Source organism: Nelumbo lutea, chromosome 4, assembly GCF_056320005.1.
Source record: "Nelumbo lutea isolate HS-2025 chromosome 4, American lotus-T2T, whole genome shotgun sequence".
NCBI lineage: Eukaryota > Viridiplantae > Streptophyta > Magnoliopsida > Proteales > Nelumbonaceae > Nelumbo > Nelumbo lutea.
The window spans coordinates 53,479,452-53,551,540 of record NC_142687.1 but is presented as its reverse complement, the minus strand read 5'-3'; the positions used below and the strand labels follow the sequence as shown (position 1 = coordinate 53,551,540).

The 72,089-nt window shown below is 40.6% G+C and overlaps 3 protein-coding genes across 4 annotated transcripts; 2 read left to right on the top strand and 1 right to left on the bottom strand.

The window, feature by feature from the left end:
- Positions 1-6,318: 6,318 nt before the first annotated feature.
- Positions 6,319-7,210, bottom strand: LOC148860652 (nicotinamidase 2-like). Its single transcript, XM_088982452.1, has one exon. The coding sequence runs from the start codon at positions 7,155-7,157 to the stop codon at positions 6,564-6,566; it is 594 nt and encodes a 197-aa protein (XP_088838578.1). The 5' UTR covers positions 7,158-7,210; the 3' UTR covers positions 6,319-6,563.
- A 235-nt stretch (positions 7,211-7,445) lies between these two features.
- YLS8 (mRNA splicing factor, thioredoxin-like U5 snRNP) lies at positions 7,446-12,482 on the top strand. The gene is made up of 2 exons (XM_088982454.1): positions 7,446-7,715; positions 11,997-12,482. The coding sequence occupies exons 1-2, from the start codon at positions 7,596-7,598 to the stop codon at positions 12,303-12,305; spliced, it is 429 nt and encodes a 142-aa protein (XP_088838580.1). The 5' UTR covers positions 7,446-7,595; the 3' UTR covers positions 12,306-12,482.
- Positions 12,483-39,306: 26,824 nt separating this feature from the next.
- On the top strand, positions 39,307-69,946 carry LOC148860650 (Pentatricopeptide repeat (PPR) superfamily protein). 2 transcript variants are annotated; one of them, XM_088982350.1, is made up of 5 exons: positions 39,344-42,614; positions 42,785-42,861; positions 60,380-60,569; positions 69,154-69,369; positions 69,474-69,946. In XM_088982350.1, the coding sequence occupies exon 1, from the start codon at positions 39,541-39,543 to the stop codon at positions 42,406-42,408; it is 2,868 nt and encodes a 955-aa protein (XP_088838476.1). In that variant the 5' UTR covers positions 39,344-39,540; the 3' UTR covers positions 42,409-42,614; positions 42,785-42,861; positions 60,380-60,569; positions 69,154-69,369; positions 69,474-69,946. The 2 variants fall into 2 exon arrangements, with proteins under 2 accessions (XP_088838475.1, XP_088838476.1); XM_088982349.1 differs by lacking the exon at positions 60,380-60,569 and having other exon boundaries at positions 39,307-42,614.
- Positions 69,947-72,089: the final 2,143 nt, after the last annotated feature.

Sequence of the window (72,089 nt, the reverse complement as noted above, 5' to 3'; positions counted from 1 at the left end):
CAACAATTTATCCTTTTTTAAAGTTAACAAGAACACAAAATTATTCTTCCATCCAAGTGGTGGTGGGTAACCCAATTCAACCATCCTGATTAATTGGGTGAATCCATGATATCATAATTAATAATAAAATATTTAAAATGATAACAAACTCACAAAATAAAAGAATTTAGAAAAATGGATCATTTCTCTAATATTTTATATAAATCATTTTAAAGAAAAATAAGTGTCATAAACAAGAATTGTTTTTGTTAACAATGGAAATGAAATATAAATTTAAAATCAACCAGAAACGAAATTGATTTTTTATTTGGTCCGGGTCAACAGTTCAACTTTTAGGTCAAATGTGTCAATATTTGATATCATAATTAAATAATAAAAATTTAAAAATTAAATTTTGTAAAAAAACATTTGGGTACATCTCTAATATTGTATATTCATCTTATAAAATAAAATTAAGTGCCATAAATAAGTATCATTTTTATACACATGAAAATATAAAAAATATAAATTGAATTTAGTCCCTTTTCAATTGTGAGGGAAAAACATGTAATTTGAACTATTATTTTTCACCTCATTCAAATCCCTCTCATTGTCATATATTTAAGGTGCTAACGGCCATATGGTGGAATGGAATGTTGATTACCATAAGAGAGGCTATAAAGAAATAAAAAGCTCATGACAAAAAGCTCCCAAACCCTAATGTTAATAGGATAATAAATTATGAATTAGTTAATAGTAATAATGATAATAATAATAATAATAATAATAATAATAATAATAATAATAATAATAATAATAATAATAATAATAATAATAATAATAATAATAATAATAATAATAATATATTAATTATAAAATAATAAGTTTTTAATAATTAATAATTAAAAACAAGGACATTAATTATTAAATATAATAATAATAATAAATATTAGTAGAAAATTTTAAAACAATCATACTATAATAAAATATTAATAAATTAATAAGAAAATAAGAATAAAATATAATAATACAATAAACTATTAATAAAATAAAATAGTAAAAATGTTATTAAATTCATAATAATATTATGATATTTAAAAAAATATTCATAAATTAATAATAAATACTAATAAAATAATAAAAACAAAGTAATAATGAAAAGCTAAAATATTATTTATTAAATAATAAGAATAATTAGGTACTAATAAAAATATATATAATATAAAAAGATTAATGATAAAATACTAACATTTTAGTTATTCAATAATAATAAATTAATTCTAATAAAATAATAATTATATATTTTTAAAATATTAATAAAGTAATAAGAAAATAATAAATAGATTAATAAAATTACTTTTGGTCTTGTTTGTGAACCAAACAGGCCCTAAATCTCTCTTTTTTTTTTGCATTAAACAAAAAAAAATTGTCCTTCGATCTAGGTGGTAGGTAATCAATTTAATCATCTAGGTGAAATGGGTCAAGCCATTATGTCATAATTAAATAATAAAATCTATAAAAAGACAAAAACACAAAATATACAAGAAAAATACATATTTATAAAAACATTTGGTACATTTTTAATATTAAATTATTTTATAAATATAATATTACCATCTTTGGGACATAATATTTGAATATATATCAGTATCTTCATCATCTAAAATTTCCACGTGCAAATATACTAGTCCAATAAAAAATGTTAATCTTACTTTGAGAAATATCTCTTAATACAACAATACTGTATAAGAAGGCCATAGGACATTAAACACCCCAAATTCTTTTGTGATGCCTTTTTCATTTTCATGGCATTTCTACCAACTTATCCATTCAATTAGATTGATTATTGAAAAAAAAACCACAAAACCCTGTCATTATTTTATATTCATGGTGTCGTGATCATAGCAACCACTTGACTTTTGTGTATATCTTTACAAGGATCTAAACTCATCATCAATTTTCCCGAACCCTTGTGGCTCTAGAGGCCCAGAGGCAATGCTTCAAACATAAACCCTATTGACTTTTTTCCCATTCTTAAAGTTCTGACTTCTGAACGGTTATTTGGCTTTCATTTATTAAATATTGAATCGATTATGGTGTTGGGTCTTGATAAGGGATGATTTGACTTGACCTAGTAAATAGCGGACACGTGGACGTGACCTGATGACTAGATGCGTGACTCAGCATCTTCGTCCACCTTGGCAAGTCGGGCCACCTCGGCTAGGACCAAAGCTCGGGCAACTCAGGACGACCAAACCTACCGAGGTAAAACATAGTAGATTTCTAGAAGCCTGCCAGTTGTCTCCAAGCCCTTCGGGATCACGCTCCATGATCATAGGCCTTATCCTTATCTTGCCTGGAACAAACGGACATGATAAGCTTTATTTGATGGCACGATGTCCATCTCCTGATGCGGAATGGACTCTTAACCACACGGGTCGAGATCTCGGAGGTGTTCCATGAGACCTACGTCAGGTCAATTATATAGGTTCCTAACCCCATAGCATAAGGTACACGCGATTTATTGCTTCTAGCTCTCACTCTCAAGTTTTGAGCTCGTCCACAAATCAGCTACTAACTTAAGCATCAGAGCGACCATGCCGGATTATCCACCCTGGTTTCTCTGTGCTTTCTTTTCTTGTAGGCTTATTTGCCAGTCAAGCAACTGATGTCCAATCTATCATCCAGCTAGGAGCTCCAGATTGTGCACCATCAGGTCTCACCATAACAAATTACATGGTGATAATGAGATCTGATCCAAAGATTTCCTCTTCACATAAAATTTAAAAACACGTAGGAGTAAAATAATATGTCTATATCCCTTCATACTGCTTTCCCTGCAATTTTCTCTTCCGGGTTTACATCCACAACATGCTCATAATTTGAGTAAGTGCAGCAAACTTATGTTGTTTTTGACAGAGTGGAAGATTTCCTAACCCATTAGCTGTATAAGTTCCTATTATATAAAATTTGAACTCCTGGCAATTAGTAGGTTTTATCTCCTCTTGAAGATTGTTTCTTTTCGGCATCAATTTGTGATTTGGGCCCTGAATCAACATTTACAGCCAATACAAACATGAAGGTTGTACTTTTCTGAGGCTTATATATCATGAGTTGATAAATCCATTCCCGAGTTTTTTTCTTTGCTGTATCATTCATTTGGCCATGTCCCACCTATGCAGAACACTAGTGCACCTTTGCAGTCAAAGTACAAAGCATGCCTACGATAATTCATTAATATTGCTTTTTTTTTCTTTTTCTTTATTGGTAATGTTAAAATCACAATGAGCATTGACGTTAATTAGTGGATTTTACTAGCTAGTGACTTCAGGCTAGTGGATTTCTAAAATGGAGCATTGTAGCAAAAAAATGATTAATTTTCTCAGTGAAAAAACCATGTATGAGAATAAATATTATGTAGAAAATTTCGTCCATTAAAAGCATCTTTTCTCTTGCAAGATCTGGTCAATTCTAACAAACACAACTCTTGAAGAGTGAATATATCAAAGTCCTAAATCCTCCACTACTAAATAAAACACCTTATGATGTTCACAGTAGAAATAAAACAAAACGAAACAAGAACAAATTTCATAGTTCTTTCTACTTCATAACTGATGCAGCATTTACAAATTTCACACAGATTTACATCACATCCTACACATGCCACTAAATCAAATTAAAACTAAAATACCTAACTGCATAACGATTAGTTAAAAGGAATTCTAGAATATCCAAATTAAGATGTGGTCTGAAACCTGTTTTGGATGTAGAATTCTAGCAAATACCTAATGGACACCACTGAACGTCAATTACTAGAATCCACACCGCTGAGCGTCGTGTTGTTGGCTTGTGTTGTTCAGTGGAGAGTTGAGACAAATCCAAATTGATCAAAGACAATGAGAGAGAGAGTACCTAACACCAGCATTGTTGTTAGGTGAGATATAGGTGAGAGCTCGAATGTGAGAGCGAGCAAGTATGAGAGAAATAGGGTGGGAAGAGAGTGAGAAGAGGGAAGAGGAGGGAAACAACCTAATTCCTACTTTGCTTTTAGCGGCAGTACGACTGCCACTAAAGTATTATTTTTGGCGCCAATTGCCATTTAGTCCCCTTTCAATTTTCCTATGTAGTCTTATATAATACTATATCAACCAAAGGGATATAAGAGAAAACTTTCTATTCTAGATTTGAAATGAGTAACCTTATACTAAAAAATATTTATCGAGCAATGAAATTGAGGGGTCAAAGAAGATTTTGGGCTTTTTTTTTATCAGCAAATAAGACTTTTATTATGATCAGAAATATATTGAATTACAAGAGTTTGGTTTCAGCACTACAATGACCCAAGCTACAAACACATACTAACAGTTACAGTTCTGCCCAGAACAAGGTAGATCTATTTGCCCCCTGTTTTGCTAGGGTATCCACCAAACCATTTGCAGTCCTTTTTATCCAACCAAATTGAGAGTTGAACCTCCTTGCAAGTATGTCAATTTCCCTATAGATAAATTTGAACTTTCAAGGTGCTGATGTGATTTGTTTATTTCAAGAAATGACCAATAGTGAGTCACCTTCAATTTCTAAATATGTTGCTCCAATCTGCTCAGCAAGCTTTAATCATTGTGAGAGAGCTAGAGATTCCATCTGAATTGAATCACCAATACCTATTGGCCCTGAAAAAAGTGCCACAACTTCTCATTGATGATTTCTAAGCACACCCCCTATACCGACCTTTCCCGAGTTGCCAAAAGAACTTCCATCAAAGTTTAGTTTTAGTTTATTTAGTGCAAGTGGCTTCCACTCCACTCTCACATTTGTTTGTACCATTTCAATCTAGTTCCTTAGAATGTCATTCATGGAGAAGTTTTTGAATAGTGCATGATCATCATCCAATGTGCAATTTTGATTTTTATGGTTTCAATGATTTCCTCATTTGATTTGCTTTTTTCAAAGAAAATTCTTTGGTTTCTTTCCTCCCATATAGTCCATACTATACCAATTCTTGCTGCCTTCAATAAACACTTACCTCTTTTCATCTATTGCCTCAATAAAGAGAGTTGAATAGACTTACTACATCATCCTGTGGGAGAATCCATCTACATCGAAAGAGAGAACAAACAATTCCCCAAATAGAAGAAACAAAAGAGCAAGATAAGAGTAAATGGGATAAGGTTTTATCACAAACCTTACAAAAGACACACACATGAGGAGAAAAGCATTTGTTTGGCCTTATTTTCTATAGCACATCATAGATGTTTACCTTCCCTAGGAATACTTCACAACAGAAGGCTTATACTTTAGGAGGGATCAATTTGCACCAGATTTATCTCATCAGAAAGTTCACCCCCAAAAATTCAGAATGAGTGAGTAGATTGAAAAAAGAGGCACAAGAGAATAAGCCATTAGGGGTTAGGGACCAGATTCTACTATCAATTGTATTTTGGTCTAAGTGGACCATCTCTAAGGTTGAGATCAAGAGCAATAAGGAAGCACATTCATATTACCTCAGATCCTTCTGAAGGCAATGTCCTAAGAGAGACCCAAATCTGAAAGCACGCCAACCTTAGCAACAAGTTTGTTTTGAAGGTTTGACAAAGAGTAGAGGTCAAGAAATTTAATACTAAAGGGGCAAACCCCCTACCCACAAGTCTTCCCATAATAACACTTCATTACTACACCCAACATTAAAACATATAAAGTGAAGAAAGGTTGGTAGTACCTCAAAAATTGCCTTTTAGGGAGAGTTTGGAGCTGTATTGGAAGCTAGTTTTGCATCCCATCCATTTTCTGCTTCACCATGAATGCTTTTAATGTCAATGTACCATAACCTATCTTCTTTACAAGGGAATCTCCATAGCCATTTCTCTAAAAGGACTGTATTTTTATTTAAGATATTCCCTATACCTAATGATCCCTCTTTTTATCACTGGATTCCCACAAAAATCCCTCATTATCATTTTCAACTTCCTGGTCATTTTCATCGGAATCCTAAAGGTGAGGAGAAAATAAGTGGACAGATTTGTTAGGGTGGATTTTATCAAGGTTATTCCTCCCCGAAGGAAACAAAACATCTCTTCCATATTGCCAACTTCTTAATGAATCGCTTTAAACCTGGTTCCAAAAAGCTTTCAGGTTCGGATTTTCCCCCAAGAGCATAGTTACTTATTGTAAAGGCCAACTTTTTACTTCACAGCCTAGTAAATCTACCATTGGCCAGATTTTTGGGTAGAGCAAATACAGACTTCTTATACTGTCCTTACCAAATGAAATGCAGATTTCTAGATATACTGTGGTGCATCATTTGTAGGTGACATACCTTTTCTACCAACGAAGATGGTCCAATTTTACTCAAACCTTAAAAAAAAAAAAAAAATCTTACTCAAATCAAACCTAACAAGCTACAGGCTAGTGCAGTTTTCCTGTTGTCAAAAAGCAATAAAAAATGACATCCAATCCACAAACCACAATTACCCTGAGATTAACATAGACATCGATCTTTCGATCTCTTGGGAAAGAAACACATTTACAGACCCAAATGAAGATTTGGAGGGAGTGATGGAGAGAATGAGAGATTTCAGATCATATCGCTAGTTTACTTTTTGAACGGAAAAACCATCCTTCAGTCTCTTGCAATCAACCAAATAAGCAAACCCATAAGCCATATTCTTCAAAGTCGCTTCATGCAGCTCTCTCGTCGAAGTGGCTGTCGCGTCTGATGAGAAGAAAACCCTAAACCCTCTTACAAACGCCTCTCTCGCTGTCGTCTCACAACACAAATTCGTCATAACCCCTGTGATTATGACCTCCTTAATCCCCCTATCCACCAAATACTCCTCTAATCCCGTCCCTCGAAACGCACTGTAAGTGTTCTTCTCCACCACCTTGTCGCCGCCTTTCCGTCCCAACTCCGGCATCAGCTCCGCCTCCATCGTCCCGTCAATGATCAGGTCGTTGTTCCACCACTCCCCCAGCATGCCGTAGTCTGACGGTGACTTGTGGCAGTGGCGGGTGAAGATTACTGGAACCGAAACACTTCGACAGAGACCGATAGTCGTGTTGATGGCGGGAAAAATCGGCTTCCCCATCGATGAGAAGTAGTTCTGCATGTCGATTACCAAGAGAACGGCGGTTTTCGGATCTGGGTTTCTCTTCCTCGTCTCGAATTTCTTGTAATCCCCCATTTTCCGAGACAAACACAGTTCATACAGCAACGAGCTCTCTTGCTCGGCTTTCTTTTTCTACCTTCTAATTTTCTTCCGACTTCTATACGAGTGGGAAAAACTGAAATTACATATGTAGCCTTGTATTTGTGACAAATTATCGAAACTTGTCTATAAGAAGATGGAACCATTAGATTGGAATCATAATAAATCATCCGTAGAATGTCAAAATGTTCTAGAACAGGGTAGAGGGCTCTGTGATTCTCTTCCATCCAATTAAACTGAAAAGTGAGAGCGAGCAGACCAGTTGGAGCAATTTGGGGAATCTTTTTCTTTCTCTCATTCTTGAGTTCCTGGTTTTCTGTTTCAGTCATTTCTCAAGACATTTGTGGGTTCTGTTTCTTGAAGTGTTAGGGTTTAGAATTCGAAAAAGAAAGAGGGAAAGAGGTAGCGGAAAGAATGTCTTACCTTCTTCCTCACTTGCACTCCGGCTGGGCCGTTGATCAGGCTATCCTTGCTGAGGAAGAAAGGCTCGTCGTCATCCGATTCGGCCATGACTGGGACGAAACCTGCATGCAGGTACTCATTTATATCTATCTGCTGATCTCTTATTATTGCTTCCTTCGTTTTATTTTTTCTTGAATTTGTCTTTCGTAGTTGTGTAGGTTCTATTCGAATTCATCATGGATCATGGAATTTGTTGTAGCAAGATGCTAGCTGGCTCTAATAGAAATCTGTTTGGGAGAACTAATACCTTGAAGGCTTGGAATTCTGTTCTTTCTATGCCCCTCTTAATTCAATTAGGGTTTTGTTATTCCTTAGGGCATTTCTTGATTGGGCAGCTAATCAGAGCCGGAAGATGTGTGGGTCTCTCTTGTTACATTGGTAGTAGTAGCTTTCTTCCATTTTTCTCTTCGATTTCTATCTTGAAGCAAATAATGTTTAAATTGCTGGGGCAGCCAACGAATTAAAACCACTTTATTGTTTTTTTATCATTTTGGCAATAACCTGCCTATTTGTGGTTACTTCCTAACGTATCGTAGTTCGATTAAGAATGTTGTTCTACTGGTGTGCCTGAGGAAACTTAGGCAATGTTTGTTGTGCTTTCTACTCATGCTTTTGGGAGTATGGTTCAATTATATATATATATATATATATATGAGAGTCGTCAAGGTTTCCTTTCTTTCTCTGATCTAGAACCCATTTTCAGATGTTAGTCTTCAGAAAAACTGAAAAAGGTAAGCTTTGTCGCAAGGAAAAAGCACTTACGGCTCAAATCAAGTATTTCCTGAGTTTATAAGGCGCATGTATGTGAGCCTAATTGGATTCTATAGGTCAGACCGTCAGAAAGCACTCTTGAAACTAATATTAAACTGAATTGAATAATGACAACTAAAAATAGGAAACAAAAAAGAGACAAAAAAAAGGAAAGAACTCATAGTTCAGGTTGCCTATTTAAGTTATATTTTCCTAGGTCCTTGACACCTTGTACATGTTCCAGGGTACAATATATGCAATCAGGCAAAATTAGTCTTGAAAAAAATCATGTTGGAGCATATGGAATCTCTATGGGGTTGTGCCGTTGTGAGATGTCACAACCTTGTCCTTATCTTTTACCCCCTATTCTGCAGAGGTATTTCTGCTTGAATAGTAGAAATTTTGGAGGGACAGAAAATAATAAGGGTCCATTTGGTTTACAGTCAGAATTGGAATAGCCTATTCCCATAGTCTGTTTGTTTCAGACAGCAATGGGAATGGGAATTGGGAATTTGGAATCAGCAGGAATGAGATTTAATTCTCAAGGGAGGGGCAGGGAATGGCCATTCCAGCAGGAACCGGAATGGGATTCCGATTCTGCCCAACCAAACAGCTGGAATCAGAATGGGCTATTCAGATTCCGATTCTGGACCCCTATCTCCAGTCATGGTGCTGCTATTTAATGGAGGAGTGATAAGACATGCAGCATAGACATCACCTGAAAAAGGGAAAAATTTGAGTTTTGATGGGAGTTCACTTGTGAACCCAGGGCAGGTGGGATTGGAAGGAGATTTTAGAGACTATAATGGAAATATCCTGTTAAGCTACACAGACAAAGCAGAGTTCTATTTATTACTCCTTAGGAGTGGAACTATTATCTCTTTAAAATGGATTGAGACTAACATCAGAACATGAGTAGGAGGCCTAATTGTGGATGGTGATTGCCTGGTGGTAACAAGTTGGTTTCAATCAAAGGCTTGAAGGCCCATGGAATGATGGAATCTTTGACATCAAATAAGAGAAGTTACGAAATTGGCAACCAATCTGAATTGCTTGTTCAGATCTATAATACCAAGGGAAGCCAACAGTGTGGTCGACAGCTGACTGCCTTACTAGAATGGGGTAAACAGGTGGGAATTGAAATGGGGCATTCTAGGTCCAGGGGCAGCATTTTTTATTGGGGCCAGTTGTCACTGTGTTGAGCTTGAATGTCCATCTCTTCTGTATGGAGTGTTGGCCATTATGTACCTCTGTTTCTGATATTTAACTATTAAAAAAGAACAGAACGAGGATCAACCGACAACAAGCACCCCATCCTACTCAAAAACAATAACTATACCTCAGCTTACAACAATAATAAAGAGCCAAACCCCCAATAACCCACCAGGCGCTAGGATGGTGCAAAATCTTATATTTTCTTCACTGCGACACTCCTGCCTCCTTTCTTTTTGCAGCATCCACCCTAGCGGCCTAGCCAACACCCTAGTGGTAGTGTTTACTGTTTAATGAATTAGTTATTTACAGCAGGGTATTAGCACTTGCCATGTTGTAAATTATGGTTTTCATGTTGCTAATAAAAAAATGTATTATAGAAAAAAAAGGGTATTAGCACTTGCCCTTTCTTAGGCTAGTAGGCCACCTATCCAACTATTCTTTTTTATCACAACGTACCCTAGAACACCTTTGTCTATTTACCCTCTGCATTGTCATGGTGTGAACTATACTATTAATCGATCTGTGGCCTATATTGGACAACTTTTGATACCTGTTTGATCTCTCTCATGATATTTTTATACTGTCAGCACATAGTGTATTCACTTGTCATCCAGCCCATAGGTTAACTTGGAGTTTGCTTTCACCAATAAATTCAAACAGAGTGCCCTTTCCATTTTAAGGCCCTGAAGTTGGCCAGAAATTGTACCTGTTCTTATTGAGGTTCCAACTCCAAGTGGTCTCAAAAAGGCTGCAAGAAAGTTTCCATTTCCATCTCTCAACCAACAAAATTTTGCTTAAACTGATAGGTCATTGATACTCCAATAACCAAGATATATTAACTATTCTTATTAAGGTAGAAGAGAAAGTCAAAAATGAGTTCATTTGGAAGCTATTTGATCGAAGGGAGATATGGGATCCATGAGTTCCTATGTTACATGATGGAATCCCAAAAAGGAAAAAAAATAGTGTACAAGTAAACCAAGAATAAAAGTCAATGAGTTGAAGGAAGATAGAATGTGGGATGCAGAACAAATTGAAAGGTGGTTTGAAGGGGGAGAAAAGGAGGCAATTTCGAATGCTTTGCCAAGTCCCAAGTAGATTGGGGGGGGGGGGGGCAAGTGCTATGAAGGTGAAGTCAGCATATGAGAAACTAATAAATAGATCCAATATAAATGCAGGTGGCAACCTATGGAAGGAGACTTGGAAGCTGAAGATAAGCATGAGAATGCAACTTTTTATGTGGAAGATATGTATGGGAGGCTTGCCAACAAAGGCAGAATTGTGGAAAGAAAGGTGAGAAATGAGAAAGAACATGAATTGTGCAGTGGGGTCATTTGTTAATAACAATGATGCAGCAGCTGGTTATGTCATTTTCTTTCTGTATAATATCATTTTTTTTTTGGGAAAAAAATACTACACATACTGAATGGTGGGCTATTCTCCAAGCATTAAGGCGAGCTCTTCATATTGGAAGCAGGGAACTTAAGAGTTTATATGGATGCTCAAAATGGCAATGGAGCGGGGACCATATTCCCATCCCCGACCCCAATCCCCGCTAGGGATAAAAATGACCCTCCATCTCTAATCCATAATGGAGATAGGTTCCCCAGAATTTTTAAATTGAAAATACTTTTGGAAGATATTTACTTAAAATAAGGGAATTTTTTTAAATTTAAAAAATGCTTTAAATATATTTTGATATAAATAATGTTTATATATGTACTTACTTAATATATAATCAGGGTTGGGGCGGGGCGGAGAATTCACTCCCCATCCTTGTCCCCGTCACCAATCGGGTATCACTATCAATACCTGCACTGTTCCTGCCAAGACAATCTCCATCCCCGACCCCATTGGGTCAGGGAAGCCGGGTACCTGAAGGTGATGGGGAAAATTGCCGTCCCTAGTTCAACATATTGTAAATAGTTTCTTATAAAAAAAATATATTGCAAATAGCTTAACAAATATAAATAGTCGGTTAAACTGGGATGAACATGGTCTGTCTGATGAAGTCAAATATCTCAAGCAGTCTTTTGCTCTTTGTAAAGTAATATATATGTGAATATATTGCAGAGTTAAGAATCAAGTAGCTCTTGGAATGGCTAATAGAGCTAGAACAGGAAAGGGAGATATGGAATTCAGAGCTGAACCTCCAGATTGGATGAGAATTCTTTTTGCAATCCAGGAGATACAATTTAACTTGGATATATATGAATGAATTTTCTTTGCTTCTTTGTGGTATGCAAAAAAAAAAAGAAAAAGTCCTAGTGCAGACAGATTAAAAGATTTTCAAGCATTAATATTCCCGTGTTAGCTTTAAAATTATGCTGTCATTGGCTAACGCATTTTTTTTGTTGACCAATTTTCAACTTGACTGTGAGATTGCAGATGGATGAAGTGTTGGCTTCAGTTGCTGAGACGATAAAGAATTTTGCTGTGATCTACCTAGTAGACATCACAGAGGTTCCTGACTTTAACACCATGTATGAGCTGTATGATCCCTCAACAGTCATGTTTTTCTTCCGCAACAAGCACATCATGATTGATCTGGGCACGGGAAACAACAACAAAATCAACTGGGCTCTCAAGGACAAGCAGGAGTTCATCGACATTGTGGAGACCGTCTATCGTGGTGCCAGGAAGGGTCGGGGTCTGGTAATTGCTCCGAAAGACTATTCTACCAAGTATCGCTACTAGGTTCTGTATGCCTACACTGCTCCGTTTGTGCTTATCTTAATTGGAATTTTATCCTTTTAGTCCGGCACTGGATATAATTTATGCTCCCAACTTTGTTTTACTTGTGGTGTGGATGAACCGGGGATCTGTAATTGTTTTTATAATGGCCGTCTATTGAAACATTCATATTATGCCAAAGTAAGCTATTGTGTTGTGCTCGATCCTAATACTTATTTTTTTCCTGCTCTGTTGGTTTTGGAAAATTTCCTTGATGCCTGGTAATTGGTATGATCATAAGGTTGAATACCGAAATAGTTGGAATCTATTACAAGTACAAACAGGATTCTTTGGACAATGGGCTATGAAATCCAACCATAAGCATTCTAGAAATGTTCCGTACTATTCCAGATTGGGTTTTGTTAGTCTAGGACGTTTTTACACATCTGTAGTCGGTAGTAGGTGGGGTGGGGGAATCAAGAAAAGTTCTTTTCTTTACAAGTTATAAATATGGCTTACAAGTTAAAGTTTAGAAACACGAGTCATTCTAACAAATTGCAATACCACGAGTTTTCTCTTAAAATTTCCATGCAACCATGAATTGGAATGGATTTTAATGGCTTCTGGACTTTTTTTTATTAGGAAGATGATGATGATGATTTTAGTAAATAATATATTTTTAAATATTTTTATAATTTTTTTTTTGTATTTCTGTCTATAAATATTATTATTTTTATTTTATATTATATACAGTATTAGAAAATTTCCCAAATACTTTTTACAAATTTGTTGTGTTTTTTTTTCATCTTTTTCTAAATTTTATTATTTAATAAAAAAGTTAAATTTAACTCATCACAAATCAAGAAAACAACTATATTTTTGGATTGGTTTTAAATTTGTTTTTTATTTCTATCATCAATTAAGACAATTATTCTTTATCACACTTATTTTCTTTAATATGATTAATTAATATAGTGTTGAATGAAATGATGAGATTAATACCCTAAATATAAGACTTAATGAGGGAGAATTTAATGAGGAAAAATGTAATAGTTCAAATTACATTTTTGTGAGTGAGGGATCAAATTAACAAATAAGAGTATTTTTGTCAAGAATAGGATTCAATGAATGTTAATGTGAATTAATACCTTAAATATAAGATTTAATGAGGGATTTGAATGTGGAAAAAAATGTTTGTTCAAGTTACATTTTTCACCTTACAATTACAACGGAATCAAATTCAAATATTAGGACATTTTAATTAAACAAAAGTTCTATGCTATCATCCACACATTTAATAGTAGCATATATTAAAATATCTCTTTTTCAAATTGGTCCATTTTTACTAAGATGGCAAATTTCTAATTTGAATACTAATCATTTCATTCTATTGGCTCTCTTTAGGTTCCATGTTGAAAGCATTAACTCTCATTCTCTATTAAATCTCATGTTTAAAGTATCTCTATTGCTCAACATTGAATTCCACTAGTTAAATTCATGAACCAAAATTTAAAACATATTTTATAAAACTAACCTGAAAATGGAATTGTTTTTTTTAGGTGGTGGGTTAACAGTCCAACGTTTTGGGTCAAACAAGTGAATTAGCAATGACATTATTAAATACTAAAATTTTAAAATAGATAAAAAACATAAAAAGAGAAAATTTATAAAAAATTTTGGACACGTCTATAATATTATATATTTATCGTATTAAGCAAAAATAAGTATAATTAATAAGAAATATTTTTACTAATGATTAAAATGGAATACAAAATTTAAAATTGATTTGGATCCACCCATGATGTTATAGCTAGTTAATAATTTTTTTAGAAATAGAAAACATACAAAGAATTATTAAAATACAAAAATAGAAAAGCTTAGAAATATTTCCAATATTATATATTTATTATATTTAAACAAAAATGATTGTAAATAATAAGATATGTGGATTAATGATAGAAATGGAATACAAAATTCAAATTGAGGCAAAAGCAATATTGTTTTTGAATCCATGTGGTAGTTCAACCATCTAAGTCAAAGGGGTTACTCTATGATGTTATAATTAAATGACAAAAAAAAAAAGATAGAAATACAGTAGTAAAAAAGAAATTTTGTAGAAAAATATAGCCACATTGCTAAAGAAATTTTGTAACTAGTGGCCCGACTATGCGGTCAGGTGGTCCAATGGTTTTTTGAAGGCAAGCAACTAAGGGTAAGTGGACCCAAAATCTTGGTCTAGTGATAGGTCAACCAATTTGAATAATTGATTTGACTATGGGATAAAAAACATTGAAAAAAATGAATGTTCTAAAGATTGTTTGGAATCATAGTTCTTACTTGGTCGGATATTTCAAATTGTGATGGCCTAAATTAAATAATCAAATAAAAATATTGAAAATATCATAAAATTTGTAGAAAACTAACATATCTTTAATATTATATATTAGTTATATTAAACAAAATGCTATTGATGATGGAAATAGCTAAAATGCAAAAAAAGAAAAAAAAAGAAAACTAATGTTTTATGCATAACCCATTGACTCTTTTTTGGTAAACTTGCAATTCATTGAAACAGCCATGCAAGAAGCAAAAACCAAAAACAATGAACATCAACACTAATAAAGGACAACACAAAGAACTAAAAGATATAGAAAGAAGAAAAAGAAACAGAAGAAAAACTACATCTAAGAGGGGTAGAAGCCCAATCATCCACCAGAATTTCAGAGAACCACAAAGAGAAACAAACATCTATTCCCAAAGACAAACTGAGGCCACGCCTAGCCAATTGTGAGCAGCAGCATTTGCCTCACAAGGAGTCCAAGAGAAGAGAGTAGATCTACTGTTGCAAAGAGATTTAATATCTTTTAACAAAAACAAAATATCTTGATGATAAATATCCAAAGAAGAGTTTAAGCAGATCACTAGATGAAGATTATCCATCTCAACCAAAACATGCACTGGGTCCTTAGAAAACACCATTTTTAAAGCTTCAATGAGAGCTGCTGCTTCAGCCATTATAGGTGAGGTCGCAAAAGTAAGGCCACAACTTGGTAAGTTGTCATTCCTGTCACGCGCCAAAAAATAAAAAGTAGCTTTATTTGGTACAACAAAACCACCATCTACATTGATCTTTAACACCTCCAAGTCAACCAAAAAGAGGAGAAGCTGGTGAATAATCAACCTTGGAAGAGTTGGACGATTTCTGAAGCGAGTCCAGAGATATCTCTACTGTCAACCTGTTAAAAGCATCAATAAGAAGAGTGGGATTAGAATCAATATCCTCAAAACAAAAAGAGTTTTTATCCTTCCATATCATCCAAAGCAAGTTAGCTATTTTATAAGCTAAAGTGGAATCACAATAGCCATTAATACAAGTGGAACTGAAAAATTAACTGCCAAAGGAAGAGTTGTAGGTCTCCCAAGGTGGGTTGGCGTTGAGTAAATGGGGTTTGGGGGTTTTTGTCATTTGATTTTTCTTTTCTTTTCTTTTTTTTTTTTTGTTGAATGGATGAGATTCCCATTCCCGAGGAGAGAGGCCAAAATGATCATTCCCTTAAATGAGGGAATGGGAATCAGAATGCCATTTTGCCAAGAATGGGAATCTGAATCCCATTTTGCCCAACCCAACAGCTAGAATTAGAATAGGCCATTTCGATTCCAATTCTAGACCCCTATTTCCATGAACCAAGCAGACCCTTAGGGTCTGCATGGATATGCTAATGAAGTTCAAATAAATCCCCCCAAAAAATTTATTTTAATGACATTAAATCGAAAACATATGTGTGTGTGTGGTGTGTAAACAAAAGAAATATATATTTTTGATTATTTATGTGAAGCACGAACTATTAGGAATAGGATACACTGGGAAAAAGGAAAGTGTTAAAGAAGTATGAAGATGCATGTACCTTAATTCTTAGGGAACCATTACTTTTTTATTAATATTTATAAATATAAAATTTAATTATTATTTATTTTTATTTTTAATGGATAAGTACTATTAAAAGATAAATGTTTAAATGATAAAATTGAAAATATATGCAATTATTACAATTAAGACTATATTTAGTTTCATGCGCGTTTATTGAAAAAAAAATGTCACCACATCAGCACCACATACGCATTGGTGTATGCATGAAACCATTATTTGGTTTCAATGTTTATCAAATATAGGGATGCTTACAAGTTGGGTAGATTCGGTTTTACATGCTTTTGTCAACTGAATTGACCATTTCGAGTTAACTTATAAGCCAACAGGAATCGATCGAAGTTAATAAAAACCAAGTAAAATTTAAATATGCTTAAGGTTGGTTTAATCGGTTTGAAATCGAACCGTCATTCTTGTCTTTTTAAACCCAAGTTAAAAGGTTTTTTCAATTTTTGCATATAGCAATTGTTTGACTTTGTCAGGTTTTTTTACTTGTATACCGTCAATCCTCACTCTTGTAACTTCACTTATTTTATTAAGAATATAAATAAATGACTTTATTAAGAATACAAATGAATGGCAGGTTGATGTAAGCTTTTGTCATCTTTTTATTTTTTTAATGTTTCTCCATAATTTACTTTTTTATGGGAGATGTGAAATGCAAGGAGAAGAAAGCAGGTTAACAATTACCATAAGTATATATGCATAATTATATATGACAGTTGGGTCGGTTTGGTTTTTATCGGTTTATACACTATCAAATTGAAACCGACCTGACCTCTCGGGTTTTCATGAAGAGGCATCCAAGTGAGGAACTAGAAAAATAGGTAGTAAATGGCTTCTAAGTTTTAATTGGTCATGTACTATTGTCTAAAGGCCACACCTTCTCAACCCTATCCTCCACTTTGCTCATAACATGTAAATTCTCTTTTCAAGTTTTCAACCATCAAATTCAAACCTTTCGCAAGTGTCAATGATTTCTAAGACTGCAACACGGACTATTCCTTGCAACAAAGACTGTTGTTCATTCACGAGAACTTCTCTCAGTGTGTTCTCAAACTCCCACTTGGAATCCGTTATAAAATCTCCTAAGGGTTATGATGTTGTGCGATTCGGTCATTCTTAGCTGGCACTCATGTGGCTCCTGAGAAGTACCTGAAATGAAGAGGAAGAAGAAGAATTCTCGGGGGGTTTGCTTGGCAGGAACGCTTCGACGATTAAGTCAGTATTCTGTGTGAGAAGCAAAGCGGAGACGAAGGCTAAGAGTGCAGATTGTGCAAGTGGTTCGAAGATACCTTGTTCCTTGAGAATAAGCCTCTTATAACAGAATTTCGTCGCATCAGGCTCTTTGGCTTTTGACAGGGCAGGTATAACCGCCACTGTCAGTCTGCCATAGCCATTACAGGCAAGGCTGAGGTGGCACGCGCAGGGCCGTCGTCACAGGGTGCGTGCCTGTCAGGTGTAAGGCACCTTCTAAAAGTGCCCGACGCGATGATGTCTGACAAGGGACATGGCTGCTGTCCCCAGATTTTGTCGGGCAGGAGATCTTTCGGCGGTACGCTGAACTACCCTTTCGCGAGTTACCCTGTGTCGGGCTATCCCATAGGCGGCGAGCTGCCTGTGGCAAGCTATGCCGAGTTGTCTGGCCCGAAGTGTTTTCACCCTGGGGTGTTTAGAGGTGGGCCAGTGAGCTCCCGTCGGGGAGTGGCCTGAAGTCCATCAAGAGGAGCTCAGGTATCGAAAAAGGTCAGGGTATCCCAACCTCGGGGCACCCCGAAGTGTCTTAGCCCCGGGGAGGAGATGCAGACAAGACGGCTTCTAGCGAGTAGTTTATCCACCCAGTTGTCGAGCTCAACTCGGTGAGACCCTCCCCCTGAGTTGTGGTCATATCAGTTGTGCTGTCACGCCGAGTCACTGTTTGAGCAAGGTCACACCCATGTGTACCCATGCTGCGAGGTTGGGCCAAATCACCCTCCATCAATTGCCCCCCACTCCTTGCGCTGGCGGCGATGACCCAATGCGGGGAGGTCATGACGCACCGGGTGGATTTGGCATCAGTATTTATGCCGCTTTGTCGCGCGCTTCGTCCAGCTGGACCGGTCTAGCGCCTGGTTCGATCAGGAAAAGGCTCGAGTCATGTCCAAATCAATCACAGACTTCATGCGACTTGGACTTCGCGGATGTCAAAAATGCGCTAAATCATTTTTGCCTCGATGAACCCACAGTTGTGGCTATAAATAGGGGGACCCTTGGCCATTTTCTTCGCCATGAAGCTTTCGTTGTTAGCGTTTGAGCTCGCGCTAGGGGTCTCTTAGCTCGGGTCTTCCAGTTTGTCCTGTTCTCCCAGTCTGGTTGCGTTTCTTTGGTGAGTCCTCCCGAGATTCCTTTTCCCTTCTAGTTTGTTTCTTTCCCTTCAGTCGGCTATGTCGTCTAGCATAGACAGCCTCATCGACAAGCTTGAGGTGGGTACCTTGGCTCGGGGTGTCCCTTTTTCCGCCCAGCCATCCGATGTACGGGTGGCTTCGGGTCATCTGTTATCCACTTTCCACTGAGGTCGGGTGCCAGATCAGTTCGGCCCTTCCACCATGACTGTGGAGAGACTCTAGGACCTCATACAGAAGTTCCATCTTCCTAGGGAGTACTCTTACAGCCTTCCTACCGGCAGTTTCCCATGGGAGCACGATCCTGATGAGATTGTGGTCTTTAGGGAACAATTAGTAGCCGGGCTCTGACTTCCTCTCCACCACTTAATTTCTGAGATGCTGGTGCACTTCAGCATAACCTTGGACCAACTTCACCCAAATTCCATACGGAATATAGTTGGGACCATTTCTCTCTGTTTCAACCATTCTCTTCTTATTGACCTAGACATCCTTAGCACCATTTTGGCCATAAAGAAGAGTGCTTCGGGCACTCTCCCTGGGCACAGACGGTCTTACTACTGTCTCCTAGCCTGGGGTTCAAGCTCATGCACAGACTCCTGAGTAAAGTCCCGGCCTGGAAGTGGGACTACTTTGTAGTTCGGAGCAGCACGAGGTGGCCCTTCCCTACTGACTGGACGGTAGCTGTTCAAGACCCCGATGTCATCTTAGATGGGAAGACCAAGAAGACACTCCAGATGCTGGCTCAGCTCGGGCTAAATTATAAAGACTTCACATTAGAAGAGAAGCTTGTCCAGGCTGGCTTGAGCTCGGGTAGGTTTTGCTTTACTTCGGCCTTTTGCACATATGTTTACTTTGAATTGCTAAAGCCGTGTCTTGTTGTAGGTCCCATGGAGGCAGAGAGAATAGATAACCAGAAGCTCTTCCGCCATATGAAGAGAAAGAAACGCATAGCCAAGAAGGAGCGCGTTGAGTCCCCGCAAGCTTTAGCTGAGGCCCAACCTCCGTAGACTTTCGCTCCGGGGCCCGAGGTGGTACTGAAGCCTGTCATCGACTTGGAAGGAGGGACGATGCCTCAGGGGCCCGAGGTGGTAGCGGAGCCTACCGTTAGGCCCACTGAGCCTGCTACTAAGAGCGTTGTTGAGGCTTGTGCTGCAGGGGCTGCTGCTGGGGCTCATCCTGCCAAAGCTGCCGCCGAGGCCTCTGAGAGTTCCACTCACGACGTAGAGATGACAACATCTAGCTCAGAGGGACAGGGGAGTCAAACCATCCTGAACCCCCAGTGTAGCCTAGAGAAGAGCAAGCTGGCTGCATACACGGGGGAGGTCAGCGAGTGGGCTGATCTCACTCCTGGTCAGCTCGGTGCCCGAGCTACCACCCATACTATGGTGGTGAGTCTCTTTTTTCCCCCTTCTTTTTTATTTTTTTTCCTCTTGATTGGTTTCCCTTTTGTAGGTGAACACTGCCATTCGCGCCTTGACCCTTCAATCAGATCAGCACCTGAGGCGGTCTCTGGAGGCTGAGAAGTCATCTCACGCAGCCCATACTGAGTTGAGGGCAATTCGTTGTCAGGTCCACCACCTGGAGAGTGATGCCTTGGCTCAGAAGAGCTTCATCGAGGTGTTAATGGCAGAGAAGGGGGAGCTGGCCCGAGACAAAGATAAGCTGAGGGCTGAGGTAAATGGGCTCAAGGTCGGTCAAGAGGCCTTAGGGCTTGAGGTGAACAACCTCAAGCCTGAGCGGGATGCCCTGAAGCTCGAGATGCAAGGCCTCAAGGAGGCAAAGGGGAAGCTAGAGCACGAGGTGGAGTACCTCCAAGAGGATATAAGAGAGAAGGCTGCGATCTTCGAGGATGAGGGTGTTGAAGATAAAGCAGAGGATGCTGGCCCAGTTACTACTCCCGAGGAGGTCCCTAACAGAGGCGATGAGCTTCCGAAGTAGTTTGCTCCCTATATTTGGAAACTTAATCTTCTCCCTTTTTCTTTCTTGTAATCAAGACGTTCTTAGTGGAATTTGTGTGATGAATCTTCTGCAATGAAGAGATTTTTCTTTTTGTCAAAAGTTTGCACAATTCATTTTTGTCGAAATGGTTATCTCACCCCAAGCTGTTAACCTATCGAATTGAACTTCCGAAGTGGGTGTTTCTTAACGGCCATCATGGCCTCGAACTGTTTAGTAGGGGTAGCCTTGTGTACGCTGGGGTGAGGGATATAGTAGGGCGCATGCCCGACCTGTCTGCACCCGAAGTAGGTTGCCGTCTGTTATCCTTAACGGGTCCAACTCTTTACATGCCAGGGTGGGCTATTTGTTGTAAGGTTCATGCCCGAGTCGCCTGTACCTCAAGCGCTGCAAGTACTTAATTCATGCTAATGGGACAACTTAGCTTTTTATGCTACTGATGTTTCTTCATTAGCTCGACGTTTCAGCCCTTAGGCTGGAGGAGTGGCTCGTGGCCCACTCTCGGAGTCTGCCCATGCCATAGAGGTGACTGGGTCCTGTTGTGCCGAAGTCATATTAGCTCGGTATTCTGGCCCTTAGGTTTTGGGAGTGGCTCTTGGGCTACTCAATTCTTACAGATAGTATTGTCTTAGGTTGATAATATTCCATCCCCGAGGTACTTGTTTCCCTTCGAGGGTCTCGAGCTCGTACGTTCATTCCCCGAGCACTCACTTCACTTGGTAGGGACCTTCCCAGTTGGATCCGAGCTTGCGAGCGCCGGGCTCAGGTACCACAACTTTACAAAGGACCAGGTCGCCAACGCGGAGGTTCCGCCTCTTGACACTGGCGTTATAGTACCGAGCTACTCTCTGGTGGTAGGCTGCGGTCCTGATGTACGCGAGGTCCCTTACTTCGTCGAGCAGATCAAGGTTGGTACGTAGATCATCTTCGTTTGTCTGATCATTGTATGCTTCTAGTCGCAGCAGCGTAGGTACTTCGATCTCTGTGGGGATCACTGCTTTGGTGCCATAGGTGAGATTGAAGGGTGTTTCTCCCGTGGCAGTCTTCCCCGTGGTCTAGTATGCCCATAGAACACTGGGTAGTTCATCTGCCCACAATCCTTTAGCTCAGTCCAACCGTGCCTTTAATCCGCAGAGGATGGCTCTGTTCGTGACTTTTGCCTGACTGTTTGCTTGGGGGTGTGCGACTAAAGCAAAATTCTGTCGGGTTCCCATGTCTTGGCACCAGTCTTGAAATTTGATGTCCTCGAACTTCTTGTCGTTGTCAGAAATCAATACCCGAGGTAATCCGAAGCAGCACACGATGTTCTTCCAAAAGAAGTTTTGAACATTTCGGGTTGTGATTGTTACGAGGGGTTCGGCTTCTACCCACTTGGTAAAGTAGTCCACTGCTACTACTAAGAACTTCCTTCCACCTGTTGCTGGCGGGAATGACCCGAGTAGATCGATGCCCCACAGTGCAAAGGGCCACAGGCTGGTGAGATACTTGAGGTCGGTAGCGGGTTGGTGGTGAATATTGGCATGTCTCTGGCATTTGTCACATTTTCTAACGAGCTCAATAGCGTCTGTCTTCATTGTTGGCCAATAATATCCCTGTCGGAGTGCCTTCTAGGTGAGAGCCCTGCCCCCAAGTGCCCGCCGCACAACCCCTCATGAGTGTTGTGGAGTACGAGCTCGGCCTCGGTAGGTCGCAAGCAACGCAGATAGGGGAGCGTGTAGGATCTCCTGTGCAGCCATTTGTCTATCATGACGTATTTGGCTGCCTGGCGCTGCACCCTTCTAGCTGCACTGCGGTCTACAGGGAGGGTCCCGTGTAGCAGGAAGCTCGCGAGTGGGTCAATCCAGCTCGGCTCTGCTTGAACGACGGGAGCAACCTCCTCTGCCGCCCCGAGAATGTTGGGCCGAGACAAGTCCTTTATGTATACGGTTCTCATGGTGATGTCGCTGGCGCTGGCTAGTCTGGACAGGGTGTCGGCCTCAGCGTTCTCCGACCTTGGGATTTGTCTGATGAAGTGTGACTGGAAGTTGAGCAGGGCCTCCTTGACTTTGGTCAAGTAGGCTATCATGATTGGCTCGCGAGCTTCGTACTCGCCAATGACCTGGTTGACCACGAGCTGGGAGTCACTGTAGATAATGATGTGCTTGGCTTTTACTTCTCTGGCTATTGCTTGTCCGGCTATTAGCGCCTCGTATTTTGCTTCGTTGTTAGATGTCGTGAACTTGAAGCATAGCGCGTACTCCAGTTTCGTGCCACTTGGGCCGTGTAGAACTATTCTGGCTACACTGCCCAGTTGGTTCGAGGAGCCATCTACGTGAAGGATCCAGGGTTCTTCATCCCAGCTCGCGTTTGGCCGAACTAGAAGAGATGCCACATTGGCTGCTACAACACTGGGCTCGGACCTGATCAGCCTGGGAGCTTCGGGCTCACCCGAGCAGGGGGCTTCGTGCTCAACCAGCCTGGGGACTTCGGAGCTGAATGTGCACTCGGTGATGAAATTTGCTAAGGCTTGGGCCTTAATGGCAGTTCGCGGCTTGTACTGGAGGTTGTACTTGCTGAGCTCAACGTCCCACTTCGTCATCCGACTGGAGACCTCGGGCTTAAGTAAGACTTTCCTCAGAGGTTTATCGGTGAGAACAATAATAGTGTGAGCCTGGAAGTATGGGCGGAGCTTCCGAGTTGCAATTACCAATGCATACGCTAGCTTTTCTATCTTCGGGTATCTCGTCTCTGCCCCCTGCAATACTTTACTAACATATTAGATGGGTCATTGAACCTGATCTACTTCTTTTATTAGTACCCAACTGACCACTTCGTCGCTTGCCGAGAGGTACGGTTCTAAAACATCGCCCTCTTTGAGCCGGGTTAAGATTGGCACGCTAGCGAGGTATTTCTTGAGCTCATCAAATGCGAGATGGCAGTCTTGGGTCCATTCGAACCCTTTGCTTTAATTGCCTTAAAGAAAGGCAGACAACGGTCCGCTGACTTGGACATAAAGCGGCTCAGGGCAGCTACGCGGCCTTTCAACCTTTGAACCTCCTTCAACTTTTGGGGTGGTCTCATATCTAAGATGGCCTTAACTTTGTCCGAGTTGGCCTCAATGTTGCGTCGGTTGACGATGTATCCTAGGAACTTGCCGGAGGTCACACCAAATACACACTTGTTTGGGTTTAGTCTCATATTAAACTTACGCAGAATTTCAAAAATAGAATGCAAATCTTTGTTAGACAGTTTTGTATGCCCTTAGCTTCAATCATAATTGATGTACTTTATGAGTTTATTGTAAATGAATAAAAGTGCATATTTGATACATGTTCCCTTGGTATGTTTTTGTGTAATACCCTGAAACTAGACACTTATTGAGACTCGTGTTAGTTTAGAATGTTCACAGCCAGTGGGTCGGTCTGGGGAGACCTATCCTAACAAGGCTGACACTGTGGTACCACCAAGTCGGTTGGGGTGGCTTGTCTCAACTACCGGGGTGAGACCCTAGGCACATATAGTGTGAGATTAATTGAATCTTTGAACTGGATCAGATTTCCAGTATTGCCCTGGACCTTGGAGATTGATGGGCAAAACTGGAAAGTTACACCCGACCCCTAGACTCGATTATGATACTTATGTACCAATCAGTGAGATCCTTAGCGGGATCAAAACTTGGGTATGTTGGGACAATCTGAGAATTCATCTGAGTGGGTGATCATAGTGACAGGATCGGCCCCTTTGTCGGACAAAGGTAATGATCGGGGATGCACTCTCACTATTGGAAACCAAGACTACCGGCAGCCGATTTCAACCGTTGAGATTTGTTTTGCAAAATATATTTTATATGAGATATAAAAGTATATATATTATGGTTTCTAAAATGTTTGCAAAAAGGTTTTAATTCCCGGGATCCATATAAGTGAAGAGTGCAACACTTGTCGGGCAGTGTATGATCATTAAGGGCTGAGAGGTTAAGTGTAAGACCATTGAGGATAATACCTGATGGGCTAATCTTGCATCTGCCCACAGTCCCTGGGTGTTACAAGGTGGCTTGGCCCAAGGACCACTTAGGGTAAGTGTTGGGCCCATAGAGCCCATTCAATGGGTTTCAGGGGGTGCACTGTCTTTAACAGTGTATTCGACCAGGCCTTGTAACAAAGGCTGGGCCGAACCCATGTGAATGATGTGTAGATCAATGCTTGGGTCCCACGCCATACAAGGAAGCCCAACTGGGCAGCAGTTAGGAAGGTTAAGTGAGCACATAAGCTTAATGGGCCTAAAGCCCATTTCGAACTGGGCTATTTATTTAGTTAATTAAAGGGGCAAATTCTGAGATGGATTAGCAGATAGGATAGGGTCTTAATCCTATCCACTCAGAGAGTCCAGATCAGTCCAGATCTAAATGTGATTCAGATCTAGAAATCTCCTAATGGGATTAGGAGAAAGCTATTCTAATCTGCAGATAAGATAAGGGTTTATCCTTATCACTAGAAGAGAAGGCTTATCCAAATGTGATTTGGATAAGCAGCTCCTAACTGCTTCTTTTAAGTTAACAAAAGAAGGAGGGGGCGGCAGCCTTTAGGAGATATACATCAGATCCTGTTTAGTGCTGAAATCAAGAAGAGAGAATTCTACACCCTGCGAATACTCTCTTGCCGCCTCCCTGTTCTTGCCGCCCTGTTTGCCAGTTCGATCTCCAGTTGTGGGAGAAGTCAAGATTGGATCTTGACACCAGTTCTTTGAGAAAGGATTGAAAAGGAAGCTGTGCTCACGTACCATTCTACTGATTTTTGCGAAGGACAGAGTTCTTGGGGAAAAACACTGCTGATTCTGTTCCATCCTGCACTGCGCCATCTTTAGTGGGAGCAGTCTTTGGATCCTTCCTTGGGCGTGAACACCTTCGTTGGGAGATATTACTTCTCCGTATCAAGTATAATTCTCTCCTATTCCTTTTTGGTTCAGATCTGGTTCAGTTTAAGGTTCAAGAATGATCATTGAAAATATGATTTTCTAAATAGGGAATGTGATTCCCAATTGAAGGGTGAGAAAAATTTTTGAAATTCGCCCCTTATTCCACAATCTTTGGGCGTCCATGGGATGGATCTCTCATCCCCTTCAGCTTTGTATTAATTCATGTGAGAATTGAGTTTTGACGACCATGTCGTCTACATTGCATTCTACTTTTTTTCCAATTAATGGCACAAACAACTTATTTACAAGCCTTTGAAAGGTTGCCCCTGCGTTTTTCAACCCGAAGGGCATAACCTTGTAGTAGTATAGACTGAACTCTATGATGAAGGCAATCTTTCCTTCGTCTGTCGGGTCCATCTTGATTTGGTTATAGCCCGAATAGGCATCCAAGAAACTTAGCAACTCGTGCCATGAGGTCGCGTCCACCAAGTAGTCAATTCTGAGGAGCAGGAAGCAATCTTTTGGGCGAGTTCAATTTAGGTCAGTGTAGTCGACACACATGCACCACTTGCCATTGGCCTTCTTCACTTGGATGGGGTTGGCTACCCAGCTATGGTAGTGGACTTCTCTTATGAAGTCAGCTGCGAGGAGTTTCTCGACCTCCTCGTCGACCGCTTTCCACCGCTCTGGGGCTAGGTGCGTTTCTTCTATCTAACGGGCTTGACTACAGGATCAGTATTCAGCTTGTGATTTATGAGTTCGGGGTCTATACCGGGCATCTCTGTCGCAGACCATGCAAAAATATCTAAATTTTGAAGTAAGAAGCTTACCAGTTCTGATCGTAGAGGCTTCTGGACGGAAGCGTCGATTTGAAGCGTCCGAGCTGGGTTTGCTGCTGAGGTCGGGACTGTGATTGTTTCTTCCATGGGTGCGGTTCATTCTTTGCCTTGCTCTGTAGGCCGCTCCAGTTCGAGGTCGTTGACTGCCTTGGTCTTTCCCTTCAGGGCGGCGACATGGCACTTGCTGGACTCGAGCTGGTCACCCCGTGCTACCCCCACACCAAAGTTTGTTGGGAACTTCATAGCCAAATGGTAAGTGGTGACCCCCGCCCGTAGGACATGGGTGATCGGTTGACCTATTATGGCATTGTAGGGGGAGGGGGTCGCAACCACCAGGAAGTCGTGTTTGAATCTGACCACACAAGGTCATGTGCCGATTTCCACAGGTACTGTTATTTTCCCAAGGGGCCGGACTTCTTCTTTGTTAAAGCCTACCAAAGGAGTGTCTGTAGACTTCAGGTTGCTTCTCTGCAACTGAAGCTGGTCGAACACAGCTTTCAAGAAGATGTCGGCCAAGCTGCCTGAGTCAACGAGTATATGCTTGACCTCGAAGTTGTTGATTCTCAGCTTTATTACGAGTGTGTCATCATGGGGATAGTGGATCCCTCGTGCATCATCTTCGGTGAAGAAAATTGGCTCTTCTATCCTTGGCTGCTTTGGGGGATTCTGCTCTTCCTTGGTGGCCTCACGAACTGACATCCGAGCTACTGCTGAAGTGCATCCCACAATGATCGAACCTCCCACTATCATGTGGATGGTCCCCCAAACTGGCCTCTCCTCCAGAGGCTGCCTCTATGGTTGTTCTGCTGCTGGACTCGGGAGCGTCCTTACCGTGCTCCCCTTGCCAACCTGTTTTATTACTATTTTTATTATTATTTTGTACAAAGTTTCTCAAATATCCGTGACGGATGAGCTCCTCTATCTCGCCGTGGAGGTTTTTACAACTCTCAGTATTGTGACCGTGATCTTTGTGAAAACTACAATATAGATTCTTATTTCTCTCATTAGGATTCCCCCTTAGACGGGGTGGCCACTTCATGTACGGGGCGTCTTTGATCGCCATTAGGATTTTGGCCCGCTTCGCATTCAGTGGGGTGTAATCAGCTCGGTCCACTACAGGAGCTCGAAACAATTGACCCGGCTTTGCCCCTCGAATTGTATCCTTTTTCTTTCGGCTATCCCCTTGATTGGAAGGCTCTCCTTCCCTCTTTCTTTTTTTGGGAGTGCTCTTGCCCTTTTTGTTGATCTCCTCTTCGGTGGCTATGAACCTGTCCGCGAGCTTCAGAAACTCGGTTATGGTCGCTGGTTGGTTGACGACCATGTGCCATTTGAACTCTTTGTGTGTCACGCCTTTCTTGGCTGCTACAAGGCATACAGCGGGGTCCAGATGCGGTATCTACATACAAGCATCGTTGAACTGCTTGATATAGCCCTGGATGGACTTTTCCTCTCTTTGCACTATGCTGCGGAGGCTTTCTTTAGTTCACGGGCACCGTTTGCTAGTGACGAAGTAGGACATGAAGGCTTGCGCGAACTGCGCCCAACTTCTTATCGATCCAGGTGCCAAGTTCCGGTACCATGTACGGGCTACTCCTCTAAAAGTAGTGGAGAAGGCCACACACATGCATGCATGACTCACTGGCTCTCGCCAGGTGCATCTGTGACTAGAAGGCATCTACGTGATCATTTGGGTATAACGACCCGTCATACTTGTCAAGAGGGGGGAGCTTGAAGTCTTTAGGCATTGGGACTATCAGGAGTTCGGAAGACAGGGGGATGGAACTGAGAGGAGAGGAGCTTTGACTTCGGCCGAGTTTACCTCTTCTTTGCCCCTGAGCTCGGGTAAATCGCGGGTGACAAATCGACGAGCTCGGCGGTGGCGTCTCTGCTTCTTGGTGGGCTCAGTGTTCGTGCTGCTCACCTCTGTGCTGTTTGGAATGGTTTGTGCAGAAAGTAGCTCGGTCCGCTAGTGATGGTTGCAGACAGAGGGATCCTGCTTGGAGTATGTTGCCAGGATCTCGAACAAGTTCTCAAGGAGCGGGATTTCAAACTTCGACTGCCAAGGTGATGTAGACCTGGCAAGCTGGGCTCCTCTTGACTTGTCTTCCCGTGGCAAGACCGGGGTAGCTGGTCTCTCTCGTATGCCACAGGAGGAGGCCTGGTTTTTTGGGGGGTTGTGGGGGGCCTCTCCTTGGCCAGAGGGGCGCTCGTCCTAGCATTGAGACCTAGCTTGCTACGAGGCTGGGTGCCAAGGTGGGATCTGCGGCTGCTGAAGCTGAGGTTAAGGTAGCTAGGGGAACTGCTGCTGGTAGTGGTACTGGGAGATGTGGTGCAACACTTGCTGTTGATAGAGCTGGTGTTGTTGGAGTTGCTACATTTGGGCTTGCATGGACTGCATGCATTGCACTAGGTCGTCGAGCTAGCTCTAGCCGGTTGCCAGAGGAACAACAGTTGGTTCAGCAAAGGTTGTTTCCATAGAGGAAGGAAGGGGAACACCCACAGGTGCCGTCGCTCGTGGCACGTTCAGGCTGGGGACTCCGTCCACTGGGAGAGGAATGGCGAACTGTCCTATGTAGACCGTGGGAACCTGGGGTTGTTCCCTGGAGTTATCCATCTCCATGCTTTGTCCAATGTTGCTTGAGGAAGCCATGAGTGTTGAATTTTTTCAATGAAGAAAAGAACTATGAAAGTTTAGAGAGAAAGGCCTTTTGAAGCGTTTCCCACAGACGGCGCCAAATGATGTTGCGCATTCCGGTCACTCCTAGCTGGCACTCACGTGGCTCTTGAGAGGTACCTGAAACGAAGAGGAAGAAGAAGAATTCACAGGGGGTTTTCTCGGCGGGAACACTCCGACGATTAAGTCAGTATTCTGTGTGAGAAGCAAAGGGAAGACGGAGTTTAAGAGTGCAGATTGCACAAGTGGTTCGAAGATACCTTGTTCCTTGAGAATAAGCCCCTTATAACAAAATTCCATCGCATCAGGCCCTCTGGCTTCTGACAGGGCAGGTATAACCGCCACTGTCAGTCTGCCACAGCTGTTACAGGCAAGGTTGGGGTGGCACGCACGGGCCCGTCGTCGTAGGGTATGTGCCTATCAGGTGTAAGGCACCTTCTAAAGGTGGTAGGCGCGATGATGTCTGATGAGGGGCATGGTTGCTGTCCCCAGATTTGCCGGGTATGATTGTCAGGTAGGAGATCTTTTGGCGGTACGCCGAACTACCCTTTCGCGAGTTAGCCTGTGTCGGGCTATCCCATAGGTGGCGAGCTGCTTGTGGCAAGCTATGCCGAGCTGTCTGGCCCGAAGTGTTTTCACCCCGGGGTGTCTATAGGTGGGTCAGTGAGCTCCCGTAGGGGAGTGGCCCGAAGTCCATTGGCGAGTAGTTTATCTGCCCAGTTGCCGAGCTCAACTCGGTGAGACCCTCCCCCCGAGTTGTGGTCATATCAGTTGCACTGTGACGCTGAGTCACTGTTTGAGCAAGGTCATGCCCACGTGTACCCTTCTACCAAATGAAGATTTCATTTTGAGTTTCATCGTAGGTTGGAACTCTCATACCTCTGATTCCTCTAATCCAAAAAAATTTAAACCAATCAAACGCCACCAACACATCCAAGATCCTCAAAAACCCTACATAGTAAAATTTTAGCTTAAGTTTCCATCATTTGCCCCTCTATTAAGCAAATATTTCATTCTGGGCTTTCCAACGAGTTAGAATGATTGTACCTCAAATTTTCTTAATTTGAGCATGTTCAAACCAATCAAAACTCGCTAATTTATCCAAATCCCTCATGAACTTGATCTAGCTAAATTTCAGCTCAAAATCCCATCATCTCCCCTTCCATCAAACAAATATTCTATTTCAGGTATTTCCGTGAGTCAAAATGCTCATACCTCAAATTCCCTTGATCTAATCATGTTTGGACCAATAAAACCTCACCAATTCATCCAAGACCCTCATGAATCTGATCCAATTAAATTTTAACTAAAAGTTATTCCATCTACTCATTTATCAGATAAATATTTCATTATGGGCTTTTTCGTAGTCCAAAATGCTAGTACCTCAGATTTCTTTGATCTGATCATATTCGGACCAATCAAACCTTGCTAATTCATCCAAGATCCCTAGAAACCTACCCTATTAAATTTTAGCTTAAAATTCTTATGTTTACTCCTCCACAATGCAAAGGTTCCATTTCAGGCTTACTTGCCAACCAGAATGCTCATCCCTCAAATTCCTTGATTTGCACAATTTTGGACTAATAATCCTTGCCAATTCATCCAAGACGCTTATAAACCCATAGAGTTAAATTTTAGCTCAAAATTCCACCATCTTCCCATTCATCGCACAAAGATTATATTCTTGGCTCTCCCGCGAACAGGAATGTTCGTACCTCATGTTCCCTTAATACAAGCATGTTCAAACCAATCAAACCTTTCTAATTCATCTAGGGTCATCACAAACTCAACTCAATTAAGTTTCATCTCAAAATTCCAATGTTTACCCCTCCATCAGACAAAGATTCCTTTTTGGGCTTTCTTGTGAACCAAAATGCTCATACCTTAAATTCCCTTGATTTGAGAATGTTTGGACCAATCAAATCTTTCCAATTTGTTCATGACATTCACAATCATGGTTCAATTAAATTCTGGCTAAAAATTCCTTTGTCTACCAATCCATTGAACAAAGATTTCATTTCGGACTTTCTCGTATGCCAGAATACTTATACCTCAACTTCCCTTGATCCTAACATCTTTGGACCAGTTAAACCTCTCTAATTCATATAGGATCCATTAGAGCAAGATTTTATTTTAGGCTTTTTCATCAATTAGAACACCCATACCTTAGATTCCTTTTATTTGAGCACCTTTAGATCAATTGGACTATTCTATTGGATCCGAAACACTTAAAAACCCCACCTTGTCATTTTTCACCCAAAAATACCCTTATTTCCCCTCAATTAAAAGTATTCCATTTCGAACAATCTTATTGGTTTGTTTATCTGAAACCTTCTTCCTATCTCAATTTTCATTTCCACCATCCATAATTCTGTCTTTACCTAACCCAGAATTACTAAAATACCCCCCAAACCCAAAATATTACAAAAAATCCTTTAACTCTTCGACCCATTAAAAATCCCCAAAAAATTATTTGTAGGCTTGTAAATTTTAAAGCCAAATAAATGGGCTTAATTGACATGATATCCTCTAAATTCATATGGATCTCTATGGGCCCAAGGCCCTAGTCTCCATAAGTATGACTTAGTGGTCCAAGGATCTAAGTGTATTAAGTCAAATATCGTCCATGTCCTATTACAATAGGGTGGTTCCATTGTCAAGACCACTAACTCCTATATAATGATGCATGTATGGGAGTTAACCCTAACTCAACACCCCACACACATGGGATTGGTTAGCAAAGTGGGCTGAGGTGGCAGTCCTAATCCTTGGCTATAAATAGCTTTGCCTAGGAAGAAAGAGCTATCTTTTTCACAATCACATTGCAAGAAGCTCTCACACACCAATATTGAAAATTGCAAGAAACCACAAGCTCCTGCAAACTCTAGCAACTGCAAGATCAAGAGAGAAGAAAAAAGGAAGCTTCTTTGTTCTCTACAACACACTTGGATTCAATTTCTCCCAAGAAGATTAAGCTACTATAAAAGGGCCCTTCTTAGAGAAGCATCATTCACAGTTGATCAAGCACGAAGCCTAGAGTAAAGAAATCTAAATCAACTATTCAAAAGCACCAAATCAACACTTCAAGAAGTACGAGAAATACGTTAGTGGCCCTTGTCTTCACCGAATTCCACCGTTAATTAGAGGTTGCTCACGTCATCGAGTAGAAATCAAAGAGAGTTCATTCCCTTGTATTTTCTTTATTACAAATTTATTTTTGTAATTTGTCTCCATATTTTGTGTTAATCTAATACATGAAATTTGTGTCAAAAAATTTGTAGTCGCTTGGTGGGACACTCTCTTCCTCTAATCTTTCAAGTAGACAACTACAACAATCATCTAATGGCTACCAAGAAGGCTACAACTTCCTTCAACAAGCCCTCTAGCACTTTCGGTTCTTTCTACAACCGTCTTTTTACACGTGCCATGGAGAAATCAACAAAGTGCAACTAACGTCTTTAATGGAGCTTCCAACACGGAAAATCACTAAGGTGACTACTCTATAGAAGCAAAGCCTATTCAATTATATTATAAATATTTAATTATTTGAAATATAATTAAATACATTTATAATTGATTTGTAAAATATATTTTATTTATAATATTAATTTATTTATATTTTTAATACATTTTTATTTTTAGCATAGTTAATGTTGATTTATTTATAATTTTTAATATTAATTTATTTATAATCGGCTTAAGTCAAGTCGAGCTCGAGTAGCTCATAAGTATCAAAATGAGTCGAGTTCGAGCTAAATATATTAAACTCGATCAAGCTCTAGTCAAGTTTCAAGCTCTATGTTTTTTAGTTGAGCTTGAGCTTGAGTAGCTTGATATTCAGCTCGAATTGACTCGATTACACCCCCTAGGTTGACTTCTCCCTCTTATTTCTATATACATCTTTCCTAATGTAATTAGGACTAATCGAAATCAAATTTGTGATAGGTCTAGTTAATGGGCTAAGGTCCATTTCCTTTAGTGATTCACTTACATAACTATTAGAAGGCTTCTTAGGCCTAAATAAGGTATGGTGTGGGACCTACAAAGGTCTAATATCAGTCCGTATAGTTTTAACTCATGTTTGAAAACACATAGGTTGAATTCATTGAACAAAGGCAATAAACCCCTAAGCTAATCAAATTGAGCTCAGTATGAGCCCAACACTTAAGTCTAAGTGACCCTTGGTTCCCTATGAAGCATAAGGATAATGGACTAATATAAGATTAAGCCCATCAAGTCTCAGCCCTGTAATAGTTTGTTACGCTTAACCTCTTAGTCCTAAACAGTCAAAACAATGCTCAGAAGGAATGACCTCTTCTTTGGTTGTAAAATAGTTTAGATTTCCATCAGAGAGAGTGTAAACCCTGATATTCACTTTGTCTAACAAAGAGACTGATCTTATCACAATAATCATCCATTTAGGTAATATCCTAAACTGTTCCAACATATCCGGGTGTTTGACCCTAATAGGATTCTCACTAGTTGGCATATCAAAAGCACTTCAGTCCAAGACCTAGTGTAGTATCAATATCAAGTTTGGAGTTAAGTGAAACTTTCTAGTTTTGCTCATCTATCTCCAAGGTCCAAGGTATAATTAGAAATTGGTCCATATTTAATGTTTCTTATAAACACCTGCTGACTGTACTTTGGGTTTAACCTAGTAGCTAAGACAAGCTGCTCCACCATTTTGTAGCATATTAATGTCAACCTTGTTTGGACAAGCTCCCCAAGTTTATATAATGGCTAAGAATTTTTTAAATTAACATAAATCTAATAAATGTCCAATTTAAAGGGTAATTCATAGAAACACATAAATTCAAACATAGAACAATAATGAACTGATTTTATTATTACATAAAACTTAATGTACATTAGTCTGATTGGAGATAAGGGAGTACACTATCTAACAACTTTGAAACAACATGTGCATTCATTGTACATATTGTATATAGTTGTTTTTCAGATAGAGTAAGCCAGGCTAGAAACATTTTGAAGAAAGAGATCCCTTGCTTTAGTAGTGCTAGAGATGAACTTGTTTAAGAAGTCAATGAGCTTATAATGTCTCACCCATCTTTTAGGATCTTCTTCTCTGAGCCAAGCATCATTGAGAACTCTAGCAATTGAGTTTTAGTTTGTGCTTGTATTGTATAAATCTACCTATTGAGAGATTGCTCTTACTTGTAAGCCTGCTCCATTGCTTAAGAGAAAAAGATTATTTGATCATGTAGGTGCTTAATAATTTGAACACCATTAAGGTCTTGTTGTCACCTCTGTTAAGCCCAACTACATGGTATTGTAGGCACTAGAAGCCTTGTTGGTTTGGGCTGGGTTGGTACCTATGAAGTCTAATTGGTTTCAAGTATTATAAACACTTGTTAAGTTTTGTTGGTTGTAATGGCAAGGATGAAGACTAGGAATTTTGGTCAATTAATGGAAATCCTCAATGGTGGTTTGAGGTGGAGGATTAACAAGTATTATAAACACTTGTTAAGTTCTGTTGTCACCTCTGTTAACAAGTATTATAAACACTTGTTAAGTTCTGTTGGTTGTAATGGCAAGGATGAAGACTAGGAATTCTTGTTAAGTTCAAAGTAATTCTGGTCAATTACTTGATAATTTTTCCTGACTATAATAATGACTTGATCCCTTAAGATCTTGCATTTCTATTGTTTTTTTTTCCTCTTTGTTTTCATATATAAGATACAAGGCCATTTAGTGTAGTTACTAAGCTACTAACATTACTAACCCTACTAACTATACTAACTCACTCTACTTGTTCTGCATTTACATTTACTATTGTTTATATTTATTGTTCATTTATTATTTGATAGTATTTACATTTCAGCAGTTAAATCTATCATTAAGATTCTGGTTGTAGCTGATCACTGCTTGAATCTCAAGATGATTGTAGTTGGATAGTTGGTCCTTTTCTTAGCTATCATTTAGTAATAAGTCCTATTCTCTACTATTGATTTATGGCTGGTCCTCTCTCTAGCTATTCAGGCACACACCACCAGGTGCAACTGCCATATTTAATTTTATTGTTCATTTACATTCAATTGCTTTGTACTTTTTCTGTAGTTATTTACTTTCTATGTTTATATTTATTTGATTAACTATGGAACCACTAGCATGATAGCAAGCTACAGTTCCAAACTATTGTATTTATTTTTCAGTTGCTATCAACTTGTTAGGAGTCCTTGTTATTATTGTTATTACTTATTGACTCCTAACTCTTGTGCTCTTGCTAGTGTATTATTTGTTTTTTTTTTGTAGTTGCAAGTATTTAGTTCAATAGTTAGGTTAATCTAAGAGTAACTGTTAGACGGTGTATGCCCTTAGCTCCAATCAAATTGATGTATATTATGACATTTATTGTAAATGAGTAAGGTACATATTTGATTCATGTTATAGTAGTGTGTTTCTGTGTAATACCCTTAAACTGGACACTTATGAGACTCGTGTTAGTTTAGAATGTTCACAGTCGTTGGATAAGTCTGGGGAGATTTATCCTGCTAAGGCTGACACTGATGTGCCGCCAAGTGTTGGGATGGTCTGTCTCAGCTGTCAGGGTGAGACTCGAGGTACATGTAGTGTAGGTTTACTTGAAACCCTGAACCAGAACAGATTTCTTGTATTGCCTTGGACCTTGGTGATTAGTGGGCAAAATTGGAAAGTTACACTTAACCCCTAGACTCGATTATGATACTGCACTAGGTGTCAGATTGGGTTGTCTTTGATATGCTAATTAGTGAGATCCTTAGCGGGGGTCAAAACCTGGGTATGTTGGGACAGTCCGAGAATTCATCTGAGTGGGTGATCATAGTGACATGATCAACCCCTTTGTCAGACAAAGGTAATGATCGGGAATGCACTCTCTCTGATGGAAACCAAGACTATCGGCAACCGATTTTAATCGTTGAAATTTGTTTTGCAAAATATATTTATATACGGATATATATATGTGTGTTACGGTTTCAAAATGTTTGCAAAATGTTTTAATTCCTGGGATCCATGTGAGTAGAGAGTGCAACACTATTCCTTGCAGTCGAGGGAAAGGTCCTCTCTTGTCGGGCAGTGTATGATCATTATGGGCTGAGAGGTTAAGTGTAAGACCATTGAGGGTAATACCTAATGGGCTAATCTTGCATCTGCCCACAGTCCTTGGGTTTTTATAAGGTGGCTTGGCCTAGGGACCACTTAGTGTAAGTGTTGGGCTATTTAGGAGTCCATGTGATGGCTTCAAGGAGTTCACTGTCTTTTCAGTGAATTCGGCCAGGCCTTGTAATAGAGGCTGGGATGAACCCATGTGGCTGATGTGTAGATCAATGTTTGGGTCCCGCGCCATACAAAGAAGCCCAATTGGGCAGCAGTTTGGAATCATTTTGAACACTTAGACTTGTTGGGCCTAAAACTCATTTCGAACTAGCCTAATTTGATTAGTTAAATAAGGGGGCGGATCTGGGGTTAAATCAGCAGATAGGATAGGGTTTTACCGTATACACTCAGAGAGTCCATATCTGAATTCAGATCTGGAAACCTCCTAATGAGATTAGGAGAGAGATGATCTAATCTGTAGATAAGATAATGGTTTATCCTTATCTCTTAAAGAAAACTCCTTATCCAAATATAGATTTGGATTAGGAAACTCCTAATGAGATTAGGAGGTCTCTTTAAGTCTATAAAGGAGGAGGGGGGTGAACCATTCAGCCCATCCCAAAATTCCAGAGATCAGATCTCAAATATACAGAGAGAAGGCAGCAACAGTGTGCCTGTGCCATCTTCTCCCTACATTCTCCTCCAGTTGCCGCCACACTGCCAGTTTGATCTCCATTGTAGGAGCAATCAAGAAGTGTCTTGATATCAGTCTTTGGAGAAAGACTGATCAGAAGTCATGCTCACTGCCTCCACTGGATTCTTGCTGAAGAATTCGGTTCGTTGGATGGACCCTTCTGATTCTGCTCCACCATTCACTGTGTCATCTTCAGTGGGAGCAGTCTTTGGAATTTTCTTTGGGCATGAACACATTCGTTGGGAGATATTGCATCTTCGTATCAGGTATATTCCTCTCCTACTGTTTTGGTTTAGATCTGGTTTAGTTATTGGTTCAAGATTGATCATTGAAAAATACAGTTTTTCTTCTAAATCAGGAAATGCGATTCCCACATGGAAGAGAAAGAAATTTTTGAAATTTCGCCCTACCTTCCTATAGGGTTCAGCTATCCATATGATGGATTTCTCATCCTTTTAGTAACATCTTGATTAATTGCTAAATCAATCTGACTAAGCCTAATTTTTACTGCATCTTGATCATTTTTGTTAAGAAGACTTAACTTCAATTTGAGGTGAAAGCTTGTGAGATTGTCTTGTCAAGAGTCTAAGAATTCAGATTGAATTCCAAGATAATCAAGTTTCGTTTTTTAGAAAGCTCTACCTAGTCCACCCCCTCTCTTGGGCAAGGGCATTGGTCCCAACAAAGCCTCGTGATGCATAACATTTCAAATCCAATGTGATCGAAATTTTGGCTCACCCAATCATTGAACTCCCGAAGTCAGAACAGGGTTTCAACATTTAAAGGCTAGCAACCCAATGACGTTGTGGCTATATTTGACATCGCGAGGCTAGACTAGAGCCTTGACATTCAAACACCAAAAATGTGACCTCGTGGTTTCATCCGACCTTGTGAGGCTAGGCTAGAACCTTAGCACTTAGGTGTTGCTCTAATGTTGTTAGACATGTGATTGTTTCCCTAACGAAACATGTCGGGTTGTACTTGGTAGCTATATTGGCACACATTATTCTCTTAAAGAGAATGACAAGATTTGTTTCCCTAATGTCTATTGAGATTGAAAATATCCCAGCTCTTATACCTTCATGCATGTAGCTTGCTCTCTTGCTTTAATAAATAGGTGAACAAGCAAGGCATTAGAGGACACAAATCCTTACCCAATTTCCAATCATCTATCTCGCTTTTCCATTTTCCTTGAGTTTCCACCAACTTACTGTCTTTAGTTTCAGAGGCATTTCTTGATCCACTTTCAAGACTATAAAATCACCCTTATCCTTGTTGGCTTATAGATGCTTGTTGTCATCGTCAAAGAAAGAACAAACCAAGGCTTGTTGCTGCACTTCCATCGCTTCTTGCTGAAAAAATACATACAACTAAAAGATACCCTGGGTTCTAAGGTCATAGAATAAATGCAAAAATAGTTATGTTTTATTCTTATATTCTCCAAAAGCTAAGTTTAAAGGTTTTAAAAATAGAAGGAAAAAAAAGTAAAATCAACACATGGATTGAGGGTAGTTTCGAGACTTAGAAAACTTTAAACAGTCGAAGGAGAATCAATTTCAAAGTTTGATGGAACCCTAACAAAGGGGGCATTTGTTGCAAAGTAAGAGTTCAGGAGAATCTTTGTTGCAATGAAAGTTTAGGGTGCAATTGTCATTGACCCCATAGTACAAGGAGGCCCCTTGTAATTTACCCTATTAGGAGTTGTTTACTTTTTGAGAGACTCTACAATGGGAATCTCATTTCTAAGGCAGGGCTTGGAATACCAACTTCCCATATGGGGGAAATCCAGGGATGTCAGTTTTCTCCATTTTTTCGAACCCTGCGATGACCTACCTCAAATGGGGTAGAGATGGGGATGATTTTTCCTTGTGGGGATGAGGATGGGATGGGGATAAGGAGAGTACTCCTAACCACATAGGGATCCCCACTTTGTAATATATATTTGTGTTAGTATTTTTAAAAATATGGGTAGACATGTTTGAATGTATTTGAATATATTTAGATAGAATTATAAATTGTAATATTTTTTATTAAAAAATTTGGAATGAAATAGAAATAAAAAATTAAATAAATTTAACATCATAAAAAATAAAAAATGATGGGGATTGGGGATCCTTGTGGGGATGGGAAAAACCCTATCCTCATCAGCAAGGATGGGGATGAGAATTTTTGTAGGAACGGGAATGGGGGGGGGGTGTTCTCCTTCTCTGCCCTACCTTGTTGCCATTTCCAGGGAATCCCATTTTATTAAGAATGAGAATCGGAATCCCATTTTAATTAAATAAACTGTTGGAATCAAAATCAAGCAATCATCTATTCCGGGAACCAAACAGACACTTATGTGTATTATAGGTGCAATATAAAATGTATGTAAATTATGTATAAATAACATGTATATGAATATGTGTGGGCTAGGCTGGGCTTGAAGTATTGGACCCAAGTTCGATCCTGAAATTTGCAGGCCTGAAGCGGTATGGGCCGGGCCTCAACACAAAACCTAGGAAAGCCCGTTTTCAGGGCCAGGCCGGGCTGAAAATAATCACCCCGGCCCTAACTCCCATCTCTCTTTTCATAACAAATGGACTACATCTGTGATTTCACTGTGCTTCTCAGAAGACCTCGTATCTCTGAACTCAGACACGGGCAGGGAAACGACCGAAGTGAAGTGAGAGGTTAAACAGTCCACTGCAACTTAAATGCAACCTTTAATTCGAGTTTAATAATTGACGACTCGACGATAGTTATGCGTTTAACGATCGTCATCTTTCCAAATTCTCGCGCAACAGCTTCCCTGAAATGCTCAGGTACTCTTCTGCCTCTCGTCTTCCTCATCTTCTCTGCCATTTTTACCGAAAGGAATCAATCCACGGAAGTCGAGTTCTTTGGTGGAAGGTCAGAGACGAACTCAAGCTTAACCAACCTGAACTGCTGGAAAGGATATGTCGAATTCTTATTCTTGGACGCCTTAAGGCCATCCCTCAGCTGTCCTTCGGTTATACCGATGAAATCCTTGATGGCGTTCTTCGAAAGCTTAGGCTTAACCCGAATGCCTGTTTAGGGTTTTTCAGATTGGCGTCGAGGCAGCAGAATTTCAGACCCAATATCAAATCTTACTGCAAGGTTGTTCATATTTTGTCTAAGGGACGAATTTTTGATGAGACGAAACTGTACTTACATGAATTGGTAGAAATTTCTAAGACCAAGTCTTCTGTTTCGCTGGTTTTCGATGAACTTGTTGCAGTTTTTAGGGAATTCTCATTTTCTCCAACTGTTTTTGACATGCTTTTGAAGATCTATGCTGTGAAAGGATTGGTGAAGAAGGCGCTGTTTGTGTTTGACAACATGGGGAAAGTTGGATGCACCCCTAGCTTGTTATCTTGTAACAGCCTTTTGAGTAATTTGATTAGGAGGGGTGAAAATCACACGGCTATTCATGTTTATGATCAGATGATTAGGGCCGGGATCATACCCAATGTTTTCACTTGTACGATAATGGTTAATGCTTACTGTAAGGATGGTAAAGTGCATAAAGCAATCGATTTTGTAAAGAAAATGGAGGGCATGGGTTTTGAACCAAATGCTGTAACTTGCCACTCTCTCATCAATGGTTATGTCAATTTAGGTAATATGGAAGGAGCATGGCAAATATTTGGAATGATGTCTGATAAAGGAATTTCATGTAATGTAGTCACTTATACATTATTAATTAAGGGTTACTGTAAACAAGGCAAGATGCGTGAGGCTGAAGAGGTCTTCCTACGCATGAAAGAAGAGTCCTTGGTTGCAGATGAACTTGTATATGGCATGTTGATAAATGGGTATTGTCAAACTGGTAAAATTGATGATGCTGTTAGAATTCGTGATGAGATGTTGAGTTTAGGATTAGAGATGAATTTATTTATTTGCAACTCCCTAATTAATGGATACTGCAAACTTGGACAAGTCCGGGAAGCAGAACAAGTAATAATGGATTTGGAGATCTGGAACTTGAAGCCAGATTCTTATAGCTATAATACTCTTATAAATGGGTATTGTAGAGAAGGTTGCATAAATGAGGCATATGAGCTTTCCAGTGTGATGCTACAGAATGGGGTTAAACCAACTGTTTTGACGTATAATACACTTCTGAAGTGTTTATTTCATAAGGGTGCATTTCATGATGCTTTGAATCTTTGGTTTTTGATGCTCAAAAGGGGTGTGGCTCCTGATGAGATTAGTTGTTGTACAATTCTTGATGGTCTTTTCAAGATGGGGGATTTTGAAGGGGCTTTGAAGTTCTGGAAAGGTGTCATGTCAAGGGGCTTTACTAAGAGCAACTTTATTTTCAATACAATGATAAGTGGGTTATGTAGGATGAAGAAAATGGTTGAAGCAGAGGAGATCTTTTCCAAGATGAAAGTGTTGGGTAATTCCCCTGATGGAATGACATATAGAATCCTGATTGATGGGTATTGCAGAGCTGGAAATATTGGACAAGCTTTTAGTGTCAAGGATGATATAGAAAGGGAAGGGATTTCTTCCTCTGTCGAAATGTATAATTCTCTTATTACAGGACTATTCAGATCTAGGAAATGCAGTAGAGTGAAGGATCTTCAAAATGAAATGCATGTGAGGGGATTAACCCCAAATATTGTCACATATGGTTCTCTTATTTCTGGTTGGTGCAAAGAAGGAATGCTGGATAAAGCATTTTGTACGTATTTTGAAATGTGTGAGAAGGGTTTAACTCCAAATTTAACTATATGCAGTGTACTGGTTAGTAGCCTATATAGGATTGGTAGGATTGATGAAGCAAATCTTTTGTTGCAAAAGATGGTGGATTTTGATCTGGCTTCATATTTTGGGTGTTTCAACAAGTTCTGCAGGCCTGATAAAAAATATCTCAATGCTCAGAAAATTGCGAAGTCTCTTGATGAAGTTGCAAAAAGACATCTTATGTCCAATAATATTATATATAATATTGCGATTGCTGGACTTTGCAAGTCTGGGAGGGTAGCTGAGGCAAGAAGAGTTTTCTCAGCTTTGTTACAGAGGGGTTTTGTTCCAGATAACTTTACATATTGTACCCTCATCAATGGTTGTTCAGCAGCTGGCAATGTGAATGAAGCTTTTGACATACGGAATGAAATGGTGGCAAAGGGTCTTGTTCCAAACATTACTACATATAATGCTCTTATAAATGGGTTGTGCAAGTCAAGGAACCTAGATAGGGCAGTCAGGCTTTTTCATAAGCTGCACTTAAAGGGGTTAACTCCTAATGTTGTAACCTTCAATACATTGATTGATGGATATTGCAAGGTAGGTGATATCAATGAAGCCATAAAATTAAAAGACAAAATGGTAGAAGTAGGAATTGTTCCATCTTTTATTACCTATTCTGCCCTGATCAATGGACTTTGTAAGCAAGGGGATATGGAAGCAGCTGCGAAACTTTTGGATCAAATGGCTGTAGAAGGTGTAGACCCAAACATTGTGACCTATTGTACATTAGTTCAAGGTTGCATCAGATTCAGAGATTTAAAACAGGTCTCCAATCTTAATGATGAGATGCAAGTAAGAGGCCTTTCTTCTGGTATTGTTTCTCATAAGCAGATGGGTCTGACAGAACCTGTAGATGATAAAGACATGCCCAATGTGTATGGAATGCCTGACGCTGTGTGTTGATGCATACTCTGATGAAAAAGATGATTCCTGTGTATGGCATGTTTATAAACAAGTGATTTGATGTTTCAGCCTTTTCACATGGTCTCATTAATTGTCTGACATGCTTGGAGATGGAAAAACCTTAAAGAATCTATCCATATTCTTTATTTTTTTCGAGTTCTGAAGGCTGGATTAAGAGAATACTGGTGCCATTTGATGATGAACAGGTATGTGTGCACTTGTCTTCTATTTCATAAGATCTTGCTTGAATTGAGCAAGCTTTTGTAGTGAGGAGATGTGAAGTCAATCTTTTCACTATTGTCACTACTGAAGCCAGTTTATTGGATTTCTATTTTGTGAGATTTTGGTCAAGCCTTTTTTTTCTTGGGTGGTGCAGGACATGCTGAAATCAATTTTGTTGGAAAGAAAAAAAAAGATTCTTCTGCTGTAATTCCCTCTTCAAGAAATTAGAAGGTGCTACTTTTTCTTTCAATAATTTGTCAGTTTGATGTCCTATTGATTTTTAATTTTTTTACTACAGATGAGATATTGATTCATGTACACAATTTACAGCTATTCTCTCTTTGAAGATAAGTTATAAGTTCTGCTGTCCTAGTCATTAGAAAAGTTGCTGAAGTTTACAGCCTCACAACTTTCTAATATTTGTTAGAGAATAAAACCTATTCAAGGACCTCATTTAATAGCTTAAGCTTTTAGGTTGAATGGTTCTTTGAAGTGGTATTAGAACCACTTTGATCAAGTGGTCTAGTGTTTGATTCTCATCACCCCCATTATAATTAATTAAGTTTCAGCACAAGGTATGGGTGGGACTGTTCTGTCCACGCTTCAAGCCCAATGGGCTTTCGTGTGAGGGGGCATGTTAGAGAATAAAGCCTATTCAAGGACCTCACTTAATAGCTTAAGCTTTTAGGTTGAATGGTTCCTTGAGAATATGGACGTAACATAAATGACATCAAGTGTTCCACTTTAGACTTTAACCATGGTATTTGACTCCAAGAATTTTCCTTAGAAGTTTCCTATATATATATTTTTTTAAGTCAGGCCGTTCTAAGTTCCATATTTTTTTTTTTCAAAAAACATGGTCAAAGTGATGTTTTGTTTTTGATCAATAATTGAATTACTTCATAAAATATTAATAGAAAGAAGATACAATACAATCAGAAAAGGGAGAGACAAACTCTCTTATCTCTGCCCGAAAAAAGAAAAGTTGCAGCAAAGCCCAAAACAAATGATCTCTTCCCACCCCTTGTTTGGCCAATGCATCAGCAAAAGAATTGGTCTCTTTTCATCCATTGGAATCTAACTTCCATGCTGAGAGTCATTTACCTGAATTTCCTTTCTCAATTAACATGATTCCACCAACCCACAATCTCCTTTTGCAGCCAGCTTATCACTAACTTTGAATCTCCTTCAATAACCAATTTTCGAACATTTAACTCCTTGGCCCTTATAACACCTTCCATTACGGCCAAAATTTCAGCCCTCAAAGAATCACCAACACCAATTGGACTTGAAAAAAAGGCTAGAATTCTTCCTCCATCATTCTTGAAAACCCCTCAAATGCTTGAAGGACTGTGATTCCCTTCACTACTGCTATCAAAATTCATCATAGTAAAGTTACCAACCAGTGGGGACCAAGACCACCTGATAATAGTAGCATGAGGAGCTTAGTTTTCCACATCCATCCACTTCCTACGCAGGTCATTACCATTTATATCCTCAAACAGGAGCAAGGATTTCACCATATGAACCACCATGATGGCAATAATTTCGAGTAAGGCTTCAATGCCCAAGAAGTATCGTAGTTCTCCCAGATCATTTACCTGAAACTCTTGATGAAGGAGTTGCTTAAGGGACTCAATCTCACTAGTATCACTCCCTGTTACTACAATATCGTCCACATATATAGCAAGCAAGGTTAAGGAAGAATTCACTCTCTTAATAAATAAGGTGTGGTCTGACTGGGCCTACACATACCCAAACCTTTCAAGGGCTCGTATAAATCTATCAAACCAAGCTTTGGGATCCAGGAGGCAACTGCATGTAAACTTCTTCTTGCAAGTTTCCGTTGAGGAAGGCATTTTTAATATCCATCTGATACAACGGCCAAGAGTAACTGGCTGCAAGAGATAATAGGACTCTGGTAGTGGTCATCTTTGCTACTGGTGCAAAAGTTTCCAAGTAGTCAATATCATATGTCTAAGTAAATCCTTTTGCAATTAATTGGGCCTTATACCTTTCAACAGAACCATCAACGTTATGTTTCACAGTGAACACCCATCTACATTCAACTAGTTTCTTCCCTTTAGGCTGATCAACTATTTCCCAGGTATTGTTTCTAATGAGGGCATCCATTTCTACTTTTATTGCACATTTCCACTCAGGAACTGACAAGGCTTCCTGTACTGTTCTGGGAATGGGAATATCAGCAATGGATGCAAGAAAAGACTTGTAGAAGGGAGGCAAATGATCATAGGACAAGAATTGAGAAATGTAGTGAGTTGTGGATGTGGTGCAATGACATTCTCCTTTACGGACTGCTATGGGGAGGTCAAGGTCACTCAATAAAGGTGAAGGCTCCATGGTTGGAGGTCTCTCATCTGTAGTATCTGGTGAAGAGATTGTGGTACCTGGATCTGGGTTTGTAGAAGGATCTGGGGCTGACTTGGACTACTGATGACCAAAATCAACCTGCCTCCACCATCTGTGATAGACTCTCACATCCATGCACCTTTGACAACCTTCTCCACTACACCCCTCTTCACTTAATGGGATAGGTAAAGGAACTTCTGATGAGCTAATCCCAACCTCACTACTCTCCCCCTGAGGAGAAACCCTTGGATAATATGATACATCCTCAAAGAAAATACATTTTGAGGCCTTAGGATCAAATTTGGAACGATGAGGGCTAAGGATCTGAACAAAGCAAGTGCAACCAAAGGTTTTAAGGGGAATGGTAAACAACTCTTTATCAAGATATAAAAGGGCAAATGGAGGTTTTATGTCAAGAACCCGTAAAGGAATCCGATTGATGAGATATACTGCTGTAAGAATAGCATCCCCCCAGAAAAACACATCGTTTCACGGCCAGTCCCAATCACCTTCCTTGTCTCCAGATCCTGAAAAACACATCGATCAGGGAAAAAGGTTAAAAAAATATGCCTTCAACATCCAGTTATGAAATCCATGGATATCTCGTCCGACACCCTTTTTGGTATAGGAATGGGCTGGAGGAGGCCAACCGAGGCTTGGGCCTCATATTTTTATTGTTGGCACATTGAACATGAGGCCATGTACTCCCTCACCTTGTGTTTCATAAACCTCCAGTAATAGTGAGATGTGAATCGACAATAGGTTCTTAGGATCTCTGAGTAGCCCCCTTGAGGTGCATCATGAAAAGGATGTAGCAATTCTGGTATGAACTGTGAAGTGGGTGAAATTACCAATCTATCCTTGAAGAAGAGGGTTGAGTCCCTTACCAAGTACGTGAGGTGTGAAGTTGGGTCCTCCATGCACTGGTCTCGAATCTTGGATAGATCTGTGTCATTATGGGCCTCTTGTTTAATTTGCTCAAGGAGAGGGAAGTTGGGCCTAGAGGTTCCCAAATGGGTCAGCTCTGTTTTTCTCGATAGGGCGTTTTCTGCTTTGTTGGTGGGCCTGGGCTTGTACTCTATAATATAATCGTACCCCAGCGGCTTGGTGAGCCATTTCTACTGTTCCATAGCGTGCACCCACTGCTCCATTAAGTGCTTCAAGCTGCATTGGTCTGTTATGATGATGAATCGTCGGCCCAATAAGTAGGCCTGCTACTTTTGGACTGCCAAAACAATTTCTTCCCACTGAAATTGTGGGTACTTATACGGCCGCACATTGGCAGGTGGGGCTCTGGGCATGATTGGTATTCTGTGGTCCTGAGGCTTGGGGGGTGTCAAACCCCGGGGTTCTTGGAATACATCAGCATATTGAAGGGATAGGATATCCATCACATGGACACATGGACGCCCAAATCTTGCGGAATGGACTGGGCGGATTTCAAAAATTTCTCCCATCTTTGCAGGGAATCAAATTCCCTATTTTAGAAAAACATATTTTTCAAGGATCAATCTTGAACCATTAACCAAACCAGATCTGAACCAAAAGGAGTAAGAGGGAGGATGTACCTGATACAGAGAAACAGTATCTCCCAATGGAGGTGTTCACGCTCAAGGAAGGATCCAAAATCTGCTCCCATTGAAGATGGCACAGTGTAGGATGGAGCAAAATCAACAATGTTCTTCCAAAAGAACTTGACCCTTTGCAAGAATCAACAGGATGGCTTGTGAATACAGCTCCAATCAATCTTTTCCCCAAAAGATTGGTATCAAGATCAAATCTTGATTACTCCTGTAGAGAGTAGGAGATCGAACTACTGGAGGCGGCGGCTGCAGGAAGGAGGCAGCAAGAGAGTATTCGCAGGGTGCAGAATTTTCTCTTCTTGTGATTTCAGCTCTAAAGACAAGAGTATGTTGGTTGCATATCTAAAGGCTGCCGCCCCCTCTTCCTTTTATAATCTTAAAGGGATCAGCTCCTAATCCCATTAGGAGTTGCTGATCCAAATCGTATTTGGATTAGAAGTCCCTTTAAGTGATAAGGGATAACCCTTATCTTATCTGCAGATCAGATCAGCCATATCCTAATCTAATTAGGAGGCTTACAGATCTAAATCTTATTTAGATCTTGGACTTTCTAAGTGGATAGGGTCTAGGCCCAATCCTATCAGCTGATCCATCTCAGAATTTGCCCCTTTTAATTGACTGATCAAATCAGCCTAGTTCGAAATTGGCTTAAGGCCCATTTAAGGTTATGTACTCACTTAGCCTACCAAACTGCTGCCCAGTTGGGCTTCCTTGTATGGCGTGGAACCCAAACATTGATCTACACATCAGCCACATGGGTTCAACCTAGCCTTTGTTACAAGGCCTGGCCGAATACACTGTTATGGATAGTGCACCCCTTGAAATCTATCAAATGGGCTCTATGGGCCCAGCACTTACCCTAAGTGGTCCCTGGGCTAAGCCACCTTGTAACACCCAGGGACTGTGGGCAGATGCAAGATTAGCCCATCAGGTATTATCCTCAATGGTCTTACACTTAACCTCTCATCCCATAATGATCATACACTGCCCGACAAGAGATGACCTCTCCCTAGGCTGCAAAGAACAGTGTTGCACTCTCTGCTCACATGGATTCCGGGAATTAAAACCTTTTGCAAATCATTTCGAAACCATAATGTATATACGTTTATATGTCATATAAAATATATTTTGCAAAACAAATTTCAACGATTGAAATCGGTTGCCGGCAGTCTTGGTTTCCATTAGTGAGAGTGCATCCCTGATCATTACCTTTGTCCGACAAAGGGGCTGATTCTGTCACTATGATCACCCACTCAGATGAATTCTTAGATTGTCCCAACATACCCAGGTTTTGACCCCCGCTATGGATCTCACTGATTGGTATATCAAAGACAACCCAATCCAACACCTGGTGCAGTATCATAATCGAGTCTAGGGGTTGGGTGTAACTTTCCAATTTTGCCCATCAATCTCCAAGGTCCAGGGCAATACTGGAAATCTGGTCTAGTTCATAGATTCAATTAATCCTACACTGTATGTGCCTAGGGTCTCACCCTCGCAGCTGAGACAGGCCACCCCAACCGACTTGGTGGCACCACAGTGTCAGCCTTGTCAGGATAGGTCTCCCCAGACCAACCCACTGGCTGTGAACATTCTAAAATAACACGAATCTCATTAAGTGTCCAGTTTAAGGGTATTACACAGAAACATACCAAGGGAATATGAATCAAATATGCACTTTTATTCATTTACAATAAACTTATAAAGTACATCATTCTGATTGAAGCTAAGGGCATACAAAACTGTCTAACAGCTCGCCAACAATCTCCGCTGACGCTACATTTTGAATTAGGACGTCCCCTCTACCAACAATCTCCCGCAGTACGTGGTACTTCCTCTCGATGTGCTTCGACTTTGAGATGCTCCCAAAACGCCCTGAGGCATATGCCATAGGTGCTGACACCTCTGAGGCATAAGCCTTAGGTGCAAGAGGCGTATGCCTAATGCACTTTTTTCATGAGGCGTGCTAGAGGTGTACACCTCATGCACCTCATGCACATCTTATATAAAAAGACAGAAAAAAAAAAGAAAAAAGAAAAACAAAGGAAAGGAAAGGAAAGATAAGAGGAAAGAAAGTGGTTTACCCCTTGCTCCGGCAAGCTCGCTTTGCTCGCTCGCCTCCACTTCGACAAGACCCCCCTTTCAACTAATGTTGTGCATCTTTATTCTTCTTAAAATAAAAGATCTTTATTAAAAATAAAGAAAAAAATGAGATCCCCCCTTCCTCCTAACCCCCCTCCTCTTAAGCAGCGCTTCCTTGTGTTCGGGAGGCTTACGCCTCTTGCGTTCTAAACTACACTTCACGCGTCTAGGTAGTGGAACACCTTGCGTCACGCCTTCGCGTTTTAAAACATTGATATAATGTATAAAATAAGTTAACATCCATGTTATATGTCAATTAATATAAAATATTAATTATATGTAATTTTCTACATATGAAAGACATAGGTCCAGAATTAGGCGTAGCCTGGGCCCGTGTTGAAGGGATGAGAGATCCATCCCATGGACACCCAAAGATTGCGGAATAAGGGGGCGAATTTCAAAATTTTTTCTCTCCCTTCAACTGGGAATCACATTTCCTATTTAGAAAATCATATTTTCAAGGATCATTTTTGAACCTTAAACTGAACCAGATCTGAACCAAAAGTAATAGGAGAGAATTATACCTGATACGGAGAAGTAATATCTCCCAACGAAGGTGTTCACGCCCAAGGAAGGATCCAAAGACTGCTCCCACTGAAGATGGCACAGTGCAGGATAGAGCAGAATCAGTAGTGTTCTTCCACAAGAACTCTGTCCTTTGCAAGAATTAGTAGAATGGTACGTGAGCACAACTTCCTTCTCAATCCTTTCTCAAAGAACTGATGTCAAGATCCAATCTCGACTTCTCCCACAACTGGAGATCGAACTGACAAACAGGGCGACAAGAACAGGGAGGCGGCAAGAGAGTATTCGTAGGGTGTAGAATTCTCTCTTCTTGATTTCAGCACTAAAGAGGATCTGATGTATCTCTTCCAAAGGCTGCCGCCCCCTCCTTCTTTTGGATCTGATGTTAACTTAAAAGGTCAGCTCCTAATCCCATTAGCAGCTGCTTATCCAAATCATATTTGGATCAACCTTCTCTTCTAGTGATAAGGATAAACCCTTATCTTATCTGTAGATTAGATTAGCTTTCTCCTAATCCCATTAGGAGGTTTCTAGATCTGAATCACATTCAGATCTGGACTCTCTGAGTGGATAGGATTAAGACCCTATCCTATCTGCTAATCCATCTCAGAATTCGCCCCTTTAATTAATTAAATAAATAGCCCAGTTCGAAATGGGCTTTAGGCCCATTAAGCTTATGTGCTCATTTAACCTTCCTAACTGCTGCCCAGTTGGGCTTCCTTGTATGGCGTGGGACCCAAGCATTGATCTACACATCAGCCACATGGGTTCGGCCCAGCCTTTGTTACATGGCCTGGTCGAATACACTGTTAAAGACAGTGCACCCCCTGAAACTCATCGAATGGGCTCTATGGGCCAAACACTTACCCTAAGTGGTCCCTGGGCCAAGCCACCTTGTAACACCCAGGGACTGTGGGCAGATGCAAGATTAGCCCATCAGGGATTATCCTCAATGGTCTTACACTTAACCTCTCAGCCCTTAATGATCATACACTACCCGACAAGAGAGGACCTCTCCCTCGGCTGCAAGGAACAGTGTTGCACTCTTCACTTATATGGATCCCGGGAATTAAAACCCTTTTGCAAACATTTTAGAAACCATAATATATATACTTTTATATCTCATATAAAATATATTTTGCAAAACAAATCTCAACGGTTGAAATCGGCTGCCGGCAGTCTTGGTTTCCAATAGTGAGAGTGCATCCCCGATCATTACCTTTGTCCGACAAAGGGGCTGATCCTGTCACTATGATCACCCACTCAGATGAATTCTCAGATTGTCCCAACATACCCAGGTTTTGACCCCCGCTAAGGATCTCACTGATTGGTACATCAAAGACAGCCCGATTCGACACCTAGTGCAGTATCATAATCGAGTCTAGGGGTCGGGTGTAACTTTCCAGTTTTGCCCATCAATCCTCAAGGTCCAGGGCAATACTGAAAATCTAGTCCAGTTCAAAGATTCAATTAATCCCACACTGTATGTGCCTAGGGTCTCACCCCAGTAGCTGAGACAAGCCACCCCAACCAACTTGGTGGCACCACAGTGTCAGCCTTGTCAGGATAGGTCTCCCCAGACCGACCCACTGGCTGTGAACATTCTAAACTAACACGAGTCTCAATAAGTGTCCAGTTTAAGGGTATTACACAGAAACATACCAAGGGAACATGAATCAAATATGCACTTTTATTCATTTACAATAAACTCATAAAGTACATCAATTTTGATTGAAGCTAAGGGCATACAAAACTTTCTAACACGTGTAGACCTGGGCTCGGAGTTATATTTCAGGCTCGGAACCTCAGGCCGGGCCTTGGCCTAGGCTATAGCCCTTATCATAAGTGCAAAGCCTGGCCTGGGCCCTGCCCATGATCACCCCTACCTAGATTCATAAACATTGGTTGCAATGGCTCTTTGATGAGGGCTTGTAGCCTCGCAGCCCATGGAGGCTCAAGCCCATTTCCCTTAAAATGGTGTGGCAACCCATTCAAATTGAAGTCCATAGTCATCTTGGCCCAATTGCATACCACCGGGCCCGGCTGACTTAACCATTGGACCCCTAACACGACATCGGTTCCTGTGAGTGGAGCAAGTGCAAATCCACTGAGAAAGTATGCCCCTGAATTTGTAAGTTCATTCCCTTACAAATCCCTGTGCAGGCTATCCGACTCCCATTTGCTGCCCGAATAGAGCAAGGGGAAGTGTGGCAGACCACTAATCCCAACTGTTGGGCCAAAAATGTTGGTGACAAAATTAAGGGTACTCCCGCTGTCAATAAGCACAGAAACTGGGCGGCCCATGAGAATTCCCTTGACCCGCATTGTTTGGGGGGAGGTTTGGCCCATCAGGGCCTGTTGTGAGTTTTTGGGCTCATCGATCCCCATTAGGTCACTGGCACCTTTCTCGGGTGGGAGTTCTAGCTCCAACTGGCCCTCACCACTATTGGAATCTTTGACTTGCAACATGAAAACTTGTGGGTTCTTACATTTGTGTCCCTGGCCAAACTTCTCATCGCAATTATAGCACAACCCCTTATCCTTCTAGGCTTGCATCTTGGCCTAGGTGAGACGTTTGAAGGGTAGGGTTGGGCGGCCAAGCGACCTGACTCGGGCTAGCTTCTCTTCTTGAAGCTGGGCCATCCCTGTGGCTGCTACCATAGTGGTTTGTCTCCAGGCTTTAACTTCAAGCCTTATCTCCTCCTTCAATCCCCCACGAAGCACTCGACCAGGGCTTTCTTTGTCCAGCCGGTGACTTGAGTTGCAATCCTTTCTAACTCAATCTGATAGTCCTGGACTGAACCAGTCTGCCTGAATTTGGTCAAGGTCTCGTCAAAGTCTTCATAGGCTGTAGGTCCAAATTTGGCACAGAGTGCCTCAGTGAAATCTGCCTAGGAGCATTGAGGATGGGACATCTGAAACCACTGGAACCAAGAGGCCTCTCTTTCTAGGTATATCGAGGCAATAGATAGTCCCTGATATCCAGGAGTCTCGTGATATTCAAAGCATCTTTCAGCTTTAAAAATCCAGTCTAAAGGATCCTCACCTGAGAAGCGGGGAAAGTCTAGTTCGTCGAACTTGACTGGAGCTTCGTTTCCTTGTCTGACACTCTCACTACTCGGTGCTTCTTGATTGACCGTGGGATTTCTCAATGTCGGAATCTTCTCACATTGGGTCATCACCATTGCCAGCGCCGCCTTGATCTCCTTGAGGTCCCCTTCGAACTGATGAAGGCTCTCCTCCAGTTGATCCACTCTTTCTTCCATTGCTGATGATCGAGTGGTTGGCATCAAGACCGGCTCTGGTGCTAGTTGTTGGGTTTCTGCCCAACTCAGGTGTTCTTTGAGGGAACACTGCCTCCAAAAGAAGAAGATAGAGAATAAAGAAAGGGAACTATCTCTCTATTTGCCCTACCCTCGGACTATGGATATTTATATGATTCTTATTACAATCCTAACTAACTCTGATTTGCAATCATGTCTGATAACAGATTCAGCTGACATGATGAGGCTTCCTTTGGATGTAAACTCAAGTAGTGCTGGTGGCTTCCTCCTGGTGTGGGCCTGGGCCCTGAGACTTGACGATGATGGCCTCCTCTCCATAGGGTATCAAGATCCCCTCTCCATGGGCCTGGGCCTGGTTTTGTGGGCTTTCTGTTGAGATCCTACCTGATATCCTTGGACAAGAGCTCTAGTGAATGGTCCCCCATTTTTAGCAAAAAACTGGGTCACATCTTTTTGAAAATATTCCTAAGCATTGTTAGAATGGAAAATTTCTACTTCCACATGAAACTGTGTAAACACCATTTTTTGAAAATTCTGAATTATCTTTGAAACTTTCATCTCACGAACGGAACAAATAGATCCAGGTATGGCAGGAGAAGTCATCAATAAAGCTTATAAAATATCTATAACCTCCTTCGGTAGGTATGGTATTACGCCACAGTCATCATAGTGGACAATTGGAAAAGGAAGGACTGCTTGTTACTTGGTGGAAAAGTGGTTTGACAATGCTTGCTTGATAGGCAGGTTGGACACTGGAGAGATGACAAGGGCATAGACTCAAACAGTTCTGGAAACAATACCTTTAAAGAAAAGGACAAATGACTAAGGTGGTAATGCCATAACATTGTTTGGGTGTTATTACAAGAACTGGAAGACTGACTCATTAGAGTAGTAGGAGTTTTTGCTGTCAGACCAGCTACAGCTTCCAAAATATATACATGTCTTTTGCCAATCGTCCTTCCTGTAGTCAAATCTTGGAAAACACTTGAATCATAAAAAAGGGTCACAAAACAATTCAAAAATTGAGTAATACTGCTAAAAGGTCGATAGGAAGTTTAGGAACATGATAAACATGGCTCAAGTTAACTCCACCTGAAAGAGATACAGTTCCGTGGCCAGCAATGGTAGAATGAGAACCATCCGCCAGCCTTACCCTATCTCTCCCTAATAGCAAACGATATGAAGAAAACAAAATTGGTTTACCAGGCAATTGGTTTGTGGTCCCAGGATCAATGAAAGTGGACTGCATAAGGGTAGGCACATGGAAACCTGAGGTCTGGTTACCTGAATGACAAAAGCTGTAGGAGCGATGAGGTCTCCTCAAGTTGCTGAAGTTCCCTACCATATCCTTCTGCCAACTGTTCCTTGAATACATTCAATATGATCTCCTTTGGTGTAGAGGTGACACTTTCAATATGATCTCCTTTGGTGTAGAGGTGACACTTTCAATATGATCTCCCTTGGTGTAGAGGTGACAGCACCTTCTAAAGCCATGGGAAGCTCTCAATGAAAAGTGATACTGATGCCCACAAGATGTTAAAACTACCCCACACAGTAGAAAATAATTGGCAAAAATCCAAGGGTTGAAAACAAACAGTAACCACACTCCCTTGTAACTCCACACAATAAGGAATTCCTCCTTTACTGACCAAAAATCAAGCTCCTGCAGAGTATTGAAACCATCAGCCAAGACCACCAAAAGATACCCCCCAAAACAACAGTACACTGGCAAACTGCCTAGAATAAAATGCCTTCAACTGAGGATCAGAACTTGATCTATCTTCACCAAAAAAAATAGTGGACCAGTCTTTAGAATCCAATCAGCCAACAAATTAGTGAAAAAAATGTCCTAAAAACACTCAGCAAGAATACTCCCAGACCACCACAGATATCCGTGCACTTGAATCATTCAATCCTGAAGAACAAAAAGTGATACTGATGCCCACAAGATGTTAAAACTACCCCACACAGTAGAAAATAATTGGCAAAAATCCAAGGGTTGAAAACAAACAGTAACCACACTCCCTTGTAACTCCACACAATAAGGAATTCCTCCCTTACTGACCAAAAATCAAGCTCCTGCAGAGTATTGAAACCATCAGCCAAGACCACCAAAAGATACCCCCCAAAACAACAGTACACTGGCAAACTGCCTAGAATAAAATGCCTTCAACTGAGGATCAGAACTTGATCTATCTTCACCAAAAAAAATAGTGGACCAGTCTTTAGAATCCAATCAGCCAACAAATTAGTGAAAAAAATGTCCTAAAAACACTCAGCAAGAATACTCCCAGACCACCACAGATATCCGTGCACTTGAATCATTCAATCCTGAAGAACAAAAAGTGATACTGATGCCCACAAGATGTTAAAACTACCCCACACAGTAGAAAATAATTGGCAAAAATCCAAGGGTTGAAAACAAACAGTAACCACACTCCCTTGTAACTCCACACAATAAGGAATTCCTCCCTTACTGACCAAAAATCAAGCTCCTGCAGAGTATTGAAACCATCAGCCAAGACCACCAAAAGATACCCCCCAAAACAACAGTACACTGGCAAACTGCCTAGAATAAAATGCCTTCAACTGAGGATCAGAACTTGATCTATCTTCACCAAAAAAAATAGTGGACCAGTCTTTAGAATCCAATCAGCCAACAAATTAGTGAAAAAAATGTCCTAAAAACACTCAGCAAGAATACTCCCAGACCACCACAGATATCCGTGCACTTGAATCATTCAATCCTGAAGAACAAAAAGAGCTACAGTGGCAAGAACTTCAAATCACTACTGTCAGAGACTGACAACAAAAAGCCTTCAAGGAAACAGTTACAACCAGTTCCCGAGGCTTCAATGAAGCAGTAGATTAAAATATATCAGAATAAGGATAAGAGTACATGACAATAATGTAACATCCCTCATATGTTAACTGTGAAATCCTTATTTAGTCCTAGGTTACAGTAGAGAAGGAGAAGAAGAAGAAGAAGAGAAGAAGAAGAAGAAGAGAAGAAGAAGAAGAAGGGATCGGCCAGTAGAGGAAAATCAGTCCTCTCTCTAGTCGACCCACTTGTATTTATCTCCAATAACATAGTTACAAGAAAGACCATACTGTCCCTCATAAGTGATGGGACACATAAATAAAACAGACCTTTCACTCTCAAATAGATAAACCCAAATGACCAAAATATCCCTGTTTTGTGTACTCTAACACTCCCCCTCAAGCTGGAGAGTATATGTCATTATAGTCCCAGCTTGTCACAAATATAATCTACTTTGCTCCGAGACAATCCCTTTGTAAATCTGTCCACTGATTTCTTGAGCTCACATGAGATGTGGTTATCACTCCACTTATCACTTTCTCTCACAAAGTGACAATCGATCTCAATATGCTTGGTTCTCTCATGGAAGACTGGGTTGGAAGAGATGTGAACAGCAGCTTGGTTATCATAATATAGTCTCATGGGTTTGTCAACCGAGAATCCCATTTCTTGTAGCAAGTTCTTCAACCATACTAGTTCACATGTGGTATGAGCCATAGCTCTCTACTCAGTTTCTGCACTACTCCTTGCCACAACTGTTTGTTTCTTGTTCTTCAAAGTTACAAGATTGCCACCAAGGAAGGTACAATACCCTGTAGTTGATCTCCTGTCTGATATAGAACCAGCCCAATCAGCATTTGTATACTCTACTATTTCAAGAGTCCCTCCACTTTGGTATAACAAACTACGACCTGGAGCACCCTTCAGGTACCTAACAATCATTAGAACTGCTTCCCAATGAGGAATCCGAGGATGTTGCATAAAATGACTCACCATACTCACAGCAAATGACATATCTGGTCGGGTAATAGTCAGATAATTCAACTTTCCCACCAACCTCCTGCATCTTCCAGGATCAACAAACTCTTCACCTGCATCAACACTCAACTTGACATTAAGTTCCATAGGAGTCTCTGTTGGTTTAGCACCTAACAATCATGTTTCTTCAAGTAGGTTAAGAACATATTTTCTTTGACATAAGTTAATTCCATGCCTTGACCTTGCAACTTCTATTCCCAAGAAGTACTTCAGCTTACCCAAATCTTTCGTATTGAAGTGGTCCTGTCTTCAACCTGTCAATCCCATTACTGTCACTCCCAGTTATGACAATATCATCCACATACACCACTAGCAAGATTTTTCCATCTTTTGAGTCATGATTGAACACAAAATGGTCTACCTGACATTGTTTCATCCCAAAGTCTTTCACTACTTCATTGAACCTGCCAAACCATGCGCATGGAGATTGTTTTAGTCCATAAATTGTCTTTTTGAGTCTACAAAGCTTACCATCCTCTCCCTGAGCAACAAACCTTGGCGGTTGCTCCATATACACTTCCTCAATGAGATCACCATGTAGGAAAGCATTTTTGATGTCAAGTTGCACAAGAGGCCAATCATACATAGCAGCTAATGAAATCAACACCCGAACTGAACCAATTTTAGCCACATGAGAAAATGTCTCCATATAGTCCACACCATACAGCTGAGAATAGCCCTTGGCCACTAACCTGACCTTCAATCACTCCACACTGCCATTTGGAAGATACTTCACTGTGTAGACCCACTTACACCCAACAACATGCTTACCAGAAGGAAGAGCAGTGAGTTCCCACGTGTGATTGTGTTGTAGAGCAGAGAGTTCCTCTTCCATGGCTTGTCGCCACCCTGGGGAGGTAAGGGCTTCCTGGACAGTCTTGGGAATGGAAACAAATGATAACAATGATATAAAGTTGCGATGAGAAGCAGAAAGGTGAGCAGCTGAAACATAGTGTGAAATAGGATGAGAAGTACAAGTGCGTTTACCTTTCCATAGGGCAATAGGAAGATCAAGGTCCAAGGGAGAAGAAGCAATGATAGGATTTGTTGACAAGGCTGAATTGGAGGAGGGGCCGGTGCTCTTCTGTGAGTATACACTTGTCTGATTGGTGGCCCCTCAGTAGTAATTGGCACGGGAGGTGAATCTGCAGTTGGAATGGGAGCCACGAGAAGGGGATCTGCAACAAGGACGGGAAGAGGAACTACGGGGGAAGGAGAAGAAACCACAATATCCGAGAAAAAAGGAACCGATTCAAAGAAGGTGATATCGGAGCACACAAATGACTTATGGAAGTTAGGGTTATAGCACTTATACCCTTTCTGAGTCCTTGAGTAGCCAAGGAAGATACACTTAATAGCTCGTGCATCTAACTTGTCTAAACCAGGCCCCAAGTTTTGAACAAAACAAACACATCCAAAGACTCTTGGGGTGAGAGGAAATGGAGACAAGGTGGGAAACAATATCGAAAGGGGGATTGACTTCCAATGATGGACATGGGCATCCGATTGATGAGAAAACAGGATGTGAGGACATCATCACTCCAAAAATGCTTTGGGACATTCATATTAAGCATCAAAGACCGAGCAGTTTCAAGGAGATGTAGATTTTCCGTTTAGCTACACCGTTCTGTTGTGGGGTGTAGGCACAAGAAGTTTGATGAATTATCCCATGGTGCTCTAAGTATTGCTGAAATGGTATTGAGGTGTACTCTTTGGCATTATCAGAGTGAATAATTTTAATATGAACACCAAATTGGGTACGTATTTCAGTATAAAATTTTTGAAAAATAGAGAACAATTCACTGCGATCTTTCATAAGATAAATCCATGTCATCCTTGAAAAGTCATCAACAAAAATTACAAAATACTTATAACCATTGTATGACATCACTTTGATCGGATCCTAGACATCAAAATTGTTAGAATGCTTGAGTCAAGGGTATTTTGGTCATTTTGGTGTATCTTATTGAAAGTGAAATGTCTATTGTATCTGAGTTTAAGTTATGTGTCCCATCTTCTATGAGGGACAAAATTGTCTTTCTTGTAACTCAAGTTTTTCATGAATAAAAGTCAAGTGGGTCAGCTAGGAGAGTGACTTTTGAACATCCTCTCTTCTAGTCTGGCCGAACACTCTTCTCCTCTCCTTCTTCTTTCTCTTTTCTTTCTTCTTTCTTCTTCTCTACTTTGACATAGAAACAACTAGGGTTTATTCACATGGTATCAGAGCATTAAGGTCTGGTGTTCGTTTTCTTGCTACTGTCTTCTTCCTGGGTTCGCCGCCAGCTTCACAGTAGGTTTCATCATCCTACAGCTGATCTGATTGAAGACTCGATAAAGGGCTGAAAAGGAGTTGTCGTTTTGAGGGCCTGGAGGTGAGAATGCCTCTGGCCAGTGCTGTGGTGGTCGTTGAAGTGGTATACTAGACCCTCTACTCAGTGTACGAAGAGGGTTGGTTGTATACAGGTATGGACACTGCTGTCGTGTGTTCAGAAATGGACTGTGAATGCTGATTTTTTTTTTGTGCTTCGAAAGCTAGTTGTTGTGGTGCTGGGTGAAACTGATACACATATCAGTCATGTCTTTTTTTTGTGTTTTCTTGCTCACATGTGTGCTGGAAGAAGAGTGGTAGACTGCTGATGTCCACGACAACAGTAGTGTGGTGTTGATTGTGTTGTGGTGGCTGACATATCTATGTTTTTAAATGCTTAAAAGTGAACCCCTAGACCTTGTGTGTAATCAGTTCTACAGTATGCAGAACAAGTGTTCAATGAAATGACTGAGTAATTTCAGTAGTGGTGTGTTGGTGGTAAATGGTCCTACAGTGTGTAGTCCAAGTGTTTGATGTGTTGACTGAATGATTTCAGTTTTAGAGTGTAGTGTGTAATGTGTAGTTGAAGAAAGTGGGTTGGTGGTAGTGTAAGTGAGATAAGTCTTGTGATAAGTGTGAGATTGTGGTGTATATTCAGAGGAGACATAATTGAGATGGCTTCAACTGTAGTTGGAAATGACAACAAAACAGGCATCATGCTCTCTTCAGATTATCTAAGTGTTCAAATGACATCCATCAAGTTGAATGGTGAGAACTATGTACCATGGGCAAAATCTGTGGAGGTGTTTTTGAAGGCCAAGAGGAAAATAAAACATGTGAGGGAGGAGAAACCTCCTTCTGATTCTCTTGGGTTCAGTGATTGGGAACAAGATGATGCATAGATAATGACATGGCTTTGGAACAGCATGGAACCAAAGATTAGTGTAAACTTCATGTTCCTAGATACAACCAAAGAGATCTGGGATCATGCTAAAAAATTGTACTCTGGACAAGACAACACAACTAGGGTATATCAGTTATACCAAGAGTACTTCAATTTGAAGCAAGGAAGTCAAAGCTTAGAAGAGTACTATGCAAGTTTGAGAAACATCCGCAATGAGCTAATGTGTATCCCCTTCTAACATCAGATGTCCAGATCCAACAATAGCAACGTGAACAACTTGATGTGACTAGGTTTCTTGTGGGCTTGAAGGCTGAGTATGAGCTTGTCAGAGCACAGATATTGGGGGGATCAACTCTCCCCTCACTTGAAGAAGTTTTTGCCTGTCTTAAGAGGACATCCATTGATCCAGTGGAACATTCTTCCTTCTCTAATAGATCTGGCTTGGTAGTGACTAAAGGAAGTAGTCGTGGAAGTAGAAGTGGTGGTGGCAGCAGTGGTCCTCCTGATGCATTTTTTTAGCCGGACTCGGACCATATGTTTGGGGCTCCTGATGCATTTTCTTCCCTTTCTCGCACCTCCACATCTCAGACAGTTACACTTGCTAATGTTTCTACATCTCCTATTTGTGGTGTTGGTGATGTTGATCTCTCCTCATTGTCTTTAGCATCTGTTTTATATGTTCCTAAGTTCCCTTTTAACCTTATGTCTGTTAGTAGATTAACCAAGTTCGTTAATTGTTTTGTAACCTTCTATCATTCTTCTTGTGTGTTTCAGGATCTCAAGACGGGGACGAAGATTGGTGGAGGGCATGAAGCCGGTGGTTTGTATTACCTTGATGGTGGTGGCCCTCCAGTGGCTTTTTAGTCGTCTCTTACTCTCCAATGGCACTGCAGACTTGGTCATCGCTCTCTCAAGGCTTTAAACCTGCTAGTTCCTTCCTTGAGTCATCTTTCATCATTAGATTGTGAGTCATGTCAGTTGGGAAAACATCATCGAGTCTCATTTAGTCCAAGAACTGATAGTCGTGTCTCAAGTCCTTTTGCTTTAGTTCATTCTGATGTATGGGGTCCAGTTAAAGTGGTGTCATACAATGGGTTTAAGTATTTTGTAATCTTTGTTGATGACTTTTCAAGGATGACATGGATCTATCTTATGAAAGACCGTAGTGAATTGTTCTCTATTTTTCAGAAATTTCATACTGAAATACGCACTCAGTCTGGTGTTCATATGAAAATACTTCGCTCCGATAATGCCAAAGAATACATCTCCTCATCATTTCAGCAATACTTAGAATTGAAGGGGATGAGAGATTGATCGTATGGACGCCCAAAGATTGCGGAATAAGGGGGCGAATTTCAAAAATTTTTCTCCCCCTTCAACTGGGAATCACATTCCCTATTTAGAAAATCATATTTTCAATGATCATTCTTGAACCATAAACTGAACCAGATCTGAACCAAAAGGAGTAGGAGAGGATTATACCTGATACGGAGAAATAGTATCCCCCAACAAAGGTGTTCATGCCCAAGGAAGGATCCAAAGACTGTTCCCACTGAAGATGACACAGTGCAGGATGGAGTAGATTTAGCAGTGTTCTTCTCCAAGAACTCTGTCATTCGCAAGAAACAGCAGGATGGCACGTGAGCACAACTTCCTATCAATTCTTTCTCAAAGAACTGATGTCAAGATCGAATCTCGACTTCTCCAACAACTGGAGATCGAACTGACAAACAGAGGTGGCAAGAACAGGGAGGTGGCAAGAAAGAATTCTGCAGGGATGCTTAATTCTTCCTTCTGTGATTTCAGCGCTCAAGAGGATGTGAATATCTCATTCATCTAAAGGCTGTCGCCCCTTCCTTCTTTTGTTAACCTAAAGGATCAGCTCTTGATCCAATTAGGAGTTGCTTATCCAAATCATATTTGGAACAAACTTCTCTTCAGGTGATAAGGATAAACCCTTATCTTATCTGCAGATTGGATTAGCTTTCTCCTAATCTCATTAGGAGGTTTTTAGATCGGAATCACATTCAGACCTGGACTCTCTGAGTGGATAGGGTCAAGACCCTATCCTATCTGCTAATCTATCTCATAATTCGCCCCATAATTAACTAATTAAATAGCCCAGTTCAAAATGGGCTTTAGGCTCATTAAGCTTATGTGCTCACTTAACCTTCCTAATTGCTGCCCAGTTGGGCTTCCTTGTATGGCGTGGGACCCAAGCATTGATCTACACATTAGCCACATGGGTTCGGCCCAGCCTTTGTTACAAGGCCTGGCTGATTACACTGTTATGGACAGTGCACCCCCTGAAACCCATCAAATGGGCTCTATGGGCTCAACACTTACCCTAAGTGGTCATTGGGCCAAGCCACCTTGTAACACCTAGGGATTATGGGCAGATGCAAGATTAGCCCATCAGGTATTATCCTCAATGGTCTTACACTTAACCTTTCAGCCCATAATGATCATACACTGCCCGACAAGAGAGGACCTCTCCCTCGGCTGCAAGGAACAGTGTTGCACTCTCTACTTGTATGGATCCTGGGAATTAAAAACTTTTTGCAAATCTTTTAGAAATCATTATATACATACTTTTATATCTCATATAAAATATATTTTGCAAAACAAATCTCAACGATTGAAATCGACTGTCGGCAGTCTTGGTTTCCATCAGTGAGAGTGCATTCCCGATCATTACCTTTGTCTGACAAAGGGGCTGATCCTGTCACTATGATCACCCACTCAGATGAATTCTCAGACTGTCCCAACATACCCAGGTTTTGACCCCCGCTAAGGATCTCACTGATTGTTACATCAAAGACAACCCAATTCGACACCTAGTGCAGTATCATAATCGAGTCTAGGGGTCGGGTGTAACTTTCCAGTTTTTCCCATCAATCTCCAAGGTTCAGGGCAATACTGGAAATCTAGTCTAGTTCATAGATTCAATTAATCCCACACTGTATGTGCCTAGGGTCTCACCCTGGCAGCTGAGACAGGCCACCCCAACCGACTTGGTGGCACCACAGTGTCAGCCTTGTCAAGATAGGTCTCCCCAGACCGACCCACTGCCTGTGAACATTCTAAACTAACACGAGTCTTATTAAGTGTCCAGTTTAAGGGGATTACACAGAAACATACCAAGGGAACATGAATCAAATATGCACTTTTATTCATTTACAATAAACTCATAAAGTACATCATTTTGATTGAAGCTAAGGGCATACAAAACTGTCTAACAGAACATCATGGAATAATTTATCAAACTTCTTGTGCCTACACCCCGCAACAAAATGGTGTAGCTGAACGGAAAAATAGACATCTTAAAACTGCTCGGTCCCTGATGATCAATATGCATGTCTCAAAGCACTTTTGGAGTGATGCTGTTCTTACATCCTGCTTTTAATAAATTGGGTGCTCATGTCAATCCTTGGAAGTCAATCCCCTTTCTCCGTGTTATTCCCCACTTTGTCTCCCTTTCCTCTCACCCCAAGAGTCTTTGGCTGTGTTTGTTTTGTTCAGCACTTGGGGCCTAGAGTAGACAAGCTAGATGCTCGGGCTACGAAGTGTATTTTTCTTGGCTATTCAAGGACTCAGAAAGGGTACAAGTGTTATAACCCTAAGTTTCATAAATCGTTTGTGTACCCTGATATCACCTTCTTCGAGTCAGTTCTTTTTTTCTCCAATGCCGGGGTCTCTTCTTCTCCTTCTGTGTTTCCTCTTCCTGTTCTGGTTGTGGACCCCCTTCCCCTAGCTCCCACTCCTACTGCAGATGCACATCATATGCCCGTTACTACAGAGAGGCCGCCAATTACTCAAGTGTATACTCGCAGAAGTTCTTCGGCTCCTCCACTTCAGCACCCGCCGACAGATCCTGTTACTGCTCCTCCCTCAGATCTTCATCTCCCTATTGCTTTGCGGAAAGGTAAACGTACTTGTACTTCTCATCCCATTTCAGACAATGTTTCCATTGTTCACCTTTCTGCTTCTCATTGCAAGTTTATATCATTACTCTCATCGGTTCCCATTCCCAAGACTGTACAGGAAGCCCTTGTCTCTCCAGGGTGGCGGCAAGCCATGGAAGAACTCTCTGCTCTACAACATAATCATACGTGGGAACTCACCACCCTTCCTCCTAGTAAGCACACTGTTGGGTGTAAATGGATCTATACAGTGAAGCATCTTCCTGATGGCAGTGTGGAACGATTGAAGGCACGGTTAGTGGCCAAGGGCTATTCTCAGTTATATGGTGTGGACTATATGGAGACATTCTCTCCTGTGGTTAAAATTGGTTCAGTTTGGGTGTTGATCTCATTGGCTACTATGTATGATTGGCCTCTCCTACAACTTGACATAAAAAATGCCTTCCTACATGGTGATCTTGTTGAGGAGGTGTATATGGAGCAACCACCAGGGTTTGTTGCTCAGGGGGAGGCTGGTAAGGTGTGCAGGCTCAAAAAGGCAATCTATGGACTGAAACAATCTCCTTGTGCATGGTTCGGTAGGTTCAGTAAAGTGGTGAAGGCCTTTGGGATGAAACAGTGTCAGGTTGATCATTCCGTGTTTAGCTATAACTCAAAAGATGGAAAAATCTTGCTAGTCGTGTATGTGGATGATATTGTCATAACTGGAAGTGACAACAATGGAATTAACAGGCTGAAAAAATTCTTACAGGACCACTTCAATACGAAAGATCTGGGGAATCTAAAGTATTTCTTAGGAATAGAAGTTGCGAGGTCAAAACAGGGGATCAACCTATGTTAGAGGAAATATGTTCTTGATCTACTTGAAGAAATAGGGTTGTTAGGTGCTAAACCAGCAGAGACTCCTATGGAACTCAATGCCAAGTTAAGTGTGGATGCAGGTGAAGAGTTTGATGATCGTGGAAGATACAGAAGGTTGGTGGGAAAGTTGAACTACCTGACCATTACCCGACCAGATATATCATTTGCTGTGAGTGTGGTGAGTTAGTTTATGCAACATCCCTGGGTTCCTCACTAGGAAGCTGTTATGAGAATTGTTAGGTACCTAAAGGGTGCTCTAGGTCGTGGTTTGTTATACCAAAAAGGAGGACCTCTTGAGATAGTAGGGTACACAGATGCTTATTGGGCTGGCTCTATATCAGACAGGAGGTCAACCACAGGGTATGTACCTTCCTGGGTGGCAATCTTGTAACTTGGAAGAGCAAGAAGCAAACAGTGGTGGCAAGAAGTAGTGCGGAAGCAGAGTACAGGGCTATGGCCCATACCACATGTGAACTAGTATGGCTGAAGAACCTACTACAGGAGATGGATTTCTCAATTGACAAACCCATGAAACTATACTGTGATAACCAAGCTGCTGTTCACATCTCATCCAATCCTGTCTTCCATGAAAGAACTAAACATATTGAGGTGGATTGTCACTTTGTGAGAGAGAGTGATAAGTGGGGTAATAACTACATCTCATGTGAGCTTAGGAAATCAGTGGGTAGATATCTTCACAAAAGGATTGTCTCGGGGAAGAATAGATTACATTTGTAATAAGCTGGGACTATATGATATATACTCTCCAGCTTGAGGGGGGGAGTGTTAGAATGCTTGAGTCAACGGTATTTTGGTCATTTTGGTGTATCTTTATTGAAAGTGAAATGTCTATTGTATCTGAGTTTAAGTTATGTGTTCCATCTTTTATGAGGGACAAAATTGTGTTTCTTGTAACTCAAGTTTTTCATGAATAAAAGTCAAGTGGGTCGGCTAGGAGAGTGACTTTTGAACATCCTCTCTTCTAGTCTGGCCGAACACTCTTCTCCTCTCCTTCTTCTTCTTTCTCTTTTCTTTCTTCCTTCTTCTTCTCTACTTTGACCTAGAAACAATTAGGGTTTATTCACAAGAATGAATTAAAGAAAAAGGACTCAAGACATGACTATCAACTCTTGGACTAAAAGAGACTCTATGATGTTTCCCAAGCTGACATGACTTACAATCCAAAGATGAAATATGACTCAAGGAAGGAACCAACAACTTCAAAGCCTTGAGAGAAGGATGACCAAGTTTGCAATGCCATTGAAGAGGAGTAAGAGACGACTGAAAAGCTATTGGAGGGCCACCACCATCAAGGTAATACAATCCACCTGCCTCATTCCCTCCACCAATCTTCATCCCTGTCTTGAGATCCTGAAACACACAAGAAGAGGGATAAAAGGTTATGGAACAATTAAGTGGCTTGGTTAATCTACTAGCAGACATAAGGTTAAAGGGGAACTTGGGGACATATAAAACAGATGATAAAGACGAAGAGATATCAACATCACCAACACCACAGATGGGAGATGTAGAACCATTAGCAAGAGTAACTGTTTGAGATGTGGAGGACCGAGAAAGAGAAGAAAATACATTAGGAGTCCCAGACATATGGTCCGAGGCTTTGGAGTCAATGATCCAGTGTGAAGGCTTGGAAGCCAAGCAAGCCATACCTGAATGGGCAAGGGTAGCTGTGTTCTGCTGAAAAGATGTCTGAAGGAATTGCTCATATACTGCACGGGGTACACACACCATCTCCTTCCCAGAAACACCAATAGATGTGGAGGGGATCGGTTCAGTTTGTTGAGTTTCAGTAGCTGTACCACTACCCTTAGTCACAACATGGTTAGCCTAAGTGTTGGGTGGACCATGTAAATCATAGCAGAAATTAACCGTGTGCCCCTCTAATCCACAGTATGTACACTTCCTAGGGGCATTACTTCTTCCTTAAGCACAACCTCCCCTTGAGTCCCGACCTCCACTCAAGCCACCAATACGGTTAAACATGGGACCACCACGATTACTTGGAAGTCCACGACCACGACCACGACCACCACCACCTCTATTTCCACGGCCTCCCCTTCTAGTCACCACAAAACAAGATCTATTGAGAGATAGATGTCCTCCTAAGATGGGCAAAAACTTCTTCAAGTGAGGGAAGAGCAGACCCCCCAATATTTGTGCTCGGACAGACTCATATTCAACCTTCAAACCCACCAGAAACCTTGTCACATCAAGTTGCTCACGCTGTTGTTGCTGAATTTGAACATCCTGTGTCAGAGGATGATACACATTGAGCTCATTTTGGATATTCCTTAGACTTGCATAGTATTCCTCCAAGCTTTGACTGCCTTGCTTCAGATTAAAGTACTCTTGATACAACTGATACACCCTAGTTGTATTGTCTTGCCCGGAATACAGTTTCTTAGCATGATCCCAGATTTCTTTAGCTGTATCTAGGAACATAAAGCTCATGCTAATTTTTGGTTCCATGCTATTCCATAGCCATGTCATTATTTGTGCATCTTCCTGCTCTCAGTCACCAAACCCTAGAGAATCAGAGGAGGGTTTCTCCTCTCTCCCATGTTTTACTTTTTTACTTTTTTCTCACCATTCAACTTAATAGATGTCATTTGAACATTTAGGTAATCTGGAGAAATCATAACGCTTGTTTTATTGTCATTCCCATCTCCAATCGATGCCATTTTAACTAATTCACCTTACCTCACAAAGAAATCACTGCTATATTTTGAGTATTCACCTTCAAATATTCAGCACAATCTCACGCACTTCCACAAAACTTATCTCACTTTCAGCACCGACAACATCTTTAAATACACATTACACATCAAATACAAAAGCTGAAATCACTCAGTCATTAAATCAAACATCTGTACTGCACACTGAAGAACCACTCACACACCAAATACAAGAGCTGAAATCACTCGGTCATTAAATCAAACACTTACACTGCACTCTACAGAACCAACTCGTACTCAGCTGAACACTGTTCACCCGAACCTGCTCTCTTCATACCATCAAATAGAGAGCTTCCTACCAATCACCACAAACAGCCACTGCACCACAAACCAGAGGCATGAAGGCCTCCTACAGAGAAAAACGACCACTCCTTTTCAACCTTTCCCTTAATCTGCCAGTGGTTCTTGAGAAATCTGCAAAACCCTAGAGAGGTGGGTGATAAAATAACTGGGTAAACCAGAATAAAAGAGCAAGACGAGCAGATCTGAACTTGTTACATGCGCTTTGATACCATGTGAAAACCTTATTTAGTCCTAGGTTACAGTAGAGAAGAAGAAGAAGAGAAGGGTTCGGCCAGTAGAGGAAAATCAGTCCTCTCTCTAGTCGACCCACTTGTATTTATCTCCAATAACATAGTTACAAGAAAGACCACATTGTCCCTCATAAGTGATGGGACACATAACTCACACTTAAATAAAACAGACCTTTCATTCTCAAATAGATAAACCCAAATGACCAAAATACCCCTGTTTTGTGTACTCTAACATTAACAAAGGTAAGTGAAACCCTACATACAATCCTTGCAGCTAAGATACCACAGCAAGAACAGTACATGGGCTGAGAAAAACACATACCAGAAATACCACAACTGATCTAAACGCTACCTCTTCACAATCCCTCAAGTATACACTCGTAGGAGATCAAAAGCACTGCATAAAGGGAAGTTACAAGCTCAAATGAACACAAATCTGCTAGATGAACAAGTACAGATAAACCTCTTCCAAACCCTTGTGTCTCCATTCATGGAGTGAAAAGATACCCAAAAGAATAAGCCTTTTGGTGTTGCAACTTGCAACCAAAAGGAAAAGAATAAACAAAAAAACTGTCTTACCCAACTAGTCCTAGGCCAGATACAGTAAGGTCCAACACTTTCAGAGAAAACAGGAGAGAAGAAAAGGAGGATTACATGAACTTCAGATCTCTGCTTATTCCTGTTCTGATGTCATGTGGTATGATCCGGTAGAAGAAGAGAGGAGAAGAGAGAAACAATGAAGGCAAAAGCCAAAGTGGTGGCTGGCCCACTTTGTCTTATATATTAGAGTGTCAACATAAAGAGAAAAACAAGTATACCCTCAGTTACAAACAAAGAGAAACAAAGAGAGAACACCTCCAACCCAACAACAGACAAAAAGGAATGAAGCAATTAAGGGATCAACGGATCTTAATGTTGAATAAGTTTGATTTTTTTATTTTCCTTCTCTTTCATCATCACATTATGAAACTGGTTCAAATCAAAACCAAATAGATAAGCCATCAAGAAAGGGAATTAAAGGGTGGAGAGGCCCTGTAGGTTTAAACGAACTTTGGAGCTTCTCTGGGTTCTTTAATGGTGGGGATTAAACCCTACCATCACAGAAGATAGCAAGAGGAACTGCTGTGAGAGAGTTTTGGAAGTTCTGTTTCTGCCTCTGCTACATATTTTCTTTTCTTTTCTTTTCTTTTTTTCTTGAAAGATGGAGGATCCATTTAGATCTGTTCAATTTCTTTTCCCCTCTTTTTGTAACAGATAGAGTTTGAGTACTTCCATTTTTCACTCTAATGCGGCCAATCTTAAAGTTCTGTAGGTTCCAATTTGTTAAATGCCATCAATTTAAAGATTTTTGGTCTCTATATAGCATGGATTTTGAGCAACAGAGATATCATATGCTAAAAATACCACAATTTGCACCCTCCCATTCATTGTTCAAATTAACTTGTTTGGTAACTTTGGTTTATTTTCTTATGCAGCTAGAAGATGGTGGCCAAAAGGCCGATTACTTAATATTGTTTCCACCTGCTGATCGCCAAACTCTGGAGTTCTGCTTGCAGACAATGATGCATGATATTGCTGCCTCATTGCTGATGGAATTTGAAAACTGGGTTCATGCAGTATCTGCTACAACTATTGTGAATATGCCACTAGATTCTCAAGCTAGTCTCAGCTCAGAGAAGTTTTTTGTTAAGGTATCCTAAGGATTTGGAAATTGTATTTTTGTTCCCTTTTTTCAATATTTTGTTGCTTTTTCCATTTATTTTTGTGCATCTAAACTCTTTCTTAAACACTTCAGAATTGCAGGTCATCAAGGCTAAAAAAAGGATGCTTGGCCATGCACAAAAAACAATAGAGATTTCTTGTTTGCAGGCTCACTTGTTGATGCTAATGCTTATTAGTGTACAGCATTAGAATTGCCAGTTTTACAAGGGATTATGAAGAAAGGAGTGAAGGCATAAGCTTGCATTTGGGACACTGGTGGTGAGCGTTCACTTTTTTTGTCTAAATAGAGATGTAAGGTTACCTTTGTCATTTAACATTTTCTATCTACTCGAATTAACGGAAGGGGTAAGTAAGTGTAATTTTCCCCAGATATCAGGGGAGGTTACTGGAAAGCTCAAAATTCAGGGGAGGTTTAAGTATTTGTGAGTTTGACATGTTAGGTGTGATTTAAGTAATTTATCCTTAGTATTTTAATTGCTTATTTCCTTTGACAATGAATCATAAGCAGAGAGCTCGTTGTTAAAGTTCAGAACTTTGTTTTTCTCTTATTGGTTTATACCTTTATTCTAAAAATCTGAAGGTTAACCAAGGGTAAATTTGTCTATTTAACACATTTAACGAGGGAGGTTTCAGTATATACAGGAAATGTCAAGGGAGGTTCAAGTTTTTTACCCTATATTATATCCTGATATAATTATTTAATGGTATTTAGTGTCTGAATCCAATGTGAGTCCAATCTAAATCCCATGGAATTTAATTTGAATTTGAATATTAATGAGTTAAATTTGGATCTAGGTATACTCAATTTGATCCCATCCATTTACTGTTCTATTAATTGAGAATGGCCTTTTCTGCTTGCCTTCTCTGATCAGGGGGCTTATATGCTTTGAGAGAATGAAACTACTCTTCCGTTGTCAGGCAGAATCAATGTTTCTATTTGGTTGTCTACCCAATCCATCTGATAATTTGTTACCCAACCTTAAAGACAATGAAACGGATGAAATACGTCACCAGATGGCTGTGTTCATCATTCCCTGCAGTTATATTAGCTTTGCCATCCAGTTTCTCATTATCTATTTTATTTATTTCTAGAATCGGTTATCTTAGTGCAGTCAATTAAGCTATATAATCTTTGCTTTCAGCATATGTAACTATAGTCTTCATATTTTCAAAGCATTACTATTTGATGATGTGTCATGTTGGTGGAGCAAGAAATAGGGACGTTTTATTTTTTACTTTTTTTGGGGGTTACCTCCTTGTTCCCTTTTACCCATGTCATGATGCTCATGAGCATCTTATCAGACAGAACAAAAATGAATTTGGAAGTATAAAGGTTCATTCCAATCAGTGGGATTCTGTTGTCATATAATTTTGGTTACAAATACAGGTCATATCAATTACAATTCATATAACAGATACAGATCATATCAGTTACAATGGTTAAACATTCAAGATACAAAAAATGAATTTTAAGATGTTTCAACACATCTATTGTTTGGGCCATGTGTTAGCTGGGCCTGGACCTATGAATGGATCAATATCCTTAAGTTTCAAAGCGGAGAATCCCCCCTTCAAGTGAGACGGAGCGGAAAATACCAGCAGCTTGGATCTCAAAGTTTCAAAGCGGAGAGCTGCCAAGAACTTTGGTAAGTATGTCTACAAGTTGATCATCAGCTGTGATAAACTTCACTTGAAGAGATCCATTAGCAACATGTTCACAAAATGGTAGTCTAGCTCAATATGTTTGGTTTGAACATGAAACATAGGATTAGATGAGAGAAATGTGGCATCTAAATTGTCACACCACAAGATGGGTGGAGAAAGGGGAGAGAACTCGATTTCAGCAAGTAATATCTCAGTCCATACAAGATCTGTAGTTGTATTGGCAAGACTTTGATACTCGGATATGGTGCTTTAATGGAATGCTGTTTGTTGTTTTTGAGAACTCCAAGCAACAATGTTAGGGCCCACGAAGATGCAATGACCACTATGAGAGTGCCTATCATCTGGACACCCGGCCCAATCGGTGTTTGAGTAAGCACAAAGAGAAAGTATCTGACAAGGACGAAGTAATATGCCATGAGAAGGTATAGATTTTAAATAACGGAATGTGCGCTTTACTGAACTCCAATGTTCTTCAGTGGGTGATTTCATAAATTGACATACTTTGTTGATAGGGAAGGAGATCTTTGGTCATATGATAGTAAGGTATTGAAGCACACCAACAATGCTTCTGTACATTGTCGCACCAACTGGAGCAGAGGTGGAATGAGTAGAAAGTTTAGAACCACATGCGATAGGAGATGAGTGTGGCCTAGACTCATGCATGTTAGTGCACACAAGAGGGTCTAAAGAGGAACAATAAGCTCAATGCCAAGGAAGAAGCTTAAAGGCCCAAGATCTCGAAGGGAAAAAGTAGTGCCCAAGGTGGAGATGACTGACTGTATCATTACTTCATTGGATCTATAGCGATAAGATGTCGTCAACTATGAGAGTGGTATCAACTGCAGATGCTTGATGAAAGAGAGAAGTGTTTTCTTCATGAAATCCCATTGATAGTGGATGATCTTATAGTTGATTAAAGCAGACCCTAAGAACCTATTTGAGACCATATAAAGATTTGTTGTGCTTGCAAACATACCGAGGAAAATGAGGATCAGTGTAACCAATTGGTTGTTTCATATAGACA

What these genes read in the sequence shown, in the direction of transcription:
- LOC148860652 (XM_088982452.1), bottom strand. Translation starts at nt 7,157, where the DNA reads ATGGGGGATTACAAGAAATTCGAGACGAGGAAGAGAAACCCAGATCCG.
- YLS8 (XM_088982454.1), top strand. Translation starts at nt 7,596, where the DNA reads ATGTCTTACCTTCTTCCTCACTTGCACTCCGGCTGGGCCGTTGATCAG. An exon ending in GGGACGAAACCTGCATGCAG is followed by an intron (nt 7,716 to 11,996) that starts GTACTCATTTAT and finishes GTGAGATTGCAG; the next exon opens with ATGGATGAAGTGTTGGCTTC.
- LOC148860650 (XM_088982349.1), top strand. Translation starts at nt 39,541, where the DNA reads ATGCTCAGGTACTCTTCTGCCTCTCGTCTTCCTCATCTTCTCTGCCAT.